General features: G+C 32.5%; 8 protein-coding genes across 11 annotated transcripts in view; 4 read left to right on the top strand and 4 right to left on the bottom strand.

Moving 5' to 3' along the window:
• Positions 1–541: 541 nt before the first annotated feature.
• Positions 542–3,966, top strand: NANS (N-acetylneuraminic acid synthase). The gene is made up of 4 exons (XM_088241512.1): positions 542–753; positions 2,130–2,480; positions 2,961–3,111; positions 3,290–3,966. The coding sequence occupies exons 1-4, from the start codon at positions 745–747 to the stop codon at positions 3,496–3,498; spliced, it is 720 nt and encodes a 239-aa protein (XP_088097638.1). The 5' UTR covers positions 542–744; the 3' UTR covers positions 3,499–3,966.
• Positions 3,473–7,981, bottom strand: Taf3 (TBP-associated factor 3). Its single transcript, XM_088241510.1, has 2 exons — positions 7,758–7,981; positions 3,473–7,623 (listed from the first exon to the last, which is right to left on the bottom strand). Exon 2 carries the CDS (start codon positions 7,582–7,584, stop codon positions 4,171–4,173), a length of 3,414 nt encoding a protein of 1,137 aa, XP_088097636.1. The 5' UTR covers positions 7,585–7,623; positions 7,758–7,981; the 3' UTR covers positions 3,473–4,170.
• Positions 7,982–8,208: 227 nt separating this feature from the next.
• LOC148271332 (uncharacterized) lies at positions 8,209–9,737 on the top strand. Of its 2 annotated transcripts, none has more exons than XM_088241513.1 (2): positions 8,209–8,422; positions 8,721–9,737. In XM_088241513.1, exon 2 carries the CDS (start codon positions 8,744–8,746, stop codon positions 9,296–9,298), a length of 555 nt encoding a protein of 184 aa, XP_088097639.1. In that variant the 5' UTR covers positions 8,209–8,422; positions 8,721–8,743; the 3' UTR covers positions 9,299–9,737. The 2 variants fall into 2 exon arrangements, with proteins under 2 accessions (XP_088097639.1, XP_088097640.1); XM_088241514.1 differs by having other exon boundaries at positions 8,263–8,606.
• Positions 9,738–10,360: 623 nt separating this feature from the next.
• LOC148271333 (non-canonical pre-mRNAs endonuclease FASTKD5, mitochondrial-like) lies at positions 10,361–16,395 on the bottom strand. The gene is made up of 3 exons (XM_088241511.1): positions 14,585–16,395; positions 13,506–13,732; positions 10,361–10,486 (listed from the first exon to the last, which is right to left on the bottom strand). The coding sequence occupies exons 1-3, from the start codon at positions 16,206–16,208 to the stop codon at positions 10,394–10,396; spliced, it is 1,944 nt and encodes a 647-aa protein (XP_088097637.1). The 5' UTR covers positions 16,209–16,395; the 3' UTR covers positions 10,361–10,393.
• Positions 16,396–19,274: 2,879 nt separating this feature from the next.
• On the top strand, positions 19,275–37,890 carry Tfb1 (transcription factor B1). Its single transcript, XM_088241518.1, has 10 exons — positions 19,275–19,388; positions 19,730–19,928; positions 21,931–22,132; positions 22,382–22,518; positions 25,561–25,762; positions 27,215–27,440; positions 31,056–31,262; positions 34,042–34,285; positions 35,260–35,447; positions 37,045–37,890. The coding sequence occupies exons 2-10, from the start codon at positions 19,775–19,777 to the stop codon at positions 37,165–37,167; spliced, it is 1,683 nt and encodes a 560-aa protein (XP_088097644.1). The 5' UTR covers positions 19,275–19,388; positions 19,730–19,774; the 3' UTR covers positions 37,168–37,890.
• A 3,429-nt stretch (positions 37,891–41,319) lies between these two features.
• On the bottom strand, positions 41,320–58,126 carry Syx13 (syntaxin 13). 2 transcript variants are annotated; one of them, XM_088241519.1, is made up of 6 exons: positions 57,886–58,126; positions 57,450–57,682; positions 55,440–55,605; positions 46,711–46,830; positions 44,307–44,445; positions 41,320–42,165 (listed from the first exon to the last, which is right to left on the bottom strand). In XM_088241519.1, the coding sequence occupies exons 2-6, from the start codon at positions 57,671–57,673 to the stop codon at positions 41,987–41,989; spliced, it is 828 nt and encodes a 275-aa protein (XP_088097645.1). In that variant the 5' UTR covers positions 57,674–57,682; positions 57,886–58,126; the 3' UTR covers positions 41,320–41,986. The 2 variants fall into 2 exon arrangements, with proteins under 2 accessions (XP_088097645.1, XP_088097646.1); XM_088241520.1 differs by lacking the exon at positions 57,886–58,126 and having other exon boundaries at positions 57,450–57,813.
• A 2,381-nt stretch (positions 58,127–60,507) lies between these two features.
• On the top strand, positions 60,508–63,766 carry LOC148271336 (transcription factor E2F7-like). The gene is made up of 4 exons (XM_088241515.1): positions 60,508–60,625; positions 60,699–60,873; positions 61,018–61,354; positions 62,126–63,766. The coding sequence occupies exons 2-4, from the start codon at positions 60,707–60,709 to the stop codon at positions 62,588–62,590; spliced, it is 969 nt and encodes a 322-aa protein (XP_088097641.1). The 5' UTR covers positions 60,508–60,625; positions 60,699–60,706; the 3' UTR covers positions 62,591–63,766.
• Positions 63,767–67,651: 3,885 nt separating this feature from the next.
• Positions 67,652–72,089, bottom strand: part of LOC148271337 (uncharacterized) — a 14,792-nt gene continuing 10,354 nt past the window's right edge. Inside the window, exon 5 of one of the 2 annotated variants that reach the window (XM_088241517.1) lies at positions 67,652–68,641. In XM_088241517.1, coding sequence (XP_088097643.1) covers positions 68,402–68,641 — 240 coding nt within the window. In that variant the 3' untranslated portion in view covers positions 67,652–68,401. The remainder of the gene's footprint in view (positions 68,642–72,089) is intronic. The other variant, XM_088241516.1, reaches the window with a different exon arrangement.

Raw genomic sequence — 72,089 nt, forward strand, 5'->3', positions numbered from 1 at the left:
TTGGTAAAATTAGAGTGGATTGATATTTATTTATTAAAACCTTCGAGTACAAAAAATAAGTACATTGACAGACTTATTGCTAAAAGCAATATCTTCCAGCCAACCAAAAAACAGACTAGGCAAAAGAAGGTTGGTCAAAAATGTGAACATACTGAAAAACAAAAATATATAGTCAAAAAGATACATACATAAAAAATTATGATATTTTATTGTCTTTTGTACCTATTTAAATTTATTCAGTGGTTACTCTCGGGTAAAATCGTGCAAAAGGAAATCGACTAGATTAGCTGGCCTCATAGTTTTCTGGTTATTGCGTTTGCCTGGCATAAAATAAATAAATAATTTTAATAAAATATATCAATCCACCGTATGGTATTTTACCATTCCACGTGGATTTTTACCATAGTGTGAAATAGGCCAATCACGTTGTATCAGGCAGTGGGCTCATGGTTCGCACGTGCACACTGGTCCAGCCTCCGTGAATGTACGTTAGTACCAGTAAATAGGGTAACCATGATTTCGATATTTCTTTTTTAGAATGCTGGAGCAGACTGTGTAAAATTCCAAAAAACCTGTATACATGAAAAATTTAATGAGACAGCTCTAAAGCGCATTTATGACGGTTCTCATTCATGGGGTAATACATATGGAGAACATAAAAGCTACTTGGAATTTAGTAGTGAACAATTCAAAGAATTGCAACATTTTGCAACTCAAAATAATATTCATTTTTCATCATCAGCAATGGATATGGTAAATAAAATATTTTTATAATTTTTTTTTATCCCATCATTGTGATCTTATTATTTTATTTATTTGATACTCATCTTAAATATGAAAGTGGAAATAAAGGGAGGAAATGACAAGTAATAAAAGTAATTTATCGCATATTGGAAGTAATTTTATTTGTGTTATTTATATTACATTCACAATGTTGTTATACATATGTCCTAAATGATCAACTCCTGGCTAAACCAAAGTGTTTTAGAGTCTAGTAGAGGAACTAGACTCTGAAACACATGTGGGTGGCCCCCAATTCGCAGAAGCATAAAATTTCAATCATACCATTAGTTTGTTAACTTCAAAACATCGAATGTGTATGTTATTATTATTGAGGGAGTATTTTCAAAATACCTTGATAAATTATATCACCCATAGATAGGTACCACGGTAACAAGATTATATGGCAGCGTACAGAATTATGTTAAATATTATATACACTAGCAGCATTTATGTGCTCGCTCAGGTTGTTTTTGTTATCACTTTCCAAGGTAAGCTATTTTATTGCTATATCCATATCTTGGTTTGTCAGAAAGTTCTTTCTGGAGTTGGACATGTAACTTTACCGATTTCGGAAAAAAATGAATTAATGCACTCCGAACATTATAATTATTTTAATTCAGATCGCATTAGCATGGGCCTTGTTAAACTGGAAACATGAAAACAGTCTTTAAGATGCAATGATATCAGGAGCTTATTTAGCACTGGCCTCCATCACTAACTTATATTTATTGGAGATGGATCCGATTAGACCCATTGTAAATGATCGATTATGTAAAAAGTATTTTTTATAAATCATTTTCCTTCATAATCATAAAAAATTGTGCACAAAACATTACCACACGTCTTTTCATGATTCAGAGCATATTGTGATGAAAGAATAATGTTTTAAAACCCACAAAAGTACCTAAAAGGGGTCATTTAAATCTGGGTCTAATTTGACCTAATACCGACATGCATGATTTTTTTTGAGCCTGCGGGCTTTAAGAGTTAAGAATAAGAATGTATGTGTTAATTCATTGTTATTTTGATATTCTGGCCTGCGATTCGGGGGAAGGCAATACGGTCCCTGATTAGAAAAGGTTGCCCATGCCTGCTTTAAAACATGAAATTGACCTTTTTCTCCTTTCATATAATTCTATCGAAATGAACTCCACAAAGTAGGCGTAAACGAGTGATAAAGATAAGAATAATACTTTAGAGAGTGCGAATATTTTGCACTGAGGTTCATCACCCTTTAATATCGTTTATCTCATACATGAATTCCATTGAAAAGAATCTTATTATGGGTATTTTAACTTTCTAATAAAATTTGCAGCATTCGCAATATGAATATTTTCTTATTTTAGATTTCCGTCGACTTTCTGGTGGATATTGGTATCCCATTTTTAAAAATTGGCTCCGGAGATTCTAATAATATGCCGATGATTGAATATGCAGCATCGCAAAATATACCATTAATAATATCTACTGGGATGATCGATAAAACTGGTGTTAAGAAGATTTATGAAACAGTAAAGAAATATCATACAAATTTCTGTCTGTTGCACTGTGTTTCTGCATATCCGACGCCATATGAAGATTGTAATCTGAATGTTATTAAGGATTATCAGACATCTTTTCCTGATATAGTTATTGGATACTCGGGTCATGAGTTCGGGCTATCTATTACAATATCTGCAGTCGCATTAGGCGCAAAGGTATGTTTGAAATTAAATTGACATTTTTAAAGTTTGGAAATTTGTTAATGGAAATTCATTTTTCATTAGAAGTTTAAAAAAGAATAACAGAAAATTGTAGAAAACAATATAATTTTATGATTCCTGTTCTAATGAGACAAACTAACTCATGCAACGGGGATACATGAAGTAATCGGCAGTCTCCATGGTATAGTGGCTAAGGCGCTTGACTCACGCACGGAAAGTTCCAGGTTCGATTACCAGTGAGAACACAAAAATAAAATGTGATTTTTCTAAAGCCTGGGTGTTCTGTGTAATTCACCACTGTAATTAGGTCTCCGGCCTGCTGTGGTGAAAAAAAAACAAAACAATAATCTTATTCAGATAAATATTATTATTTTTTATGTTTTTCCTACAATTTATAATTTTAGGTATGTTCATAGATATCACTCAATACTGCTATTTTGTAGATAAAAAATAAATAATATATGTCATTTTCAGGTAGTTGAGAGACATTTTACTTTGGATAAATCGCAAAAAGGTTCGGACCACAGTTCATCACTCACACCTGATGAATTAAAAGATTTAGTAAATCAGATACGAATCATTGAAAAAGCTTTGGGTAATCCAGTGAAAGGAATTGCACCATCTGGTAATTTATATTGAATTCCCATTTGTTTAAGTGTCATGTAAAAAATTATACAAACTCTCATATTCTGAGTTTCTCCTGCATTCTAATGAATTTTCGTTAAGAAAATTTGGGCAACATCAATGCCCACTTTCAGTTGTTAATTTAGAAGACTAAAATGTCATTTTCTTTCATATTTCAGAAAAGAACTGCATGGACAAGTTACAAAAGAGTCTCACTACCGCCCATGCACTAACGAAAGGTCACATAATCAAAAAATGCGACTTAAAAATTAAAGTAACAGAACCTAAAGGAATGAACGGAATATTTTACCAAAATATTTTAGGAAGTGTTCTCAAACATGACAAATTACCAGACCAACCAATTTTTGAAACAGATTTTATTGTATGATAAATTAATTTTAATTTACAATTTATACATCAGTCACAAATGACTGCCAAATGAAGCTTGCGTTGCCCTTGTGATTTTTAAAACAAATTAACAAATTCAGTATATATACAGACATAACAAGACATTGGGCAAATTGTGGAATGTTTAAAGACAACATGCTCAAATTTATTTCTATTATGTGGAAAAGTAACATCGTAGAATGAGAAAATGTAATTTTTAAACAAAGTGTACATTCATAAATCAAAAACAGGTAAGTATCTTTAGTAAAGTTAAGCTAAATACTTAGCTATAAAAATATACACCACAGAGCAACAACAATAACTCACCCAAGCGAGCATTTGTAATATTTGTATTTCATTTATATGTATATAAATATAATTCTCAAAATAAGAAAATCAACATTGTGTTATATTGTTTGACCATTTAAAAAGCATTCAACAATTAAACAATAAAGTGCAAATTCATTCATCTCATCTATATTTATCCAAAATGATATATTCATATTTCCCCACAGCTAGTACACATTTCCTAATGCAGAGTAATTGTTCCTGCAGTCGATTACACCTCACCGGGAAACATGCTCTTTTAAATAACTAAAAATAATTCATCTGTATAAAGTCCAAATTGTCTCTGTCATATAAACTTATATACACTATCACTATGTAAAAAAAGTTAACCTAGTTGAATTTCTTTTAATTTCTCCCCTTTAGGTTTTCGCCCCCTTTTTTTCCCTGTCTGTCCACCAGCCATCGCACTCACCATGGCTGTTCTCTTCGCTATGCAGGACGTGCAATACCAGTCTTCCGTGTCATCTGGAGCCGTGTGGATACCCACACAGATCCAGTGGTACCAGCCATCACATCCACCGTCGCACCCGATCATAGGAGATCCATTGTCTGGCATCCCGCAGGCCGGACATATCCACACCTTGTTGCCTTGGGGATCCATGTAGAATGGCGTACCCAGGGGAACATTAGGAAATTTCTCTGGAATCGATACATCTTTGGCCGGTAACATTTCTTCCTGCTCCAAATCTATTATGGATTCATCCATACCGCTTCTTTTAGGTATCGGTTTGAAATAAATTCTTTTATATTTTGAGAATGTAGACGGAGGTCGGTTTTTCCTTGACGGTGATGAATTACTGGGCTGTGGTGGTGAGAATGATTGATTCAAATCCGTATTGGGTTCCATTTTGATTCCTGAAATCCCGTGTTTGTGTGGTTTGGATTTAGGGGGCCTCGTTACCAGAGCTGATATCCGAGCTAATTCGGGAGATTGACATCTTTCAGCAGATAATCGATCTTCGTTCAAGGGCAGGGACTCAGCCAGTGGTACGATTTCGTCTTTCCTGACTACCGGTTTGATATTCAACTTGCGGGTGGTATCTGGAGAAGGCGGGAGAAGTGGTGAAGCTGGTCCCAACTTCAATGTAAGCTTAGGAACTAAGCCTTCCGCTATACTAGGTAATTTTTCTTTCTCTTTGCGCTTTTCCTTCTTTTCTTTTTTGGATTTCTCTTTTAAGTCATGTTTTTCTTCTTTCTCTTTTTTTTTTTCAATTTTTATTTTTAATTTATCTTTTTTATCTTTTTTCTTTTTAATTTTTAATTCCTTGTCTTTCTTTTCTTTTTTGTGAAGTTTATCCTTTTTTCTCTCAGACTTATCTTTCTCTTTATCCTTTACGGGTAAACACGGGGCTTCTTCGCAAGGAACGAGATCTGGTTTAGGAGTCTCTACCATTTTCTGTTTCTCCGGAGGGTTTAACTTAATTGTAATATCTGGCTTCACAGGAGGCATCTTGATAATGGGATTAGGTTTGGGTGGACTCTGCTTGATGGGGCTGGTTCTTGTCGTACTCATACTGTTCATCATCATATTACTAGGAGAAGATCTATTTTTTTCTTGTTTTTGTTTTATTACTAAAGGCGGGGATATATAAGATTGTTTACCTTTTTTATTACACAGATTGTCTTCCTCTATGGGAATGACTTCTAAACTCGGCCTTCGTAAGAAAGGAGGTATTAAATTAGGATGTTGAGGCATCTGCGGTGGTTTTCCAAAACTATGACTAAGGTGCGGCAGCAATGGATTATTAAGACTCCGAGGAACGAGTCCCGGCACACTCTGGAGAAAGTCAGGACGGAAGTGTCCCGATCCACCAGCTCCGAGAGAATATGGGTTCGGTAGTAAACTGGAAGCATTGGGAGGCATCAAGTCTCGCAAACCTTCAGGCATTCCCGGGAATAGACCGCCACCGGGGATAAGTCCTGGTCCAGGTATGAGACCCGGAATTATCGTAGAAAATAAGTATTCAGGGGGCAATGGCATTTTTGACCCTAAAATTCCATCAACATTCCGCATTTGTTCCAGTTGTTGTTGCTTCTTTAACATTTTCGTGTATTCTTTCAATGCCTTGTCGGATTTTGGTTTTCTTTCTCTTCTTTTCCTCTCCTTTTTCTCTTTCACAATCGGACTAGGGAGTAAATTATGCACGGCATTCAATTTCGGTTTAGATAAATCTCTAGGCATGTCATCGTTTATTTCTTGTTTCACGCGTTTCCTAATGTCATTGGAATCTTCATCTACATTTATAACTTCATTAACCACAAAGGATTTTTTAGAAGAAAGGTCAACAGCCGAATTTGAAACAACAGAGTCTATAGTCTCATTCACACGAGCCATTTTCTCTCTCGACACTTCGGTTTCATCTATGACTAAAGTGGAAGAATTACAATGCAACACTGACTTTTCAAGCTTGACGGCACCATTGTCGTGGATAAATCTGTCGTGCGCCTCGCTCATTCTATCTTCTTTACTTTTCGTGGATATTTTCTTAAAAATATTTAACTTTGATCTATCAGGTTGCGAGGTCAACTTTTCATTTTCTAATTTCTCTTCCTTGATTACAACGTCTCGGGGAAGAGGAAGGTGTTCGCGAGAATTACGATGCGCGGGATTATTCTTCTTTATTTGTACCAGAGGGGGAGGTTGCAGCACCGGGTCGAACGGTACAGTCGGAACTTTCGGAGGCTTTTCATTAATTTCCTGTTTTATCGGATTTAACGTGTTTTCTAGAGGAGGAGGAGGGGGAATCTGTTTCAGCGGAGGTATTTCACCAGGGAGATGCTTCACGGAACCTGAAGGACGCACTTTTCCCCTGGCCAAGTGCATAGCGAGCTTGTTATTTCTATTCTCCATGTTTTTCTGTTTTCCCGCAGAAGCGTTTTTGTGTGTTTTATCCTTCTTTTTGACCTTTTCAATTTTTCCATTCGGAGCCTTATTCTTTTTGGATTTCTTATCGGGCCGATGCAGAACGTGCGGTGAAATTTGGGGATGCGAGGTGACAGGAGGGTGGTGCGCGGCACTCTTGGGTTTGTCGGTAGGCGGGGGTGGGGTGTCATGCACTATCGCAGGCGTCCGGGCTTCGGGGAGTTTGCCCTCCCTGGCTGGGGACAGGAAGCCGGACATGGTCATCATGACGCTGCTGATCTCGCGCGTGTGACAGTCCTCATCCTCCAGCTTGAGGCGCGGCCGCTTGAGGCCCGGCGGCGCGGCCACGGGGTCCACGGGCCGTTTGAACACGTCCTGGGGCGGCTCGGCGACCTCGGGACTGCGGCAGTCGGGCAGCCCGTTGTGCGCGATCTCCACCGTCCCCGCCACAGGCGGCGTGGCCCCCTTCTCCCGGTCGGGGTGCATGGCAGGCAGGTATTCGTGCACGTGCACGGGCCTGGTCAGCACCTCTTGGCTGCCCGGCTTCAGGAAGTTGAGGTGCGATTCCTTGGGGAGCGGGAAAGAAGGGACGCTCAACTGACACGGCACGGGAGGAACGCATCTCGTGTACTCCCGTAATTCCTGCAGAGGAATATTAATGTCTCTAAACACTAGTCCCAGGTCGTGCAGGTTGGCCTCGGTACGGTTGAACTGCTCGGCGTACCGGTGCGTCTGCGTGCACAGGGTGAGGATGTACTTCTCCAGAATGTCCACCAGAATGTCTAGAGGGGTGGAGTTGATGCCTTGCCACCCTATAACTTGACAGATCTGCGCGACGATCCGCCGCAAAACTTCTCTAGAGTAATCGTTTGACATTCTGACATTTAGTCGTCCTTCCCAGAGACTGGACTGATGCTGCAAAAAATAAACAATACTTCACAATGCGTCGATAAACAGCGGAGCGGTATTTTCATAATCAATTATTCTATCAAACGTGCCAATTTAACCACTTTCGCGATCTTACAGCTAGTAAATAAATGAATTAATACCTATTTTAAACCAAAAATACACTCGATTAGACGGTCGTCAATAAGACGAACGGTCCGCCGGTGCTACGTCCACATTTCCACTTTTTTATAATGTATTACTTGCAAAGTCATCGAATAATTCTATTTACAATATCTAATAGACGAAATAACTTTATGTTTACGTAAAAATACTAGGGCGATCCAACGGGAAACGTTCTCAAACCGCCATGATTGCATTGTGGATTGTCAACGACGTAGTGCTGCCATACTTCTAACAGTAAATTAATACTTTTTCCCCTTTGTAAATTTGTTATTAATTGCTAAAATTGAGAAAATTTGTACTTATTTAATTGTAATAATATTGCCAGGTATTTTCGAATTGAGATATAAAATAATGTGGATTCAAAGGGGCCCAAAAACAAATGATTAGTCTTTGTTGCCAGATGCATTCAAAGCGTTGGTACCTACTTACTTACTCAGTTGCCACTTGAAATTTGGCAATGTGCACTGTCGATATTGTCGATTTCTGTCGAACGCAGGCGACAGTCGACAATTGACTGAATTGACAATTTGTATCTGCCGAGAAAGTTGACAACAAAGTCGAGACGTTGATATAAAATAACTCTAATCAGAATTCTATCGAAGTGAATCATTATAAAAAAGAGTTGACGAATTTTATTTGCTTAGTAAGTGTAAACAATAAAAAATATTAATTCTTTAAAAAAGGTTTTTGCAAGATAATGAATGTGTTGTATTTTACTTCTTTTCAATGGGTATAACGATATTGTTTAGTTAAAAGCACTGACTTATAATAAACGTCATTAACTAAAAGCAAAAAACTCACAGGCTCCATATTATGTATTTAAAATGGTATTCACATTTTTTTGTTTTGTTTGTTTGTTCCCATTTTTGTACAAAAAAAATTGTTAATTATTTAAATGATGAATCTAGAATATTGACTAATTGTTTATTTTTGTTCTTTAGATTCTATTCCTCGCGGCTTCCAGATGAAAATGGACAACAATGTTGATACCAATGGTGGGGAGTCTTCACCTCCTCATAATGGGACTGAAAACACAGCGAGGCAGAGTGTGGCCGATGCATTAAATGATATTCTCGATCAATTCACCAGTCGCCTTTCCAATGGAACGTCTAACGGATACTTGGAAAGTGAACCACGATTGCCGACACCAGCAAACTCCGCGCAACTGGCGGACATTCTCCAACAGGTTACAAGGTCAATCGATGGCTCCATAGAAGGCATCGACATCGCCTCACCTCTCGGGCAATCCCTCCAGAGAAAATTTACAGAACTTGAAGAAATATCACAGCGATTAAAAACTCGGCTCAATCAGGTTGTTTGTGATACGGATATCTTACTGAGCCCGGATAGTGAATTAGATCAAAATATGACAGACTTGGATCTCGAACGAGATTTAAATACGGACTCGCAAGCTGAAGACTTGACGCCACAAGAGTTCTTCCAGCTCGTTCAATCCCATATACCTTCATCTTCACAATGCAGTAATGACAATTCCGATAAATCTGATGTATCCAAATAGCACAGAAATGGTTGAGTGTGTTTGCACTTAAGTGAGTGTTCTCAACTTTTTATAAGACTACAATTATGTTATGTCTGATTTTAAATGTTTAGAATATTATAGGTGTTTGTGTTCATAATTTCGTATAGAAACAAGATTCTTAATCTCATATTCCCATACCTAGAGATTTGTAAGCCGCAGAACTAAATATTTGGGTGTACTGGATTTTTAAAAACAGGTAAACTATAAAGTGAATATCAAACACAAAATTATAAAAAAACTTGCAAAAACATTTATTACAATGACTTGCAAGTTGGATTTTAATTTTGTATAATTTATCTGCGAGAAAAATAATTTGCGAGTTTCGTGTATTTATTTATCATTTTTAATTTTTAAGAAAAAATACTGGCACATTTTTACCACTTATTTTTATTTCAAATAAAATATTGATTTACAAGTGTGTGATTGTTTTAATTTATTTGAAATTCAAGTAAAAAGTCAAATTACCTATATGCAATGTAAAGTAAACCCCTTATAGGCATATGCCTGTTCCAAAATATCCACTTTGTGTATTTAGGAGCATATTCATGCAATGTCTAAATCAATACACTTAATGACACAGTTCAGTGCTACAGGAAATTAAATATAAAACATGTTTTCTGATATGCAAAAAATAGAACATAGAGTATGGCGAAGTTACTCTAAAATGTTTGAAAAAAATCATTTTAATTCTTCTATTAGTTCTTCTAAATCAATCAATGATAGGGTGTTGTGATAGATTTCTGATTTCCGGGAGCCGACCCAACAATCAAGACAACTCACCGAAGAGAAATAGTAACGTCATAGGCAGAATAATAACCAAATTAAAAAATTGTAGCAATGATAATATGATGCATCAAAATTATTTTTTCTAACACTTTTCATTAAATAGCACTTTAAAATGAAATTTTTATTTTTGATATTTATTTTTAAAATAAATAAAGGATTTGGGATAATGCATCCGATTTCTTATCAGGAATCCAAAATGTTTTATATTACTAAATATGTTCCATGGGTTATCCAAAAAAATAACAAAAACTTCACTTTTGTTACTTTAGGTATTTACTTTTAAAAATTTTACATTTCAACTCCTACTGATATCACTTGATCTTTTAAGTATTTTATTTTATTTTCTTCTGTGTCCAAAAGTAACCATTCTTTGGCATTTATCTGAAAAAAAAATTGTATGAAATGACAGTAAAAATATTGTTTTACTATAGATATTTCTTGATAAAACTCCAGTCAATAATTTATATACAAAATATCAATCCAACTTCTTGGTTTAGTTTTACTAATTTCTTTATTGACCAATGAGCACATTTTCCTATATAAATAGGCATCTTCAGGACTATATTGGTCATCAAATTTTATTTTTTTGAAAAAAGAAATATTAGCATTCTCATAATGTACCCAAATATTTAGATTTTGGTGACCATTTTCAACGAGTTGTAAATAACTCACTATTAGAAAATGGAAATCAAGTTGAGGTAGAGTGGGGTTCAAACCTCGGACCTCTGATCCGTGAGTCCGCAACACTAGCCACGGGACCACAACCCGATTCTATCGAAACTATACCAATAACAATGTCTTGAATATGTCTAAATGTTTGCAGGCTGGCTGCAATGACAGGTCATAAGCCCTGTAAATGCCTAGACTTTCAATTCCCTTCTCAAAAATGTTTTCCATATCTATTGCAACAATTTTAGATCTGAATAACTCCCTAGGAAGGAAATCCAGCCAGTCTGCAAACATTTGGACTAACTCAAAACATTGTTGAATGAACTGATTGGTAAAAGAAGAAGTACAAAATTGGAAAATTGTTTTCAGGCCTTGCCTAGTGTAGGTGATTTGGTTCAACCGCATAAATCTCACCCTCATGATAAAGGTTTCAGCTCCTTTACTTCACAAAAGTCAACAGATGGAAGAGTTGAGGAAATTTGGATGTTTAAACATGGGCAGAATGGTGAATATTACACAGTGTGTAAACTGGCCACTTAAACCAGCCAATGACAGGTCACAAGCCCTGTAAATGCCTAGACATATCCCCTTCTTAAAAACGTTTTCCATCTCTGTTGCAACAAACTATACCAAGAAGTTTTATTGATACATTGTACCAAAATTAGTAATAAAAATATTGTCTAAAACTATCAAGAATACAGTAAAATTGTTATCATTGGTAGTGATTAGTGATCCCACTCGAAAAACGAATATCATGACCTTCAAGAATTTTCCAGAATTTCACATATCACACCCTTGCAAGAAAAGTGTCAACTCAATCAAGTATGTTTTGCGAAAAAAAAAAATTTAGTAAAATTTTTTTTTTTTTTTTATTATATTGAAAACATATTATACATAATTATATACAATATTCCCAAGGAGTTTTTTTAAAAAAAACTCATTTAGGGACATACAGATAATAATTTTTTTAGAGACGTTTTTAAATTTTAAACTATAATATTATTTAACAAAAGCAGAAAAATTAAAATTATGATATACTACAAATTAAAAAGGGTATGAAAAATACTTGAAAATAACAGAATAAACAGAATACTAGGCATGGAAATAAATTCAAAATAATGTTTACATTATGCAATCTGGGAAAGAAAATTGAAAAAGTTTAAAAATTACATGGATGTATATATACATACTGAACTAGTACAAAATAAAATCATTTTTTTTAATTAACAAAATATGCGCACACCCAATACAGGTTAATTTTTTTATCAAAAACGTTGAAAAAATTGAAATTATGTATACAAGCCAAAAAAAGTATATAAAAAGAAAAAAACACAAATAACATTTAAATAGTATTAAAAATTACATATACAAGCAAAAACGGTGAAATATTAAAAGGTATATGTTCAAGATGCGCATTCTCTATAAACTAACATTATTTATTCAAAGTACTTCTGGAAAAAATAATTCTTCAATTCGCACGTCCTGTTTCTATATTTTGAAATAGGTACTTTAAATTTTTGTGGCAATTTATTAAATTCCTTGAAACCTATGTATTGTAAAGATCTAGTACCAAACTTCGTAGACTTCACAGATCCAATATATATATTGTTTTTTGATCGAGTACTGTACCGATGGATGTCTACAATGAAAGCTGGCTTTATGTTACTGTGCATTGAGTCGAGAGTAGTATTAATGATAGTGTCAGTTATCTCGAAATAGGAAAGCATGCTAAAAGGCATGATTTTTGTTTCAAAATAAATGTCCCTTACATGAGTATCATACGGTAGGTGAAACACATTTCTGATCGCTCTATTCTGAATAATCTGCACCTCAGAAATTTTGCTCTTAGTTGCAAAACCCCAAACACAGCATAGGTATGATAAATGCGAATGGACCATAGAAAAATAGATTGCTCGAAGCAGCGAAACTGGAAGCATTCTCTGAAATCTGTACAGTATTCCAGCTACAGGGACAATCTTTCCTTTCACGCGCTCAACATGTTCATTCCAAGTAAGCTGCGAGTCCACTAACAGTCCCAAGTACTTAGTGCTATTTTTTTTCTCCAGACGATCAACACCAATAAAGACTTAATAACTTCTGATATTGATTTTTAAGCAAATATAACAAAAGTGCAGTTGTACGGTATTGTTTATTTGATCTTTCGCATTTTCTGTTTAATTTGTGATAAATTTCTTTAATAATAATATGTCATTTTTAATTCTGAAAAACCTTCGAGATTATAGTGTAACAGTATTTTATACACCATCAATATTCATTTCAGTGTAATATATTTTTTTACTGATTCCGATTTCAGATTTAATAGTTACAAATAAAAGTCACAATACTTAATGGAACACTTTTATACTTTGCTCCGGTAAAAGTTTCATTTATGTAGATCTGGAAAAACTATCACAATACAAAATATAACAGTTCTCATGAGCAACGTGATCCACAAAACACAAGCGCTTGCAATATAAGTCTGCTGTGACATTATTATCAATCACAGCCTCAAACAAATGCCATAAAGCCATAATCACTTTAGTCATATAGCGGTGAGTAGACCAAGTAGAGAAGTGGCGATTTAAAAAAAAATAGAATAAGAAATACAAAATCTAGATACATATTTAACTCAAAAGCCACAATTTATTAGTTGACACTTTTTATCGGGGATGCGATATGTAGATACTAGATACTAGCATATTTTAACTTGATGTCATATTAAAATACATACCACTACTGGTAAATATCCGATTTTTTTCAGTTGCCGAATTTTCATCAAAGTGGTTCCAAGGAGTTCGCCAGTATTTAGAGCAAAACACTTTTGCCCTGCAATAATTATGGAAACCCATTTTCCGTTCTTGTTCGGAGCTTTCAAAAATCTACCAAATTTGTGTTTGGGTGGAAAATCGTTTTGTATATTAACGGGTACTCCATCATGGGTGTTACATATTACAATATCTAGAATATAAATAAAATCGGCAAAAAATGTTTCAATAAAAATGTTTCTGTTTCTTTGGGTTTTTTTGTATTAGACATTGATTGAAAATTTTTATATTTGTTTTAAAAATATTTTGAGTATGTCCAAATTCTTACAGTTAAGTAGTGGATTTCATCCTCGGGAGATTCTATCAACATTAACGGATATCAATAGACAGAAACTATTTGAAAAATATAAAAGTCAAAGCATTTACAGGGCTTTTGGCATGATTCGAAAACTCCTACTTAACAAATTAATTTAATGTCAAAGCAAAAAAAACTTTAAATCGGAGATGTTTCTATCATGTGTAAAGAAACATTTTTTACATCATACTTAAAAACTCCTCTCCTCCTATCCTTCAATTCTCCTTTACTTTTATTATTTTTTTTTTTGCACCACAACAGGCCAGGAGGCCCAATTACAGTGGTGAATTACATCTCAGAGCACCCAGGCTTGAGAAAAATCACATTTTAATTTTTGTGTTCTCACCGGGAATCGAACCCGGAACCTTCCGTGCGTGAGTCAAGCGTCTTGACCACTATACTTTTGATGACATAGTATCAAATAATTTATTTATGTACACCACGTACTTGCTAGTTTATACATTTTATTATTTTCATTCACATATGTATTGAAACTTAAAAACAACACTAAGTCTATGAATGTATGGGTCGTTCCTGTTTGTGTCACAATAAGCTGTGTCTGAGTATTTAATAAATGTATGTACAATGTTATTAAAAAAAGTTTAAAAAACTAGAAATACAATGTACTGAAAATTTAATAAATAATAAAGTGACTACTTAAACCGTAATTTATAAAAATAAATTAATTACCCGCTCTTTTAAAACCAGGTAGTAAGAATCCAGTATACATAAATTGTTCACCCCTAATTTTTTTAGTTAGTGTAATTACATTCAAAAAAATTTTGTCCACTAATTTTAATTTATATTCATTTCCATCTTCTGGTATATAATTTGAAAGCACAACCGATAAATAGTATCGCCGTTCTCTCTCCATTCGACTACCACCATAATCCGGACATTCTACTTCTACAGAACAATCTAAACTGAGAGCTGATAATCCGATGGAAAAATTCTTCTTATAGCAATCGTGTAAAAACTTATGATCTAGGGCCTGATTTATCAAATCATAGGGAAACACTCCTAAAATTGCCATATAACATAAGCAATCAATAAAATACGATTTAAGCATGTTGATAGATACATTCATTCTAGAGCTTCTTAATTCTTTTATAATCGCATCTGTTAATATTCCATTGCATTTGTGGTTCAAATTATATTTTGAAAACACTTCTAAAATTCTATGAAAATCTTTTAGTGTTGATTTTGAGATATTGTCAATCAATTTGTGTGTGATAATCAATTCCAGGTCAGGTTTGCAAACTAAATTCTTCGTTCCTGCCAATGCGATGTGAGAAGTCGCTGTGAGACTTAACCTCGGTATTTCTTTTACTAAACATTCTATCATTTTGTTCATTGAATCTACATTACTCAGGTTGGCAGAAACATTCAACAAAGGCAAAATTGAAATTATGGTAAAGTCATCTTCAAAGCGAGATTCTTTTGTAAGTTTGTCTATAATATATTCAACTATCTCTGGATCTCTTAGTAACTTATTACATCTTGTGAATCCGTAGGAAATTGTGGCAATTTCTTTTAAAGATAATGAGTTTATTGAGTACTTTAACCTCACTTGAAAATTGTGAAAGTCGTGAGGAGGATTTTTGACAACTCCAATGTAAAAAAGTATTTCAATTAACTGCTCATCAGTTAAATTTTTAGCTTTTTTGCATAGTATATTTGATGCTTTCCACATGTAATCTACGTTGGCTAAGATTTTCGATTTATACAATTGTTTTATAAACAATAATGTTGTTGAGATGTCCAAATCATTTGCCCTGTTGATTAAGACATCATCTATTGCGCTCCACACTTCGATAAAATTTCTACATGACTTATGTGATTTTGGCCATTTCGCAAGATACACCAAAATAATTTCTAACTGGTTATTGCTAAAATTCTGTATATTGTCAGTTAAAGCATCGATAAATTCATCAAATATATTGGAAGATATATCAATTTTCTCTAAATCTGCATAATTTGATAACCATTGAAATGATTCCAACATTTTGTCAGCAGATTCATTGCTCCACTGAGTTTGAAGTTCATTTATTAATTTACTCGGAGTATAGTCATTTTCTGACAATATTATATCTCCCAATTGTTCAGTTGGAAATTCGAGCGACATGTACTCTGATAAATCGTCTTGTGCTGGCCATGTTTTACGTTGTTGCTTTTCGTGAATTAATTTACTAAAATGTGATGCTTGGGCACTCTTTAGTCTTGAGAAACTATATGATATTTTTGTATTGGTGAATAAAATCTTGCAGTTCGCGAATAATATTGCATGTTTCTTTATATAGAATCGTAGAAACATAATTATTTAATAATATAAAAAAGGCGGTTTTAAGATGGTCAAAAAAAGAAACCAAATACTTTGATATACAAAAAATATCGTGTTATAACCAATTAATCCACTTTTTTACAAATTAGACATAAAATATAAATACCATTTCGTATTCGTATTTTGACTTTGACATTTGACAGAAGTGACACCCAGCATTACCAATCAAGTAAAAATCGGTAGAATTTAAAAAAAAAAATATTTTGGTAGATTAATTTCACCCCAGTAACGAAATTCAGTGTTTTTTTTAATTACTTGCTAATAGACTATTCAACTTAACAAAAAAAAAATGGTATTATCAGCGCCATGATTTTTCTAAGTTTTGTATTGAAATTACTCCGCGTGTGGCGTCTCAAGTTCTTTCCCCCTTCTCGATGAGCTCTGCTGATTGGTCAGTTGAGCTACTGTAAGCAGGAAATTTATTACAACTCTCTTATCGTTGGTTCATTTGGAAGAACTTGTGACGTCATGCAAAGTCAACATCATCATCATCATTCCCTTTCTGGACCTAATGGTGCATAGGGCACTGCATTGGTACACCAATCGTAGTATATCATGATCATTTTTGATACATAAAGGTAAGATGATCAGTCTTACGCTTCAGGTACCAGTCCAGGGACTATGAAATATTTTGGTGTGAAAACACCTTTTCAAATAAATATTTCGTATCAACGTTTAAGGTAATTTGTTTTATTATTTTTAAAATATGTATATACTCGTATATAAACAATTTTAAGAAACTTCACCTTACAATTTATTTCTTTATGTTTCACCGCAGGTAAAAACACATTTTTTATATGCAATTTCCCGTAGGTTTGAACTTCTTCAGTTGTGGCCAGTGTTACCAACTTCATGATTAATAATTATTTCCCTAAGAACTGAAAACGTGGGGGTGGGGGTGGGGGTGATATGGCAATTTTGTCAAAATTTCATAGATAAAACGATTTTTATGTTTTATTGAAATATTTCAAAATCGGTAGAAGTTCAATCAGTTGAACTCGGTAGATTGCTCCCGAAATCGGTAGATCTAGGTAGGTGTTGGTAACATTGAGGACACCGGAGTGACACTATTTGAAAGTGTTGAAAGTATTAAAAAATTAAATGCATGTATGTGGATGCGAATGTGTGCATGTATGTTTTATTATTATACCTTGACATAAGTATTATCTCATGTTATATTATTATATACTTACATAAATATGTGTAAATAATTATAAATAAAAAACATTAACCCAGTAACAATTATGCTAATATTATGCTATCCAGAGTACCTTTACTTATTACAACTCAATTCCTCTTCAATAGCTATACCCATCAAACATCGGTTATTGGCTTCCTTTTATATTATTTTGCTACCCATAATGTTAAAACGGAGCTTTATTTGTTCGTTTTTTTTAAATTATTTACTTCATATATTATCATACAAATAAACTTGTTATTCTGCTCTATGTTTTTTTTTTGTAAATTTATCCAAATTATTTCTAAAATTTGCTAGAATTCAACTGATCTACGCGCTTTGTAGTTGCAAGACATTTGGTAATCTAATTTCCAAACTATACATAGGTAAATATTATTTGTTACCTATCAAATTTTATTTTATCTTAATTTTGTAAATGGGGTCTAGATTTTTTTTCCTGCTTTTGAATAATTAGTGAAAAAAATGTAATCTATCTAATTTTATATTTATCCTAAGTTTTACTTTAAAATAAACTAAAAACACAAAACACTTAAAAAACTAGGTACATAACAATCGTACAACTATTATATTTTATTCAGCGATCTATATAACAGAGGTACACTTTTTTATGTATATTCTATTTAATTTTAGATAAATCTTATCGTAGAAACTATAAAGGATGAAGGTAACTAAGTACCTAGTTATTAAAATGCAATTCGTGTTACATGTTTGGTTAATATTGAAATACCACAATAAAATACTTAGGGAGACCACTGACGCAATTAATACACTTCCAATGTAGGGAGATGGAAGAAACTAAATAAAAAATAAGAAATTGATGGGTATATAATTATTTGCCCACTAATGAGTATGAGTGATTCCATTCAATACTTATTTATTTAACTTTTTGTACATAATGTTATTTGTACATTGGCGGGCTTATTGCCAAATGGCAATTTCTTCCAACCAACCAATAAAATAAAAGTTTTATTTTTATAATTCAAGTTACAGAACATATTCAATAGGAAAAAAAAAAGATTAAAAAGTTAAAAATATATAAAAATAGAAATAAACGTATTTGTTTATAAATTACCTTAAATCAAAACTATTACTCAATGGGAAAAAGGAAAAAAGCGGAAAAATACTTCCCCGATAACAATGATTAGGTATCCGATGCGCAGTGTAAATATATTACCGTTTCTATATACTTTTTGTCCACCTACAAATTCATTGCTACGATTACTAACGCCCCTACGCAATAATATTTATTTACTAACAAAATTAAATTACAATTCAACAATTTGTTTTCATTTCGTATTGCGTATATGCACCATTAGTGGATTTAAAAAAAATACTCACCATATAAATGCAGATTGGTTCTAAAAAGATATTTCAAAATATTTTTTCTAACGCAAACAAACTCATGATTTTTATAAATGCCAATAAAACGATTTTTAAAATTATATTAAGAAATCCATATCATGAAGTTTTTTAATAATGATTTGAATTTATCTTTAAAAGGTTTTTTTAATCAAAAAAAGAAAAAAATATGATCTTGACTTCCGTTATATTTATTGCGCAGGTCGTATTTCCAGGGGCTAAACATACAGATATCAAAATACCTAAGGCTATGTTGCCAAGTTGACTTTTGACAGTTCTCTCGCGAGCAGTTCCAAGCAGTTTTTAGTTTTCAAAAAGGTGTAATTAAATTCAATAATGAGATTGAAATAATTTAAAGTCCATAAAATATCCTTGTTTCAGTGAAATATTGAAATTTCCCAATGTATTTTTAACCACAATGTTGGTAGTAGTGGTGGAATGAATGACGCGCGTCATGTCGCCTTGTAGCTGCTAGAGTCGCTATTTCAGTACGGACTTTTGGTCGATGGGGTCCTCCACGAATATGTGTGCCTCACATGGCAGTTTCGAATGGCGGCTGCCGTTTGGGCTCAGCGGTAATTTCGCTTATATCAGTGGTAATTGCATTCATTGATGCTGATTTTAGTTTTTAATCGTTGTGTACTGTGCGTTTTCTTTATTTATGATATTATTTCCATGAAATAGCCGATATTTGTAATGATATTTATGAAATAAATATTTTGCTTCAATTGCCATCTTATTTTACTTTGTGTACGTGCGTATATGTACTTGCGGTGAATATATGCACCGTTTGATAACATCAAGTTGGTATGATCGGGTCTAATTATTGTGTTATGGGGTATTTCTTAAATAAATTGTCGGTGTTACTTTTGGGAGTGCGCGAATGCTGATTTATCCCTTATTTATTAGGTCATTCATGTGTGTGTTATTTTCGCAGGAGCTTTAAATGATCGGCCGCCCTAAATAACTTTACGTCACGACTATGACGACCTCCTCTGAGGATGTTTTGCTCAGCGTTAACCACGTCAGGTACAAGAAAGGAGACGGGACTCTGTATGTAATGAACCAGAGGCTCGCGTGGATGGTCGAGCACCGAGACACCGTCGCTGTTTCCCACAAATATGCAGACATCAAGAGTGAGTACACACGGAGACCTACCCATAGTTTTATTACTTGGTGATAAAGTCCACAAACGGTGACCACACAAACCTACTGATGTTCAATGTTCATTTATTTTGAAAAAAAATAATACTGCAATAAGACTACTAATGATTTCAGAATGTCAATTTGCAAAAGTTTTTTCAACATTTTTTTAAACTTTTTTTTACTTTTTACTAAACATTAGATTCAGTGGGATTGATAAAATCCCGAAGGGTTAAATCCGGTGCCTGTAAAAATTAACCAATTCAAAATATTGTTTATTTATTCAATTCAATTAATTTATTTTAAATATAACATATGCATTACAAACATATATTAAATACGTACATATTATAAAAAAGAAAAAAATACATGAAAGAGACTCATGTCAAAGTAGTAAAAGAATCCTGCTCCGGAAAACCCCTTCGGATACATGGAACAGATCAATATCCAAAGCGATGTTGTTCAGCATAGTAGTAGTCCTTCCAACAGGCATAACCATAGGCAGGTTGGTCCTGTATATTGGAATATGAAACAATGTATGCTGACGCAGTCTTAGGTAATTATCAGGAACATACAAACCAATGCTCATCATAATCTCAGAATTATCGATCATACCGCGCAACAATCGATAAAAATGTGTCGTCAAATACACATTCCTTCTAGTCTCTAAACTGTTGTAGCCAAGCATACCCTGGAGAAAATTGGTCGGGTAGAGCCAAGGATAATACTCGCACTCTCATGTAGAGATATCTCAGAAACTTCTTTTGGATTTTCTCTATCATAAGAGAGTACTTCAGTTCATGTAGCCCCCAAATCATCGAGCCACTCTTGAATCTAGTTCACACCAAGGAGTTGTAAAGAGTTCTCAGTACGCGGGTATTTTCGAAAACCCTGGCAGTACGCAGAATAAATCCTAACATTTTCAATGCATTCCGACTGATGGATTAATTTGAATAGGAATAAAGAATTCTTATTATAAAATATATTCAAATCATAGAATTAAAAATAGTTCAGAAGGAGCGTAGAATCATATTTAAATACATTGGACTGTGTCCACAAATACCCCCACTATGCCCCACTTTCTCTGCGCGCATTCGTGATGTCGTCGCGTTATGTTGCACGATGGGAAAAAATATAATTGTAACACAAATGCCAGGTTAAAAAAAAGCAATCTGTTAATTTCTCTAAAATTTTATTGTGCACGCGGAAATATTTATTGACACAACAGAGTAGATAAGTAAAGGGTCATTTAATAAGAGTAATTTAATTAATGAACTTTAAACTCAAAATATAAAACAAATGTTATTTTACATAAAATGGATATTTTGATATCATGTTAAATAATATTTGATGTTTTGAAGATAATGTCGGTCAAATATCCACCAGAGTTGTTTAATCCGAGGTCCAATTTTCATTAGTTCTCTCATTAGATGAGCAAAGTAGGGTAAAAAAATTTACTACCCTGGCAACACTAACAAAATTTCCATTTAGTTTCTTCGGCAATCTGACAGATGGAAAAATAATTCAATTTTTAAGTAATGCATTTGCTACTTCATGAAATGTGATGCCATCCTGTTTCTTAAGAATCCCAGCAGTATTTCTACACTTTAAAAGGACATAATACGGCATAGTTAAATTCTAATCAGGAGTTGCATTCTGAGCAACGTCTACAAATAAACTAATGGGTCAAAACGTAAACCTACTCATTTATGAGTAGTTTAGTTGCCTTCTGTTTGATGTGCGTATGCGGTTTCTTGACTATTCTTAATTCTATGATCCAAATATTAAAATTTTAGGGTTGTTTTCTGTTAGTCAAAAATAACCGGTTAAAAAGTTAGAAACAAGTTGAGTGAAGGTCCACGAAAATTGGACTTCAGATGAGTGAAAGGCAGGAATATTTCTGGATAAGAGTAAATTTAATATACTGTATATATTTTATATTAAAACATACATGGCTACATTCTTACGAAGCTTACTATATTTGTAACACTGCAGCCCAGAAGATATCGCCAGCGGGGAAGGCCAAGGTGCAACTTCAGGTCGTGTTACACGATGGAGGGTGCTCCACCTTCCACTTCGTCAACCCGGCTGGAGCGGAGGCCCAGGCCGCCGATAGGGACCGAGTGAAGATGCAGCTGCAGAACCTGCTTCCCCAGTTCCGGAGGCAGGTCAACCGAGAGCTGGAGGAGAAGTCCAGGTAATTATGTAATCCAATCCATCAATCAACATATGTATTGTCTGTCCGGGCAGATGAAGAATACAGTTCTGTTTGAGTTGGAACCAAAATCCTAGACGAGTGTTTTCATCTAGATTGCTACTCAGGTTGCTATCCTGAAAAATTAAACCCAGTGGAGAAAACTACCTCGAAGGGTAGTTGTCGAAGTGTTCACCTACCATGCTCGATTTTTTATTAGATTTTTAATTTTATATTTTCATTTGTTCGCAGATTGCTTTCTCTTCATCCGACATTGAAACATCTTTATGAAGATCTTGTGATAACCAAAGTCTTGAGTAGTGAAGAGTATTGGAACACACCAACCATTAAACAATATACAGAAAGTCAATCGGAGAAACAAGAAATAGGTATATAACTTAATACCATTGCAGTGTTGTTATTAGCTAAAGGCGGTGTGTGTTATTTTACGTAGTATTTAAATTTTATATCATATCAAAAAATAGAAAAGACATAAAATGTAAGCCTAATTCACATTTCGATGTCGGTTACGTAAACTATTGTATGTGTTAAAAATAACAATACAGTCGAACTCGGTTATAACGATCACGGAAATAGTGAGATCTCGGATGTAACGAGGAAACATTGGTTGACATTTTAATTCATGGTTTTTTCCATAAAATTATTTACTGTTATAATGAGCTACTTCTCGGACATACCGAACAAAAATATTGTCAAAAATTACACAAAAAATCTTCAATTGATAAAAACATCATTCTCGAAATAAGAACCTAAAGCTAGGGTTTCCTAGGACAGCGGTGCCCGTATCTTAGCGGCCGTAGTGAACGGTGATACGGTGGACAGCCGTCGTAACAGCGACTAGAGAGTGTTTTTATTTTTTAACGATGTTATCAACATCGTTTTCCTAGGAAACCACTCTCTAGTCACCGTTACGACGACTGTCCATCGCATCACCGTTCACTACGGGCGTTAAAATACGGGCGCCGCTGTCCTAGGAAACCCTAGCTTAAGTAATAAAATCCAAACGGTCGGCTAATGTAAAGGATAAATACCGCCGCGCTGGGCGTAGGGATCGGATTATGCTTATGATAGCTATGTAAGTGTCTAAGTAACTTATTAGATTTTTCACTGACATATTGAAAAATGAACACACATGGTTTTTAAAAAATCCAAGCTTTGTGAACTTAGTAAAGACCGGTTCGGCACATTGTTACAATTTACAGCTGCTTTTGTAGTTTATAAATGACATGCTTGTTTCGGGGGTTTTTACGGGGTTCGAACGGAAATCGAACTTGGCGCAAAAAATGTGGAAGTGTGTACAAAGTTTTTTCTATCTTCGTCCACAGTGTCAACATTGTGGATAAATAAGGATGTTTATTTGTCTGCATTTAAAAAGAATATCACGGGCACAAAAAAAGTTTTTTGCACAAAGCACCGAGACAACCCAAGAGTTGTTTAATGGGTTGAGTGCTTTGAGGGGAAATTTAAGAGCCATGGGAGGGAGTGCAATAGCGATTGTATAAAATAAACCTTTCTCTGGTATAACGAGTTACGCTTATAACGATCAAATTCCATCGGTCCCATCTTCCTCGTAATAACCAAGTTCGACTGTATTTTATTTAATTAACTTTTCGGACATAACCATTGCTGGGCTAATTGTCAAATGGCAATTCCTTCTGACCAACCACTCAAATAAAAGGTGTTATGTGAGATAAATTCAAATATATGAAAATGTAACATATTTTTTCAATAACCAAATTACTGTCCCTAATAAACTTTCCTGTACCCACAAGGACCATCAGACTCCAACACATGTTCCAATGTGATTACAATAGGAAAAACCTCACCCACCATTCTCCCCTCCCCTAGTGAGCATCCACAGAACTGAAAATAATTATGTTGAGCTATTGGACTTGCTCCACACCACTCCTGCTGTTATTAAATCAGCTATCCTATCCATTGAATGGCCATTCCCTCAATTCTCCTCTTTTTAACGTGTTTTTCATTTCTATTCTTCTTTACTTTATTTCCCTTTTTTTAAAGAATTAATTACATATTTTAGTGTTATAATTATGATTTTATTTCATGTTATTTGCTATATTTATATTTTAAAACTAAATATTGTTAGAGCTTTCTGGGCGTTTATTAAATAAATAAGCAAAATTTTGCAATCCACAGGGGATTTTTTATGAAATTCTATCAGATATTTTTCAGCTGATTCTTTCTGCACTAGTTGATTCGTTAATCATTTGAAGCCAATGCAAGATTGATAGTTTTTTAAACCGTTCAAACCAACCTTTGCTAGCTTTCAAAACTTCTCCATTTTAAGATTTTAAATGATCCCAAAGATTTTCAATTTTGTCTTTTGGTTGCACAATTGATCGCACTGTAGACTCAAGCAATTTGGAACCTCTACCTACAACTGCAAATTTACCACAATTGTACAACATTTTGATTATTTTAGTTTCTTTTCTTAAGTCCCAATATTGCGAAAAATATTGCATTATAACGAAACCGCACTCATTGGGGTCGCGATCAACGGTTACCTGTGTATAAATTAATTAATATTGTTACTAGTCTTTAAAAGGGAACAAAGAGAGATTAAGGAAGAGAATGGAGATGTTTCTTTAGGCAGGATTCAATCAGAGATACTGTAGAAAAGTCTTTGATATCGAATGGGAGATGATTTCATAACTAAGCCGCATGAACAATGTATGATGGAGAGAAGAAGGACGAATTATGGATGGGAATTAAGAGGGTGCTTTTTTAATATTATGCAATTGGCATTTATTTAGACATCATTTTCGTACAATTCAGACAGCGTTAACCAAATAAAATCCTTATTCGAAATATATATATTTAAAACAACGGCAACGTTAGACGAGGACGACCAAGGAAGACGTGGCATGATCAGATAAACCAAAATCTTAAGTCTGGTCATGTCAAAAGCAGACAGAACCGAAGGGCATGTATGACAAGATGTATGAATGTGGAAGAGGCTAGGAGTGTATGCCAGGATAGACGTGTGTGGCGGTCCATTCTCTCTGCCTACCCCTACGGGGAAATGGCGTGATGGTAGTAGTAGTATATATTTAAAATTATAACCACGGTAAACATCTTTAACCTGCTGCCATTGATTTAAAGTACGAACCAGTCCAAATGACTTTGTCAGTAATAAAATAGCTCCGTTTTAGTTTTCGTCAATTTAACTGCTGAGTAATTATAATTATTAGTTAAATAAGATCAAATACTATCTGTTTTTCATAATTAATATTTACTGGGTTATATAAAATACACATAAACATTTACTTAACATTTTAAATGCCCGACAAATTTGACAGATTTTGGAATACTTTTAGCATACATTACGCATGTCTCAGGCTCACAAAGACTTAATGAATTTCTAAATATTTATTATTTGACTTTATTAGGTGTTTCCGGAGCTTTCTTGGCGGATATCAAACCACAGACAGACGGATGTAATGGCCTGAAATATAACCTAACCCAGGATATAATAGAAGCGGTGTTTAAGACATACCCGGCCGTGAGGAAAAAGCACGCTGACTATGTGCCCGCTAAAATGACTGAAGCCGAATTCTGGACCAAATTCTTCCAGTCTCACTATTTCCATAGGTGAGGATCAAAGTTTTTTTTAGCATTAAACATTTTTCGTGGTTGTGATTTCTCACAGAAAAGAAGAAGAAGAAAAACAAAAAATTCAGTTTATTTTATAAAATAAAACCTGATTCCTAGATGAATGTTGTCCACTTGAAGGTTGCTCTCAGGTAAAAACCCCTGTAAAAGGAAATCGAGTGAAGATCAGTCTAGTACTGGTTAAGGCATTTGTTACCGTGCCTGATTATATTGCCTTCATGTATACAGTAAAACCCCTGTTTTACGATTTTCAAGGGAGACACAAAAAGGAAAACTCTAAAGTGAGGAAATTAAAAATGTATGGAAAAATTTAAATTACATAAAAATATAATTATTATACTAGACTATACTTAATATACTGCAGAAAAATTGTAAGAACTACCATAATTGGGGATTATTCATATTTACCAATGATTTAGTTAAAAATATTTTGTATTTTTTCAAGCAATACTAAAATGTGTTATTTTTTATTGAATTAAAAAAAAACATTTTTAAATAATTTTATGTAGGTACTCAACTTTAAAAACACGAAAATAAAATGCATACAACGATTTTTTCCCTAAATATTGGGAAATTTATATGGTATCACTTTTTTTAGTATGGCACCACAAAATTTCAACTGTCATCGCGGCAGAACTGTTTGACAATTGTATAATAACTGATTAAACTATTTTCTTATCACATTATGTTTATAACTTCAAATAATATTTCTATTGCTAATTTTTTAAACTTTCTGCATCGTAATTTATTGATGTAAAGACTTTATTTTTCCAAATAAACAATATTTCTTTTAGTCCTCTCCTATCTTACTTCGAAAATAATTATATCAGATTACCACCCGTGTAAGAAAAAACCACTTGATTTATTGGGTCCACGTGTAGTATTTAGTGAACATGATAGAAATAAAATAAAAAGGAATCAATTCATTAGTTACGTAAACCTTGACAAAGAAGCTTGTTTGCTTTAAAACCGGTCGGTGAAAAATAAAAATTAGTGGTTAAAAACAAAGTTGTTTTATTTATTTCATTATAATCAATAACCACAAAGTTAGTGCTTCAAATATAAACTTTATAATATAAATAGTTTCATTTTCTCCATCTTCATCATCATCTTACCCTTTCCGCACCTAATGGTGCATTGGTACACCAATCGCCGCTTATCTTGACCATTTTTTGTTACATGAAGGTAAGATGATCATGTCAACCATGCCGGGAATCGAACCCGAGACCTCTTGCATGGCAGGCAAACGCGCTAACCACTGCACAATAATTGCGTACCTATTCATTTATTGAAAATGAGAGGAAAATCATTTTGATACTGTAACATGGACGTCTAGACATTACAGGGCTTAAGAGCTTATCATTGGCTGGTTTATGATCATTCACCATTCTCACATCAATATTTCTTAAACTCTTCCGTCTGTCATTTCAGGGATAGGATAGCATCTTCCAGCAAAGACCTGTTTACGGAGTGCGGCCGCCTGGATGATCAGCAGCTGTCGGCCGCCGCAGGGGACGCGGTGGCCGGGGACAGCGAGCTAAACCTGCGGCGCTGGACGGAGGCAGACCCTCTGCAGGACGAGCCGGAGACTAGCTCCAAAGGAAACACCTCGGTGCACCACAGCATGATCAAGAGGTTTAACCAACACTCCATCATGGTGAGAGAAATATACCAAATAAAAGCGCGTTTGTGATTCTCTTCATTTTACCAATTTAAAAATAAAACTCATCGTCTTCATTCTCGAATCTCTAAGTTCAGTCATAGCACTCCACTACTTCGGGAATTACTCTGGATGGCTATGTTTTCCACAGAGGGTGGAATACAAACTCTGATCGACTTATGTATAATCACTGCATAACTCTGCTCCGGAATATCTAAGGGAACATTGCATTCCAGATGAATTAGCTGACAGACGTCTTAAATAATAATAATTCCCTTTTTTTACATCTAATGAGGAAGTTCAGTGTTTAAAAAAAAAAAATATGTATCATCAGCGCTAAGATTTTTTAAAGTTTTGTCCTCCACTTAGTCTTGGTCGGTTTTGCCGATTGTCCGTTGGTCCCTTGACGGTAATTAAACCGGATATCTTTTACAGCTCTTATCATTGGTTATTATTATTATTATGGATAACTTATATAGCGCCATTTTATAATACCTCAAGGGCTCTTTACAGAGTGATTCTATAGATAAATAAATGTAATTGAGGCTTTTAAATTTATTCAAATGATTTAGAGAACAAGTGAGTTTAAAGTTTTTTCCAAAACATCACTTCACTCTCACAGCCTCGCACCTCTGCTGGGAAAGCATTCCATTCCATAGGGCCTGCGACCGCAAATGCACATTCATTGGTTATTATTATTATTATGGATAACTTATATAGCGCCATTTTATAATACCTCAAGGGCTCTTTACAAAGTGATTCTATAGATAAATAAATGTAATTGAGGCTTTTAAATTTATTCAAATGATTTAGAGAACAAGTGAGTTTAAAGTTTTTTCCAAAACATCACTTCACTCTCACAGCCTCGCACCTCTGCTGGGAGAGCATTCCATTCCATAGGGCCTGCGACCGCAAATGCGCATTCGCTGAACTTAGTACGCTGTTTGCGTAGAGGTATAATAACCTATTTTCTCGCCGTAGATGTAGCTGATCTAAGCGTAAGATGCCTGTCAGCTAGTTCATCTGGAATGCATAGTTCCCTTAGATATTCCGGAGCAGAGTTGCACAACTTTGCTCCGGAATATTCTGTGATTTATACATAAGCCAACAGTTTGTATTCCACCCTCTCTGGAAAATGTAGCCAGTGTAATTTCCGATGTAGTAGAGTGATATGACTTAACTTAGAGATTCCGAAAATAAGTCTCGCTGCAGCATTTAATACAGACTGTAGGCGAGGTTGATTCGTATGATTTACTGACGTCATTCAAAGTAGTTCATTTTTATCAAAAAACTTTGTTTCAAGAAACTTTGCTGTACAATTTAATGCTCTAATTTTTCCCGCGCGCAAGTAAGCATTTTTTGTATCCAATTTCATGTAGAGCTGAAGTTCCTCACTTTGGAAAGTGCGCTGGATTAGTAAAGTACATATAGCAAATCTCGATCATCCGTTAGGACGGTAAGGTTATAAATGGCGCTAGTCTAAGGATAGTGAAATATTGCAGTGTAAAATATTCTTCCCAGAAATTATACCCAGTGGTGCTATTCTGAATCTTCTCACGGGGGTAGAGTAGAATGAAATTTGGGGATTTTTTTTTTTTGCGTGCGTCTACGTTTTTATTTGACCACGCTGATGACTAAATGTCAAATAAATACGAACACATGAAACCAAACATTTTCATTTAGAACAATTAATGCGCATTAGTGACCGACCGAAGTTCAGCCGAGAATTGGCCGAAACTTTGGCTCGACCGAAACCTGCGGTCGGGATGTGTCAGATTACGTTAGGCTGTATAAGTTATTTATTTATAAAGTAGATAAATATAGCAAATATCATAAAATAAAATCATAATTATTCCACTAAATTTGTAAAAAAAGGATAGAAAGTAAAGCTGAATTTAAATGAATAATGCATGAAAAAAAGGGAGAATTTCAATTATTAAGCTATATGTATCATCGTTAACCTCGTGGTGCAGTGGTCAGCGCCTACCATGCATCCATAATTTTTTGTTAAATGAAGGTAAGATGATCAGTCTTACGCTTCAGGTGCCAGTCCAGGGACTATGAAATATTATAGTGTACACCTTTTCAAATAAAAAATTTATGTCAGCCATGTCGGGAATCCTGAGACCTCTTGCATGGTAGGCAAACGTGGTAGCGACTACACCAGGAGGCCGACAACCATACCTTCCATATAGCAAAAACAATCTAGATATGCTGTAATCAACACTGGTGCGGATAGGGAAATGATGATGGTGATGACTTTATTTTACGTCAGCAAGTCAGAATCCTTAAGTAGAACTGTCCGGTTACCATTCTTAGAAAAATCATACTGTAAGGATACCTTGGCGCTCATTAACAAGTTTGTTTTTTTAAATTCTGTATTGCTGATAATAGTCCGTAAAATGCCTTTTAACAGGTTCACTGTCGGCTCCGCCAATTGGCAGATTTGGAGTTGGGAAGAATTTTTCAATCCATATGCTAGCTCTTCCTATTAACAGAGTTATCATTTTTACAGTTTTCCACAAAAATGCATAAATATTTTTGCTTCGTTTTTCATTTTTTCTTATTTGATTTTAGAGCCAATATGATAATAAAACATGTTCAAATTTACACTTGAGATTTAAGCATTTTAGGCTGGCAGTGAACGTGTTAAATTACATTCAATGTCTGATGTTTTCCCCTGGTGTAAACTAACTAAATACTCGACTATACCCTACGATCTTATCTATAATCTACTTCCACTATTTATTAAAACAATTAGTAACGAGAAAATGTTTTTAATAAGGCTATAAAAAAATGGATAGTGGAGCTAGGTAGAAGTAAAATGGATTCTCTCATTCGCCCAAACCAATATATTCCATAAATCACAACTTATGACACCAAAACAATTATACGCTAAAACAATACTCGCCTATAGATTCAAAAACTACTCTTACTCAAATGAAAGACATAACCCACACAATACATCACATACAAATAATAAAATCACTAGATCCTCAACACAATGACAACTTAAACAAATACAAACTAATACCACTTTCGGACAAAGGGATTTTGAGTATTATTCAATGAAAATCTATAACCTACTTCCACTATCTATTAAAACAATTAGTAACGAGAAAATGTTTAAAAAGGCTATAAAAAAATGGACAGTGGAGCTAGGTAGAAGTAAAATGGATTGTCTCATTCGCCCACATCAATATTGAATCAACTGCTCCACAAGTGTACAGCTTATGTTAGGTTTTTGTTATTTTCATTGTGTGTTTTGATAAATAATATAGATGTACATAAATACCTTGTTTTTAAAATTGTCTGAATATTTGTTAATTATCTCTGTTTTTTCAGTTAGTCTTCTTTGTTTATTCTCAAATGTAATTTAAAAAAAGTATATTGTTAAGTGTCCTCGGCACGGGAAACCCCAGTGAGGGCACATTATTTTTATTATTAATCGTAGTTTATAATGGAAAAAACATGAAAATTATTACATGATATTTATTGAGTTTAAGCTTATTTCATTACTGTTTGTATACAAAATAACTTAACACACCGTGTGACATTCACTATTCCGTTCTCTTGTTACATTGTTTGACCATCGTATTTTTCATATTCTAGGTGCTCAAAGCTGGTGAGAATGTCTTAACCCCTGCGGCCGATATAGAAAAACCTCCTGAGTTGAATGGCGAAGGAACGTCACCAGAAAAGAAGGAATCACCTTTAGAACCAATGACTAAGCGGAAGAGAATACAGGAGAAAATTTTATTTCAAGATCTTCAAAATGATGAGACGGTCAAGGAATTACCTCAATTAGAACTATCTAAAGTGAGTAACAACTTCTGTTAAAACTGACACTTTTTAATCAGACCGAGGCTGGATCAGTGCGGCACTGCTCGAATGTATGCTAAAGCTGCACATATTTTCTCTTGGCTCTGTCTGGAGCATAATAACATTCAAAAGAAAGACCCGTGCCATCGATTTTAATTACAAATTAAATAATACAAATATTAAATCTGTCGAAACAGTCCGTGATTTAGGTATCCTCTTAGATGAAAAATTAACTTTTAATCGTCACATCGATGGTATTACTGAAAGATCTTTTAGAACACTAGGATTTATACTACGCACAGGCAAACCGTTTCAAAATACCGATACTCTTAAAAAATTATATTTTTCTTATGTTCGTAGTTTACTAGAATTTTCTTCACCTGTCTGGTCTCCTTATTATAAAATTCATTCCTGCAAAATTGAAAGAATTCAAAAAATGTTTATAAAAAATTTAAACCGTAGATTACATCTCAATTTTCCAGATTATCGCCAAGCGTGCGTTTTTCATAATATCCAAACTCTCGCTGATAGACGAACCACAGCTGATATAGTGTTACTCACCAACATAATATCTGATAAAATAGATTCCCCCGAATTGGTTAACCGCATTCATCTTAAGGTACCACAGAGACAAACGCGTTATACACAACTTTTCCACATACCTAAATGCAGAACAAATTCGTCAAAAAACGCTACGATTAACCGTATTATGGATACGTATAACAGGAAATTTAACGAAATAGATATATTTACCAAAAATATTAAATTTATCAAAACTGCCATAGGTAATAAATTGTCTTTGTCCGCATCCTCCTCTCCGTTGCTCTCTATCCCTGAACATATATAAGTTTTATAGTGAGAAGATCTTTTAATATAATTATGTATCCCCGTACTGCGGGCCAACTGTTTGTGACACCTGATTTTTATAATCCGAATAATTTCTATTAAACTTATATGTTATTCTTATTTATATATTATGTAGGTGCATATAATATGCATTTGTGTGTTCGTTTTGAATCAACGTTCGCGTATTGTCAATCCTTATTTTATTGTTGTCATTATTTCGTATTTACTGCATTTTGTGATTACCTACTGTATTGTATAGGACTCGTCCCACATTATTCATTCGATGTGTATCAGTTAAATTTAAAAAATAAAATGCTTTTTTTTTTCTTCAGAATACGGTTTTGAAATTTAACATACTTAAAAAAAAAAAAAAAAGCAATTTATATCATTTCGTCATTTGAATTTTAACAAAAAGGTTTCTAACTTTTTACTAAGCTCTTTATTGTACCCATTTTTAATACAATTTACAAGTTTTAAGCAAATATATTATTTTCATACTTACGTACCCATACAAACGCACCCTCTCCCTCTTTCATTCCCACACGCACATGTATCCTCTCCCTCATTCATTCACGCATACACACATTCACATACACATGAATACAAACGTCACACAAATACAATTACTAAACTTCTTTTCTTATATATTATGTGTCATTATATTTACAGTGGATTTTTTTAATTGGCTTTAGTATTGTTAAGATTTTTCTAATTATTTTGTTTATGTAATAGCTGTAAAAATCCCAAATAAAATGAAATAAATAAATAAATAAATAATGGCTGCGGGTTGCTAGTAGACTTCATCCTTAACTAGTCTTTGATTTAATAACATATTTTCATTATGTTATTTTAGTTAGGCTTTTGTGATCTATGTTTGGTGATATAAGGATAGTTGTATGTTTTGTATTAATTTAAATAAAAAGTTTCATCAAAGGTATACTCGCCCGTCTGATGGCAAAACGATGCGTATGTAGATGCATTGTTTTACCATAATATGATTTATATTCTACTCTCGTGAGATTTATCAAATGGTATTTAAGATTATTTTTTATAAGGCTTTCTTTCTAGCCAATTGGAAACTTGGTGTAGCTAATTGCTAGCTATCTGATTTAAACGCCATAAAACATTTTAAAGCCGGTAACTCAGTTTGACCTTTTCTTGAGATGCATTGTTTTGCCATAAGACGGTTGGCTATGATGTGATGTATCGTCGTTGCACATCAAATATGGGCCATGTGACTCAGTGCACATTCTGAGAAAATCGATAAAAACTATTTAAAAAAAATACTAAACCGAAAATAACACTTCTGTGTATGGACGAAGTAGGAAATATACAGTGTTTTTCAATAAAGTAATATATTTATTTAAAATATTAATTACTCTATGCCAAAAAGTAGCATTTCGATGATTTTTTCAGAATGTGCTCCGAGTCACATGGCTCATATTTGATGTGCAACGACGATATTAACTACATGTACTACTTTTTTATATGAATTATCGTTAGTATTGAAGTCTCAAAAAGTCTTGAAATTTCGAGACTTGGTCACCGAGTCTCGAGAAATTTGTTTCGAGACTGGATGGATTGGACTGGACACAGGCAGTGTAATTTCAAAATTACGAAACTAAAAAAAAAGTCATAGTGATGATAATAACATACCTAAAAATGGATTCTTTTGAAAATTAACAAATAAAAAAAAACCGCCATACTTCCTCATGGTGACAGTTTTTCCGAATGCAATTTTTCTGGAAGTGTATTTACGTAAGAAGTATTTTTATGTAAAAATAATAATTACCCCTTTTTTTACATATATTTTTTATTTCCGTACTTTAGCATTTTCTTCAGTTTTACATTTTTTTCATTGCTCCCTTAAAAATTGTAAAAAGGTTGTTAAAAGACTCGATGAATAGTTAATGAGCGAATTCGTTTCCAGGTGGAGCGCTATCTGCACGGCCCGGCGGCGTGCGGTATCCCGGGCGTGGCGGGCGGCGGGGCCACGCGGCGCCAGCGTGCCCGTGCCGCGCGCTCGCTGCTTCTGGGCTGGGCGGCGTCAGGCGCCTCCGGGCAGGGAGGCGCGCGGCCTCTGCAGCCCGCCGCGCCGGCCGCTGTGGCCGCGCTAGGCGAGCTGTCACCGGGCGGGGCGCTCATGCGCCACCACCATACGCACTCCCTCGCGCGTAAGTCCACCGGACCCGACATTATAATATGTTTTCCAATAGTAACGCTCGATCTTCAAAATGTAATAAAACCAATTGGGTAATTGAAATTGCCATGTTTTTATATTTACTCTATAGCCTATTCAATTACATTATGTTTTGAAAAATATATCAGCCAAATATCTGCGGCGGCATACCGTTGGCGCATGTTTAGGAAGAATAAAGTCCTTACATCAATAAATTACGATGCAGAAAGTTTAAAAATTTGGCAATTGAAATATTATTTGAACATAATTTGGAAAGAAGATTGTTTAAACAGTTATCATAAAAGTGTAAAACAGTTTTGCCGCGATGTAAATGACAGTTGAAATTCTGTGGTACCATTCTAAAAAAAGTGATACCATATAAAAAAAAATCCCAATATTTATGGAAAAATCATTGTATTCATTTTATGTCAATTCAAATTTTTAGTTTCGTGTTTTTAAGGTTTAACCTACATAAAATTATTTAAAAATGTATAAAACTGATCAAGAATAAGCGGAAGAGAACCTCTAATGTATCACGTGGAGTTATTTCAGAAATACATAACTTAAAAAAATCATAGCACTTATAATATGAAATATAAAAATTTAATTTTTGGCTTAGTTTGATAGTCTATTAACAAAAAAAAAAAAAACTACCTCATTGAGGTATTACTGTAATGAGGAGTAAACCGTTTCATGTTTTTGAAATCCTGAATTGATTTTTATAAAAGGAACCTATCCAGGCTTTGTTTTTTTTACACGATACTGTGTGGGACGTATCCCTTGTGTAAAAATAGGTTAAATAAAGTCAAAAATGTTTTTTTTGGTATATTAATGCCGAGATTTCTAAAGCCTTTTTTTTATCCCCGTTGAAAATTTTACGTTCTTATGACGTGTGTGTGACATACTTACAGTTAGAATGTTATTCTATATTTTTTAATAGTTAATGTTGTCTAAATTGTCTCCTTACAGAGCTAGTGCCGGCTGACGTGGAGGGAGAGGCCAGGAGACTATACCTCGGAGGGGGCGAGCTGCTGCGCACGTTTTGGCGCTGCTTTCCTCCCGCGCACCTCCCCGCTCCCCCGGCCCCACCACAAAAAGTGGCCGCGGCGCATGAGGCCCTGCTGAGGTTTCGACACGCCAAGGTCAAGCCCTTCGAGGTCAGTTGGCATTACAAGTTCATTATTTATGATGATCATAGATCGGTAATATCCCCAGTGGAATTATAAAATGCTGTAAGAGACCCATATTTGTGAATTCTTAACGCGTTATCCTCTTTGGATGTTTTGGCATACTCCCGAAGTGGCTTTGTAAATAGCAGAAGTGTCCGAAGGAGATACTTGACGCGCTATCCACCCCAGTAATAACGAAAACAAATTATTTTATCAAACATTTATGGCTTAGCCGAGATGCTACAACGGAAATAAGAATGTCTATGTTGAGGGACGTTAGCAGGCGCTACTTAGGGGCGAATTTGTGGCGTTAAGATATTGAACAATGCTAATCAATCACAAGCCCCCGAGTGATTACGAAACATCCCTAATGGATAATGCGTCGCGTATTTATGAATATGCATAAGAGACATACTGTAAATGGTTCAAGAAATAAATAAAAATATAAAAAATATTTCTTATTTTTGTTAAACAATATTAATTCTAATACAGCAACTACTAGCAGGTAACAGTTGGCTGTCGCAGACTGTTACTTTCTAGGAAGTTCGGCACTCGGGCGTAAGTTAATCAGCCCCCTGGGTCTCAGTTGATCGGCCTTAGTTGATCCGACAGACCACTTGTAGTTTTTAATAATAATTCATCCCATGAGTCGCGCCTTTGTTTTACGCAGGCCCCGAGCAAGGCTCACGGTCAAGCGAAAGTCGATCTTTAAAATACATTTTTTTTACATTTACCAACAGGTTTACCTAAATGATACGACTTTAAAGCTTATTCATTTATCATTTGTATAGCGCTGTTTTTGTGAGTGATCACTTTATGGGCGCTGTACATTTTAACTGATGTTTGTTTTACGTACAGGTTAACTTTAGATTGTGATAACCGTTTACTGATTAAGTGTTTTTCAATTTGATGTAATATGTGGTATCATTAATCCCTTTATTGAGAATGTTGCGTTAAAATTATCAATGGCCCCTCCTATTACTCCTCACATTCTAAGCAATTTTAATCGATGACACACTCGCATGCCAATTAATTTAATCCGAAATCATGAGTATCGAGTGAAGACTGCAACTTTGCATATTTCTATCTATGGACAGTAGGTTTGTTAGTGTAAGAATACATGATTTTATACACATGATGTTTATTTATTGCAACACAGTATACAAAACTGAATTGGCCATGTTGACATTGTTAATGCAATCTTTACTGGTGTGCGGAAATCATCAAAACAGGTAGATTGTAACGGAATGAACAACCATGTTAGGCAAGTTATTCCAGTCTCAAACCACTCTTGAAAATGAGTGTTGGGATTGAATTGATACTTTTAATAATTATCATAATTTTCTTGATGTCTTGAAGGATTCTTGCGCGGGATTAAACCATGAAACTCTGTTAAATTTAGATTATACAATGTCTGCGTAATCTATGAAGTATGGAAACATTACAGTAATTAATGTGAATCGAGAACATATCTCTTGCTGGGGGCAATCATAGTGACCATTCATCTTGTAAGTTTCTATCGAATTTCCTCTCTTCCTTCGTTCTCCTAGTCAATAATAATATATATACATTTTTGTCTTTCTAGGATCGGATAATGCGTGAGCTGTCCCCCTTGGCGCATTCGCTGACCAAGCACCTCTCGCAACTGTTCCAAGCGGCCACCGCTAAGTACACCCTCTGGCAATCTCGGCAGGCCAAGATAAGGTAGTGGGGCCCGGCGCTCTCCGCCCTAACATTGTGATAGTAACTATACTTGTACATAGGCAGATTGTATATACGCAGACCTTCGGTACAACCTAATCAATTATCTACCAAAGTGTTAATCCCACGATAAACTAAATCGCACACAATTGTTCTTTAGAGAGAAGTAGCCTAAAAATCCCGATACATATTAAGTCTGTCGACTGGAATGGACCTTCTTTAGTCCCGTGTAGTCTGAACTTATCTCCCAATAAATGAGGGTATTAAAAGCAAGCTTAGAAATCTCCACCAAAAACGGAAAATTAGTTATTGATGCCAAAATAAACTATACATAAAAACCTACCTACCTGAATAATAGCGTAATTAAAAACCATCTCTAAATCTTGCTTAAATAGATTTCAGTTATACTACTTGATACCGCAAACCTTTGCATTCTCCATTGAGTTTGTGGAGCATAATTAGAAATATCACAATTCTTTTTTCAAAGTTTTTCGAAAATATCTCAGTAACTCCTTCAATGGAGATTTTCTAAGTTTGCTTCTAATAACCTCAAATATAAATTGAGTCAACGATTTGTGAATGTAAAAATAATAAATCAATAGAACATTCGGCAACCCTGGAAATGTTTCGAGTAAATAGTCTCAAAATGTAAAAGACCGAGAAAGAAATTCTGGTTGACAGATGCACATCGGCATCTATCTACAGCTGGCTTACCTTTACATTACCAAAATTTAACAAATACTCAATGTAATAATAATAATAATTATAATATATACTAACGAAGTAAATAATAGGGAAGGTTAGTGTTGCTGTAAAAAATATTTATAAATGTACTTTTATAATGTTTTGAATATGTCAAAATGTTGGATGCAAGTAACGGATTTAAACCTGCAAACGCCAGATTTAAGCCTGCAAATGCCAGAATTTTTATATTCCCTTCGCAAAGAAGTTGCAAATATTAAAAATACTGTAGATAAGCCAAAAGTTTTTTGTATTCTAACTATGTATATTATAATTTTTAAAATACTCATTGAAAATTTGTATGAATTTGCAATTTCTCTACTGGGGCTATAGAAAAATAATGAATGACAAAACATTATAGGAACATGGGCGTAAATGACACGTGATGATTGAATTGAATTTACTAACCTTTTTAATTTAAGATGTTAGCTAGTCTGTGTCATGGGCAATTGTGATAAGTGAAAAGTAAAATAAATTATTTTAAATGTGTAAAATGTTATACATGTTTTTAAGAAGTTTCACTGTTGAATTTAATTCCCATATTATGTCCAAAAATGTATTTAAAAAAAAAAATGATTTCATGTAGCATTAACCTTCCTTGTTAAGATTTCTGAACTATAAATTATTACACCTAAATTCTGTCACAATACTTTAATAGCAGTTTTTTTTAAATAATAGTTAGTTAAGAACACAATTCATGGTTTGAATGGTGAGTTTTTATATCTCCTACAGCTGTTTTAAAAATGCCACTTCAAAACAAAACGGCAGTTGTGGAAGAAAAAATATTATCAGCAAGATAAATCATTGTGTTCTACTTTCTTATGTAATATGCAATTCTATGAATGCCTCTAAAATGATAAGCTATCATAATATTGACCACCCAATGCAAAAAAAACCACATCTATATTGGCATATATTTCAACAGAGATTGAGAACCTTTCGGTTGAATTCAGTATTTATTTGTAAAGATTTGAATACACTCAAAAAAACATCGTAGTAACAACATACTAGGAAAATTAATTCAAAATGATCTTACATATATCAATAAAGGTTTCAGTTCTTTTATTTCATAAAAACCAATAGACTGAATATCGATGTTCAAACATAGGTGGAATGTTAGAGTGTAAAGCGATTATTCAAACCAGCTAATAACATGTAGAAAGTCATGTAAATACTCAAATTCCCTTCTCAAAGAGGTTCCCAATGTCGAATGCGGTTCTTTCGTATTGAAATTCACTTAAGATCATCAGTAAACCGAAACAATTTGTTTTTATAAAAATATGAAAAAAGTGTACTAGTAAAATGAAAAAATGTTGATATTATATTTTTTGTAATTTGAAATAATGTATGGAACTTATCTTTTAGGGTCGGTAGATGTTTTTTATCTATGGTTTTCTTTCGCTGAATCTAAAGTGTATTTCGGAAAGCATTGGTATTGTGCGTCATGATCAAGGCTGAAAAAAATAGTTAAAACTGTTTTGTAAGTAGGAATTAAAAATAATATACTGTTTTCATAATTATTATAATGTTATATTTACAGTAAGCTTCTCTTAAATCATTTATAATTTTTTCTTCATAACATCATAAATTTTCAATCCACAATAAAATTTAATTTATTTTAAAATTTTATTTTTACTAATTTACAAAAACGGACATGAAGTTTTAAAATTAAAAATTACATTTCGATTCTAATTAAGGTAGTCTTCAAATAATCCAGAAATAATTGAAAAAAAAAATATTACATATGTATTTCAGTGTTGCGCTGGCAATATCTGTTTTTAAAAGTAGTTTTAATTTCTTATTAAAATTATACAATTTTGTTTTCAACAATATATACCAATTTTTGAAAATAAAATTACACCATTTTTCTTTTTGTTATCAATCTGTCCTAAAAGTTACATTGTTTAATTAAACTCCTGAACAATTTAAAAAATGTTGACAGATATTGCCGGCACAACATTGGAATATTGTTAGAATATTAATTGTGTATTAAAAATCATTACATTTAAAGAAACTGGTTTGTATTAGTAATAAATAATGATGTAGATATTGAGTTGATCAAATATTCACTCCAATTACGTATTCATTTGGTCCAATTTCTTTGGAGAGAATCGGAATGTATGTAGTCAGTTTTTCTGTATCAATTATTATAATAAAGCTAGAAGCTGCGATAATATTGTTATACAGTAGGTGAATGTTTATAGACGAGTGAATGGTGCTGTTCACTCTGCCTATCCTTATAGAATAAGATGCAATAGTATGTATCAACACAACTCGAGAAGCATTGTGTTAGCCCCATTCTCATATCAACAAGCGTTACGCTTCTACTGTTAAAACATGTTATTCATTTCAACAATAATTTAACTACATTAAGAGTTGATTAGTGAAAAGTTTTAGGCATATTGGTATTTTTGTATTATGGTTACCATCCTGAAAATATAATTTTTAAGCCAAATATTCTTTTAGTTTTACATAGCGTGTTTCACTAAAGTTGTTATTATTTCGAGGAAAGGACAATAAGAAAATAAGAAAACTTATCGTTGGTAATATCTGCACCTATTTAAATACGGATAAACTATATATTTTTATATCTCGGCATTACGAATTTTGTGTCAAGTCACTGACTATGTAACATGTATTTGCAATCTAAACGATTGTTAATTATTATCTGGCTGTGTGCACAATTAGATGTAAAAAAATACTACATTAAATGTTGAACTCTTCTGTGTTTAGTATGTAAAAATAAAATAGCTTTTGTCGAAGGATTTGTTCTCAGCCCACGATAATCCAAACGGCTCATAAAACATTAGATAACTGTTTAATACTGTATAAATAAATTTTAAAATATGTAACTTTACTTCACATCTTTTGTACTATACATAATAAATTGTCACTACAGGAGACTACAAATTATGTGTGTTGCATCTTTTTATTTTTAAGATATAATATTTGAGCTTGAAAAATTTACATTTGGAGTGCCTTTGAGATAAAATAATTATATCACTTGTACCACACACAGTAAAGGGGATTTGTCACTTTGTGTGCACGTTGAAATTAATTATTACACTTTTATGTCAAAACTGTTTACTGCCAAATAATGAAGCGTGTTATAGCTTCGATATCATAAAACATATATGTAAAGGAAGCATATTGTGGTTATGTTTTATTCAAAATTGTTTTAGTTTCATACTTAATTTGTTATACCTATTCTGAATCTCAATATTTTCCTAATAAAGATGATTCAATAAATTGTTCAGTTTCCATTTTTCTTTTCTATTATGTTTTCCTTATCAGTCACCATAGCAGAGTGAAGACGTATCACACAAATCAATCAAATAATACAAAAAGTAACGAGTCTACTCCCATAATATGCAAATCATGAGTAAAACGTCGAGGATCCCAATAAAACAAGGATGAGTAATTATCATTTGATATTTTATTATAATGATGCCACTGCACAGTTAACATATAATGCGCAAATTATTTAAGAATAAATATAACAAAACATGCCTGTACCGTTCTGTAATTTGCTAATATTATAAAACACAATACAAGTACAAAGGCTTAAAAATAACAGTACAATAAGAATAATTTGAGATAAATATTTGAATTAAAAACTAGATACATCGGAAATTTAATAAACAAAAGGCAATTTGTACATAACAGGTAACTTCACTGTCAACTGCATTAGATTATAGTAACAAGCATAATAAGTGATCTCTACAGACAATAATCAACATTAAAACTCAAGGATATATAATATTTTTACATGTACGAAAGATGAAATCACATTATTTAATATTATAACGATACATTAGTTGCGTTAAATAATTTTATACAAGTTGTTCAGTTGGATAGATGCTGTGTTCGTTCTCAATACAAAAGTGTCCATGTTCTTACGTCGTGCATTCTCTATAATGCAAATAATTTCAGACAACCCACAATTCTGGATAGAATGAAATAAACTCCAAAGGTGGATTCTTATAGAGATCAAGAAACATTCCAATGTGACATTTACCAGGGGGCCGTAAATGACCGAGATAAAGAGATAGAATAGGAAAGTTCATAGCAGTTCAGTCAGTTTGTTACCTCTTCAATGAGCTGACAATGATAATTGTCAGGATAATGCCCACAATAATGGCTATGAGAAGTAATATGTACATTTTCCTTCTGAACTTGGCTTGGTACCGAGCGGCCTTTACTAGTTCCTCTGTTCCCAATTCTATGTTAGCTGCTCCGGCTTCGATGCTACTCTCGATGGTGTCTGAAAAATTCAAGAACTTTTAATGCATATTTACAGGTACACCGGACTCCCTAACACGGTGCAAAAATATATATTTTTTTCATTATTTTAACAATTCAAAATTATATGAAAGTAAATTAAATAATTTTGAATGAATAAATATACGGAATCCTATCCACCAATGTTCATTTAGACAAATTTTGTGTATTGTGTGGGACCTGTGTAAAACGTGGTGAACAAAATTTGAACAAATCAACAACAAACAAAAATTTTAAAACTGTGAACTCGATATAAAAATTTGAAATTCTGTTACAAAATCAGATGCAAGTTGGAAATCAGTTTATATATCCTGATAATTACGCTTTATGGGGAGTTCAACTGGTCAAATAAAAATATATAATGGGTTTGAATTCTGGCAAGGTGAAGCTGAAGGCAAAATGAAGACTATCTTGCCTTAATTTAAATTTAAATTTGCTGTTTGGCTTTGAAATTTAAAAAAAAATGATTTGCTGTGATTGGAGTAAGAATGCAGTGCCTTAAGCCCCATTAGCTGTGGTTAAATGATTTTTCAATCACAATTTAAAGAGTTCCCGAGTTCTTATTATTCATTAAAATATTTCAATATTGAGGCCATTTTCTAATTCATAAATAACGTAATAATAAATTCGTAAAAGAATCAAGTTGTGGTAGAATGGGTTTTGAACTCCTGGGTACGTATTCTGATTGGAAGTTAAAATGTATCTTTAATTTTATCTACAAAGTAAAATTAAGTTTTCTGTATGAAAAATAGAATATGTTTACATTTTTTTTTTCTAAACATGTTCAATTACCGGTTACTGACGAAGATACTTTGAATTTTCATACGAATATACACACTTTCGTACATAAATATCGATATTAGTTTAAACCATCTCAGTATATACTGATGAATGTAGCCATTCATAATCACGGCCCTGACCCCTAAACCACGAGGCCTAGATGCAATGTAACAAATAATGTTGATATTGAATTTACAATTTCATAGATCGTCTATATTTACATTAAAATATTTAAAAAAACTATAATTGGATGAAATATAATATACGTATACATTAAAAAAATTAAGTGTTAAAAGAAAACACACCGAATTCAGTAAAAACATGTACACAAATAATTGTGTACTTGTATTTAACAGTAGAATCTTCTGTCATCCACTATCAAAGATCTTTCTGCATTAGCTTTATTTGAATCACACCTGAAGAAATCTCATTTTTCTTCCTTAATCTTACCTTTTTCCTATCCCTTAATCCCATTTTCCCCATTGAATACTAGAATCAAAACTAATTTATTTATATACACATGTTGCTAGTTCTATTTTAGTATTTTTTTCGCATAGTGTATTGAAGCTAACAAAATAAAAATAACACTTTTTGTTTTATTGGTTGGTTGAAAGAAATTACCACTTGCCGATGAACAAACATGAATGCACACAAAGTTAAATAAATAAAAATTATCTAAGAATGCCATGGTTAACTGACCCCATTGCTGTTAACAATTGAAAGTTTTAAGTATCATGTTCTAGCACGAGTAATAAGAAATCAATATTACTATTACAATAATTGTTTCATAACACTAATTACAGGAAATTTGCGCTAAACAATAATGTGTTTATAAGCTGAGTATACTTTCACAGCCTCAAACAGATCTACATAATGCGGAAAGGTCGATGAAGTCATGTTATCAATAAAAATGTGTACAAAAAATACAGATGTTATGAAAATTTTCGAAAAATAAAACTAATAAAAAGGAAGTGTGTAGGTAAATAATCTAATTTTATTGAATAAATATATTAAATGCAATTTTTGACAAATGGAACATAAAAATTAAAGTCAGAGACAAGATTTATTAAGACCAGTTGAAAAATAAATAATTATTTTGGTCAGTAATTATTATCAAAGTAAACCAATGATTGTAGACTTTTTGCACTTTGGAAAATAATTAACTACCTACACCTAATAGACATGAGTAAACAACAAAACGGACTTGAGTGAACAAAAATTGGAAAAACAACAAAATGTACTTGAGTGAACAAAAAAATTCACTTGAATGAACATCAAAATGGACTTAAAATAACAGCAAAATGCACTCAAATGAAAAATAAAATAAATTTGAATTTGACTCACCAATGGTTGCACCTTGTACATGGACCAGAGCGCCGAGTTCTCTCATAATTTGATTGACATCCAAAACGTCAGCTTCTATTTGCCTTACATACGCTTCTCTTTCTTCCAATATGCCACTCTCAAATTCAATTATCCGGGCCTTAAAAGTAATAGGACCTTTACAATGTATTTAACGACTCAGAATAGAGGCATAGAAAGATATAAAAAAAATGGCTGATTTACAAAGATTCAACATATGGTGCTGAACATGCTTTCGGTCAAGGAAATAATAATTCTAAATACGTTAGTACTAATATTCAAATTGAAAAGTAAATCGTTACCCGAGTACATGTTCAGTAATATTTAGCATAATAACAAAATTCATTCTTATCCTACGAGAGGAGTTGAATATTTCAGACTCCTAAAAACAAGTATCTAGGTAACTCAGAATAACTTGTACCATCGAGGACTAAAGATCTTTAATAAAATTAGGGATGCTGGGTCTATTGCATTGTTTTGAGGGACGGCGATGGTTGGGTTTCGATTCATAAAGATGGCTAGAGTGGCATCAGAGTCTGAATTAGTAACAATTTTTATGAAATTATTACTGCATAATATGTCGTCGGTATACTGGTAAAACCTTCTAAATGGCAAAATTCGAGAAAATAAGTTAAATGTCATTTTTCGAGCTTTATCAACTGATTAAATCGTCCAAGGTTTAGTTTCAAAGTTATCATGTGTAAACACCTAGAATTAAAAACAAGTTTTCTAATGAAAACTATGAAGTACATTTATCATATTTTTTTTTTAAATCTCATCAATTGAAACAGTTTAAAGTAACTAAGATGAATCCAGTTGTGGTCCCGTGTCTAGCGTTGCGGACTCACAGATTAGAGGTCCGAGGTTCGAACCCCACTCTGCCCCAAATTGATTCCCATTTTCTAGCAGTGAGTTATTTACAACCCGTTGAAAATGGCCCCAAAATTAAAATATTTGGGTAAACCATAAAAATGTTAATATTTTTATCTAAGAAAAATACGGTTTCATATGTATGTATCATGACCAAAACATGTTGAAAAAACTGTTATTGAATAAAACATTTAAACTGATTTATGCTGTATACCCACGACGCATTAGTTGAGGAAGTACTAGCTGTTTTTTTTTGTACAACTACTTGAATAAATACATCACATAACATCTTTATGCCTTTATAATAATATAGGAATAATTAACCCTTTATAAAAATATTGACACCGAAAAAAATGTTTTTTTTTTGGTACGACATAAAGTAAAGAATGAATTAAAACCAATGTATGCGCAAGATAAACTAATTGTTTATAGCATAATATTTTTTAAAAAGATAATCATTGGCATGAGAATATAAATTTGTATAATATAATGCAGGTGAGGTCCAGTGAATTTCAGGTATAAAGCCAGACATGCGAATAATTGACCTTCAAATTGACACAAATGACTGAACAATACTCTTCAACGCTTCAACTGGCACAAAACTAAACATGTGTAACATGTATTAACGATGGATAAAATTGGAGACAAAGCATTAAACTAATAAATCAAATAACAAAATAAATGTACAAAATTATTTAAATTTGTTGCAACAGAGGGGGAAAACATTTTTGAGAAGGGAATATGGAGGTCTAGGCGTTTACAGGGGCTTATGACCTGTCATTGGCTGGTTTAAGTGGCCACTTTACCCACTGTGTAACATTCACCATTCTGCCTATGGAACATCCACATTTCCTCAACTCTTCCATCTGTTAGCTTTTGTGAATTAAAAGATCTAAAACCTTTGTCATGTGGGTGAGATTCATCCGGCTGAACCAATATTCAAGGTTAAAACAAAGTTGTTTTCAGGCATTGCCTAGTAGGTGAATATTGGTTTAGCCGGATGAATCTCACCCACGTGATAAAGGTTTCAGCTCTTTTACTTCGCAAAAGTCAACAGATGGAAGAGTTGAAGAAATGTGGATGTGGATGTTCAAAAATGTTTTCCCTCTGTTACAAAAAATATAAATAACTCCCTAGGGAAAATCGGGAATCCAGCCAGTCTGCAAGCATTTGGACATAGGTACTCAAAACATTGTTGGTACATTGCTCAAATGGACAGCGAAAGAACGGCAATTTTTTTTGAATGAATGTTGATGGATGCAGACATAAAGAAAGACCAAATCCAACAAATACTTGAAGACAGACATGTTAAAAGTTGGAATAATCGGCGCGCGAGCATGAGAAGACGTGTGAATTTAGAGGAAGCGAGATCTGTATGCAGAGATAGTGATGTGGCGTTCTATCCTCGCCTACCCTTACAGGGAAACGGCGTGATGGTTTGTTGTTGTTGTTATAAAATAAGGGATAACGACAATCCAAAACAACATCAAACATATATTTTTAAAATATGCATTACCTGCGCTTGTTTTTGAGCCACAAGTCTGGCTGTGTCATCATCCTGATCTCCTCCACTCTCGGAAGGAAATTCCGACATGGCAACTTTAGGCATGTGCATCTGCATCTTCTCAGAGAGTTGCTAAAATAAATAATTACATATATTGAAACAAGTTTAAATATGTTCAAATTAAGGTTTGAAAAAATACAAGGTAATTGAAAATAATAGTATAAAGTTTGAAACATAAACACCATATAAAACTATGACAACTCTGTGGTCAAGTCGTAAGGATGGACAAACAAGCACCTTAAGTCTCATTAACGACAAACCTTTGGGACTATAAAGTATCGGGAGACATAAATAAATACCCTTTCTACTCAAGGCCTCGGCGCTGACAGCGCTCAAGTGGCAGAATTTGCTTAAAGATGCCACGGGAGTCTACTGTAAGCCAAACTATCATACTCCAGGGGACATATTCAAACATAAGCTATTAAAACCGGTGTTCGCTTGCGTTTTTTCCTTTATACAGTCTTTCGTCTACAAACATTTAGACAAACTCAAAATATTGCTATAAATAACTGTAGGAGTTGCTATAAATAACGTGGGGCAGCTGGTTAGACAGCCAACTGTGAAACTGGCGTTGCGGGTGCGATTTCCGCCAATTGCAAGAAAAAATCCAGGAAATTTTCTCCACAATTGGTCTGGGCGTCGTGGTGTATTTTTTTAACTTCCGTTCATATCCTTACTTTCTACCTACTGAAAAGTCTAGAAAGTAGAGGTTTAGGGGTTATTCCTTTTATAAAAAAAATGTGCAAAATCTATTTTAGAGGAATTAAGGAAGGTTTTCATGCAGAAATATGGCAAGGTTATGTTTTCCCAATGAGGAAGTTCAGTGGTTTTATAAAAGTTTTTTTTATTTGTTATCAGACTATTAAACTAGGCTAAAGATTTTTTTTAAAATTTTTATATATGATATTATTAGCCCTATGATTTTTCAAGGTTTTGTATTTCTGAAATAACTCCGCTAGTGAAGTAGAGGTTCTCTTCCGCTTATTCTTGATCAGCTCTGCTCATCGGTCCATTTTCGGCAAGATAACTGGAAATCTTCCATAACTCTCTTATCACTGGTTCATTCATATGAACCAGTGACGTTGTTCAAAGTAGTTCGTTTTTTTTTTTTTTGACATTGTCAAGAAATTTTGCCGCACAATTTAATGCTCTAATTTTTACTGCGCACAAGAAAACATTTTTTGTATACAATTTCTCGTAGGGCTGAAGTTCCTCATTGAAAAGAAAATTTTTAATCTGGTTAAGAAGTTTATGCTTTCATGTTTCCTAGAGACTAGATTTTACTACAATATTTTGAGTATGTCCAGATGTTTGTAGACAAAAGACTGGATTTTAACCCCTAGGGGGTCATTAAGATTAACGAATTACAACAGGGATGGGGAACATTTTAGAGAAGGGAATATGGATGTCTAGGCATTTAGAGGGCATAAGCCCTGTAAATGCCTAGACTTCTATATTCTCTTCTCTAAAATGTTCTCCATTTCTGTTGTAATTTGTTAACTAGATTTTACGTTTAAAATGGCATAAAATCAAACATTTTCCATCAATCAAAAACTAGGGTGCAAGTGAAAATATATTACATAATCATATCAACAATAAATAGCAGTCTCGTTAACTAATAATTAATCAAATAATCTACAGGTCCTTGAAATTTGTTTTAATATATGCATGCCCTTTAAAACTTGATTTCTGTATTCTATTTATTTATAATATATTAGTAAACTGGCGGACCCGATGGATGTTGTTCTGCCCGAACGTTGGCTTGCCTGCTATTAGCTTGGAAAAAAGACTTTTCATTGATAAGTAGGTACCTAGGCGCTTGTTTGTGATTGAATTTCAAAACTAAAAATTATTAATATTCCAATATTGAATTTGAGTAGGTACCTAGGTACTTGTTTATGGTTTTTTTTTTCCTTTATTAGGGCCTTCTACCAAAATATGATAACATCGGACAAAAACAAATTACATTAATTTACAATAAACATAAGAACAACACAAACAGAAAGGAATAACAATATAGATACAAACAATAGACAACAAAAATATAACATCAAATAATAAACTCGGCTCTTCTCACCAACAGGGGTGCACTTTATTCATAAATGCGATTTTTAAAAATATATTGAATGTCAAATAATATTGTTTTAGTATTAAATCCAATAAAAATAAATAAATGGGAAGAAATTATAAGGAATGCCAAGAAATATTCTGATTGGGATCCATAAAAAGCGAATGTTGTTTGTAAACGTTCAAAAACAAACTTTTTTTAAACACAAAAAAACAACATCCTTCCATTTTTTTTGTATATTATGCATTCTCGTCGAATGCAACCTTGGTAGGTCGATGAAAAAAGATTTATGCTTTTAACTTTTTTTTACAGATTCGATTTTAATGTCTACGAACACGCACAGCGCAAAGATCTACATTTCTAGGCGGCCTCCGTGGTGTAGTGGTCAAGACGCTTGACTCACGCACGGAAGGTTCCGGCTTCGATTCCCGGTGAGAACACAAAAGTTAAAAATATGATTTTTCTCAAGTCTGGGTGCTCTGTGATGTAATTCACCACTGTAATTAGGCCTCCTGGCCTGTTGTGGTGCAAAAAAATGTTTTAAAAAAAATTCGCTGAAAACCACATGTAAATCCGTTAAGCCGTTTAGGAGGAGTTCAGTGACATCACACATACAGAAAATTTATATATATAAAGATATAAATTTCAAAATCTTATCAACAATAAGTAGCAGTCTCGTTAACTAATAAATAATCAAATAATCCATAGGTCCTTGAAATTTGTTTTAATATATGCATGCCCTATGAAACTTGATTTCTCTATTCTATTTATTTATAATATATGAGTAAATATATGTGAGGATGTTAGAGCGCTCGCCCCGATCTAACAACCCGATACTTAAAGGATCTGATGTTGGAGGGGGAGATTTAGCAATATGAGAACACTCGCCCTCCACTCAGTGGACAGGAACCCGTATTGTGTATTTTTTAGAATATAATTTCTAATTTTAAGGAATCTGTCAGTAAAAATGAAATGTAAATAAAATATAATACATATATGTTTACTACATAAATGTAAAACGAACTCTATACACGAGTTTTTACTATATTAGAGAGGTAGAAACGTTATTATAAATTATGTATGTACCAACTATTTTGTAATTTTATACTTATTTTGCCAGAATATTTTTCAATAAATATAAAATAGATCTACACAGGTCACAGTGACATCGATAGCTTATACAGCACTGACCCTCATTTTTCAGAATAGAATGTGATCATTGAATATGTGTAAATGATCCTCAAATAAAAATATAAAATACATTCGATATTCGTAAATCAAAATTTGCAGACCCTAAAACAGCCATTTTGTTACTGGTGCCTAGGCCTTAAATGTAGGTGGAGTTGCATAAACCAAGGCGGTCGGATCATGTGGAGAGGAATACTGCACCCTTGGTTTACAGGAATTGGACAGCAGGTGATGAATGGTGGGAAATATTTCCCAGACAAAGACAGGACCCTCGAGTCATAGCATAGGATGATAACGGTATATAGATCAGGTTTTTCTTTAAATTTTGATATCGAGAATCTACTGAAATAAAAGTAAAGGATGGGAAAGAAAAAGCCACATGTCTGATAATAATTAATGATGTTTTTGGTTCCGTTTTTATGATAAATCACCAATGCTGAATTTACAATTCTAATTTTCCTTAAAATTATCACACTGTCAAAAACTATTATAGAATTACATACATAAACTTATTAAATTATCAACATATGCATATTTATTCTTCATGATAAAAGGTAAGTACTAAAATAATATGTATATATATTTTTTATTTTCATGGCCATTTTGATGCAAATCGAGTTATGTTGTTTATTATACTCTTCGCCGACGTTTCGGATCTCGTGAATATAGACTGCGATGATGGACGCTTCAATGCGACCTGAAAAATCGAAAAAACTCCAAACGACACACAGTGCCCAAAAAAAGTAAATCTGCAATTTGTATAAAGTAAACTGTCTCAGAGGTTCAAACTGTCAGTAGGGTCGCTGTGAGTTACATCTTGCTGGAGGGTGTGATTCTATGAAATGCTGCGAACGCCCAGTTGCATTCCACCGGGAGCACTATTGACTAGTCCTCTTCGTTAGCGTCCACGTCGCGAACCCCGGGCAATGGGATCACACTCATAACGGGGTGATCACAGCAGATAACGAAAGGATGAAAGGTTAGTTTCTGGCGCCTCCAAACCAGAACCAACCAGCTAAGGGAAGGTAACTCCGACAGAAAAATCTACCAGAGAAGGCAACGGGAAACTACTTCAGTCATCTTTTCCCAGGAATCACTATGACGAGTACATCCATAAGCAGTTGTCCTGGCTGCGGAATATAAAAGTAGCGCAGGACTGAGATACTTTCGCTGTAGTGATCGCCAACGTCGAGGGGACCTGACAAGGCACCGCAAGATTAAGAAACTGTCTTAAGATAAAACAGCTATCACAAATGTACTAAATACAATGAGGAGAGGTGAATTTTATAATTATTAAATTGTTTACTCATTCAAATTTTATATCAAGTATTTTTTAGAGTGAAATATGGTCATTTATTATGATTTTTAAATGCAATTATTTATATAGAAGGGGTCAATATTATGACGAGAAACACCTCCAAATGACCAAAAATAATCTTTACTTATAACTTCCAAAGATAAGCCTACTGTAGTGACCCTGAAAATTATGACGTTTGTAAATTTAATAAAATACAAAAAAATTATTTAACATTTACTGCAACATTATCAGCAGTGAGAGAAATAAAATATTATTTATCACATAGAAAATGTGATTATGAACTCTGAAAAAACAAACTCAGTTTATCTGGTAAGATAACTGAGAAGATAGTAAGCAACATAAGAAAATACACGGTTTATTGTTTAATATACTTAACATAAATATATATTTCTTAAATCTTCATTATATTCAGAAACTCACAGCACTTGAATGGTAGAACGCAACAGTCCAAGGGAAGGACAGCTGGGGGGAATGGGTCCTGCCAGCAGGACTCATTTTATACTATGATTCATAATTTTATATGACCGAATGTGGGTCAAATGCCTCATTTGTGACTCCACGTATTTTTGCCATTTTGTTGGTTAAAAAAATGTAGCTTTTGCCTGTACACGGATGCCACGTCCTACTCAGTCATTTTGGCTAGACTGATCGTAGAAACATGATTAAAAACCTCATTAATGGAGGAAGAGATACATATTTAAAAAACCGCATCCTGCTAGCATCATAAAATGAAAAAATGTGCATCCTGTAAGCTAGGTCGTAAAGTCCTGCTGGCAGGACTCAGGACATTCTATCATTAAATAATTTTTTTAAATATTTAACTGTCCATGAAGAAAACTATGCGCATACAAATAAATAATTCATTATGGGTGGATGTAGTTCAAATTTAAAAAGAAATGTTTTTTAACAAAATTATTTGTTTACGTAAAAATGAACAATTATTAACAATATTTTTAATTTTTACAAATTTTTATAGACAAGAACTGGATTCAACCCTCTTGTGAGTTATCAAAATTACAATATTACAACAGAGATGAAGAACGTTTTATAGAAGGGAATATAGAAGTCTAGACATTTACAGGGCTTATGACCTGTCATTGGCTGGTTTATGTGGCCGCTTTACGCACTGTGTAACATTCACCATTCTGCCTATATTTGAACATCTATATTCCTTCAATTCTTTACGTCGTGAGCCCTGTAAATGCCTAGACTTCTATATCCCTTCTCTAAAATGTTCTCCATCTTTGTTGCAAATTGTTAATCATAATATATTTATCAAATGGTAACTTGTAATGATTACACAGGGTGATTCATTTGACTTACTGAATACAGATACCAAACATATGAACCAACAAGACAAATGAGCTAATGCGATTCATGCAAATAGGAAACATAATATATATCTAATTAAAATCAGTTTGATAAGTCATACTTTGCCAAGCCTTTTAAAAAGATAATAATCAGATTTCTTTACGGAAAAAAATAATAATTCATATTATGCACATGCTCATCTTCTTAATGTGAAATCTCCCAAGAACGATAACTCAATACTGGTTATAGTAAAATCAATTATTTTAATGTTTAACTAAAGAAATTTAACATCTTGTTCAAATTTGTTTTTATGGTAAATCAAACCGGCACATTATAACCATAGAATTATTCAAAAATTTAATATAATTTTAGTAATTACCATTTCCACAATGCACATAAACAAAACAGAAACAATGAATAAACATTTGACAGGTTGAAATTACTACAATAATAATTTTGTGATAATAAAATATAAAATAAGGTTTATGTTGTTTATAATGGCGACAAAATTTTCAATTTCATAAATGTGTGTTACATTTATAAACAATATTATCTGCAGCTTCGAGGTCTGGATACAGGTCGCATACTTATAAATGCATAGTGATAAAAATGAAGATGATTTGATCATAATATTCTACCTTTAAATATTTCACTTTTAATTTACTTGTTCATGAGACCATTTCGATTTCAATAAAGTGCATAAAAAAAGTTATATACTAGTACAAGTAAAATAAAACTAAAAGAATTTAAAGCTAGGACAAAAAAAAACACAATGCGCACAATCGGAACATTGGTACATGCAAGCCACACTTTGTGCTGCGCTGATCACATCAGTATTTCGCAATAATATGTGCGACAATGATACATTTTTTAATGTACATAACTGTTATGTTTGCAACTGCATTATAAAAAATACAATGATAGTATTTACTAAAAGGAAATAGTCGGCTGTCGCCAACTGTTACATGCTATAAGATTTGGCCCTGCAGGTTTTGTTTCATCGGCCCTTCGAGCCTCGGTTTAATAGGATCTCGAGCACCTAGAAACATCGCCTCGTTGGGCCTCACAATGAATTTTTTGCTGTTCGAAGCAATTTAAATGTAATAATGAAGAATCTGTCACTCAAAATAATGCTACCAAAACTACACAAAATTTACTGATACATAGGCATATCAAATATCTAGACAAAAAAAATAGTACACGATTAAAATGGAATAGTTAAGAATCAGTAATTTAAAATAATAACAGTCAGCTGTCGCCGACAATAACATGTTAGTAAATTCGGACCATGGGGCCTCATTTAGTCCTTAATGAATCTGTTCTTTTGGCCTGATTCAATCGGCCCTATGGGCTTTCCATAATAAAAATAATAATGATAACAGAAACTTCTTATGTTATTTAGGATACAACTTCATTACTTTTACAATGTACAAAATAATTTTATTGAATTTTCTTTATAAATATAATCTCAGTCATTAAAATTTTGTCAGCAAATAATAAATATTAATTGAATGTTATGAAAATGCGCTATGTATGTTATTCATTATAATAACAATAATTAAAGACATATTAGATTATTTAGAATACTTTTGCAGTAAAAATTCATGCATTGTAAAAAAAAAAAAACATAATATAACAATGTTAATACAATTCGAAATTCATAACTGGTCAAAAATGTAAATATTTAATTTAATAATATGAATATGAAAAATGAAAATATTTAATTTAAGGAATAAAAAAATATTCTCGTGCCTCATTTCTAAATTTTGTTTCGATGTTATCTCGCTGAGAGATTGTGTTGAATAGTTAACACCATTGAATAGTGAACACGTTCGTGGGCAGATATGTAGTAAAAAGGGTCAATACATATCGCAAGAAAATAATGACATTAAAACTTTTTGACTTGTTGTATTGCATTACTATCTTTTAGACGACTCTTTGCATTATTTGTGTACTGCAACAACACCAGATGGGCCTCTGATTTTAAAGAATAATATAATAGATAATTGATATGGATATTCATGTTAAAAATAAAACTATTACGATTTGAAATAAAATAAAAATTACATTTTATAGACATATAAAGTCCTTACACATATACTAAAAATCAATAATGTAGAATCAGTAGAATTATCTATAAAAATGTTCTAAATTTACGAATTTTCACAAAAAATAAATATCTACAGAAATTTGTTTTCTACCTGGAAGTAGAAAACAAATTTGAAGATAGTTCACTCACGCACGGAATGTTTCTGGTTCGATTCCCAGAGAGAACACAAAATTTAAAATATGATTTTTCACAAGCTTGGATGTTCTACACTGTAATTCACCGCTGTAATGAGGAAATTAAGAAGTTTTTATTTATTCTTAAATTTATTAATAGACTATTAAACTAAACCAAAAAGTATTTTTTTTAAATTTTATGTATAGTATTATCAGCGCAATGATTTATTAAAGATTTGTATTTCTGAAACTACTCCGCGAGTGACATCTCAAGTTCTCTTAGCTAATTGGCCTAATGACGTATCGTAAAGCGGAAATCGTTCACAACTGTCTTACCAATGGTAGATTCATATGAACTAGTGACGTCGTTCAAAGTAGTTCGTTTTTATTATTTTACATTCTCCTGATTCAAAATCGATCTTCATTGAAAGTAGTTGGATTTTAATAAATCCTGAATGCAAGTATACTATTTCGCATAAAATATGTCTATTTTACAAACGGACACAACTTATAAAAGAAAACATAATATAATAATAATAATTTAACACAAAAAAAGGGAATTATGAGATTTACCTTCTGTGCTGCGGAATACTTAGTGAGTGCATCTGTGAATGTTTGAGTGAGTCTCTCAACTTGAAGTTTCTGACGTTTGTCTCCTCTCCTAACCACGACATTAAGCCGTCTCAAGTCTCGAGTTGTCGACGCCACTGATGCATTTACACTTTGCTGGGTGTCGTGTCTGCGGACAAATTTTAATAATTAGAATCTTAAAAATCTGCTCAACACACGCTTTATCTGACTTGTAAAAATGCTTTATTGTTGAGTTTGGATCTCAATACGAGTATCACATTGTTTTTTTTTTTGTATCAGTTGTTATTTATTTATTAAATTAATACTTCATTACAGGTCACCCAGTGATGCATTGAGTAATAAAAACAAATTGACAAAACAAGTTCATAATAATAATATGACAAATATATAACGTCCTTCAGCACCCTTGAGGTGATTGTAAAAAAAAATGGTGCTGTATATTGACAATTTTAAAACATGTTTGGTTGGTTGGATTTATGTAAATATTTTTCTTTGTAGCACAGGATTTGATCAGTAAAATAATCGTTCAAGTGAGGTAACAAGAGCAACAAATGAACACAGTGGATAAATTTTTACATTGTTTGAATTGTTTTTTTTTTCTAAAACTCTTAATTATGGAAACAGTGATGCGCTTTATCTTAAGAGGGCATTACCAAATTTTCAAGCATATTATTTACACAATTATGGATTTTTACTACCTAACAACTATGAATACGTAAAGCTCAGAGGCTGGTGTATCTTCCTGCTATGCTTGAGGTTCCGGGTTCGATTTCTGGGAGGGTCATTGTGAAATATTTTTATTTAAAGGTGGTTTTACGCTGCAATACCTTACTGTCCCTGGACTAGCATCTGAAGAGTAAGATTGATCACTTTACCTTCCCGTAACAGATGCCCTGTGCACCAATAGGTGCGGATAGGGGAATTATGATGATGATGAATAAGCTCTAAGTTACCTAGGGGTTCAGCCGAAACCAATTGAGGGTTATCACTAGAGCAGTGATTGAATTAACCTTGCAAGAATTAACCTTTCAGATGATGAAATGCCTATTTACATTCTATGTGAATGTGATGTAATAGCAGGCTCTTTTTTGGGGGACCACTGGTTAAGCCTGAGGGTGTTATTAGAGCGTTCACTCCCTATTTAATAGCCTGATACTTCAAGGACCTGGGCTTGGAGGGGGAGATTTAGCAATAGTAGCCAAGCTCTTGAAGAGTGAGAATTAATTTACAGGGACCCGTCACAATAGATCTACACAGGTTGCAGTGACATCAGGAGTTTATATAGCACTGAACCTATATTTTCAGAATTAGAATAGATAGAGGTTAACTCACTTGTTTTTAAATATTTTTGACTTACAGTGTGTTAAGGACTTTTAGAAACAAGCAAATATGGGAACAATTATGAATCAACAAAGAAAAAAACATGACATGATAAAGGTTTTATGACATTTTATCATGAGGAGATTTACAGCAATAATAATTACACACACAGACTGCCATAAAGTTATTGCTTTAGTTTCAATTATACATTTATCAGTTAAATTAAAACTGTAAGAAGCAACTACACATATTTAATAATGAGTGCGCTTAATTAGTTTAAATATTATATTTAATTAAAATTAAAAGTACAAAAAACCTCGAAATGGGAACTGGCATTTTGTATGGCTTCACACGTAATACAACTCCGTGTAACTTAACTCCGATACAAAAAAAAAATCCACAACATTTTTATTTCTTAAATAATGTATCCCAATTAAATTGTAAATCAGACATATTTAATAATGTCTTTTTTTAGTAGTAAATCAGAGTTTAATAAAATTTATTTTGGTTTTAATCTATAGCAAGTTAAAGACAATTTTTGACAGTAGGTAAAAATAGGCCAATGTTTTTTAAGCCTGTAAAAAACGCCGATTTGGAGAAATAAATACTCATTCGCGTGTTTCGAGCTAATAAATTGTTATTGAATAATTTTTAATGTAATATTATACTCACGCTTGATCCCTCAGCGGTTTGTTATCCTTATTAGTTCCGATGAGTTTGAGTGCTTTGTCAAGCGATCTCCACCCAGCGTTAATGGAAGTAATATTGGCGGCGATATTTTCACTGAGATTGTACAATTCCGTAGGACTGAAGTCTGCGAAGCCGACATCAGGTACCGGAGGGCCGTTAGTTCCATAATCTCTATTACCATTACCATTTCCAACACCCTGAGACATCTTGAACGTCTACGTACAACACAAAGGAAAAACTTTAAATGACGATTTAAACAACGAATACTATCAAGCCCGAGATAAATTCGATATCCGATGGTCGACTGATATTAAAATGACACAATGATATAATTAACAACTAACTGCGTCGCTTTTGTGCGAAATCATTATAAGGCAAAAGCTGACATTTTGAATAATGTCATTAGTGTACACCCTACCTATAAAATTGCAAGTTTCTTCTGCTTCATACACAATGATAGTAATATTAACGCTAACGTGCTTCTACCAAATATTGCACAAAATCTAACTAGTTGTATTTTTTGCACATCTTCATGTGTGTTATCCGGTAATTACAGTACAAGAACACTATAAAAAACGACACAAAGAATACTGACAGATGACACTGGAAAAGTAGTTGGTAGTATCGTACGAGCCGTATCAGCTGTTCAGCGGTTTCTTGGTTTTGGTTAGTTACAAGTACAATATAAATTAAGAGGAACGGGGGGATAGTTGTTCCGGCTGAATATTTTCAATCACTTGACAGCCAATCAGATGCTAGGCTTCATAAAATATTTTTAGAGGCCATTTGAAATATTGTATTATTATTATATTTTAACAATAATACAATATTTCATAGTCGTATCATATTTTAAATTAAAAATAAATAAATTATTAATTGTTATCGTTGTATGCGTTTCTACTTTTTTTTAAAATTGTTACATATTTACATATTTATTACTGCAATTTACATTGAATTATTTATACAATAGGTTAATTGGATAGTAAATGTAAACATAAATATTTTCTGTTTTTGCTAGTGAGTCATCTAAACTGCTTGACTAAGGATAGCTTCTCCGTTCTAAGGCAGTAAATAATATATTTTTCAAGTTATTTTTGTCATTAATGTCATTTACTTAACAAAAACATTTATATCCATTTTGATAGGTTTTCAAACTTAAAGTTAGGACATAATGTATATATATATATTATAAATAGGATTCAGGTATATTCAATATTTTTACAAGATCACACGTAAATATATGTCCATGTGTGCCCTAATTCCAGATTTAAAATTAAATAAAGAATGTACAAAAATAAATAATAAATATACCACAAATATTTAAATCCTATGTCAGCACCATTAAATTTAAGAATCAAGTTATGTATCTTTTTACATACACCCTTTAAAAATAAATAAATCAATAAAAAAAAACATTTTTAAGTATTAAACTGCCTGCTTCCCCGTTTTAGAAGAGTAAATATATTTTTATTTTCAATATATATAGTATACAAAATAATTATAATTTTATTATTATTATTATTAGCGTACACATAAAAGTATGCTCACGTGTGCCCTACTTCCAGATTTAAAATGAAATAATAAATAGAACACTAATACTTATGGTCTTTGTTTGGATAAATAATCGAAATATATATTTATATTTAGGTTGTCCTATTATGAGATTTTTATAATTAAATATAACAAAGGTATTAAATGTTAAATAATAAACTGAAAATTTTATCATATTCTAAGTGAATATAAATACTGAACAATACAAATTACTAATGACGCGGAATTCAATCCGACTTATTTTATTTTTAATAATTTATTTTTATTTAATTTAATATTCGCAATATAACATAGATGGTGGATAATAAATTGAAAATTTCGTAAATTATACAAATTATAATCAATGGTTTTGAATTTTAATTCCACTTATTGATTTTTCAATTAATTTATTTTTATTTTATACATTTTTAACGCATTTATTATTTTTTTAAATACCTACTACATTATAAGTAGGTTTATATATTTGTAAACTCCCAAGTGATATTATATATTATACTATGCAAAATAACAAAATACAAATAGGAAAAAATATAACATATAAATGAAACCCTAAAAACAATAACGGGATATCTGTTTACTGTTAACACAAATATTAACATAAAAAAAAAAATTGGTATATAGCATTGTCACAATATACATATTGTTTATTTGTTAACTTAATATGACGGTATATTGGTTTTTTACTAAACATCTCAGTGGATGTTTATTTGAATATAAAAAAAAACAATGATTAAGAATAATAAAAAAATCACATTATTTATTCAAGATTATTTTTGTTCCATAATTATATTATCTTATTCAAGCGACTGCAATATTAGTACAAGTCGTGTACTATTACGGTAATACACCTTATATATTTTTAAAGTTTGTCATCTTCGTAGTCAAATCATTATCGTGTTTGTCTACCATGCAAGAGATCTTGGGTTCGATTCCCGATACGGTCGACTTAAAATATTTACCTATTTGAAAATGTGATTTTATACGAGACTAAGCGTAAAAAGAATTTCCTAACCTTCATATTATAATAAAAATGATCAAGATACGTTACGGTTCAAGCGTCCAATAATAAATAATAATATTTGGCTGATTTATTTAGCTCCATTTTTGTGAAAAATCACCTCAAGGGCGCTTTAAAGTTGTAGGTATACGTAAACTTACATTCTAACTAAGCAAATGTGATGCACGATGCACCATTAGGTGCGATAAGGGAATAATGGATGCATGAGAAATAAAAAACATTAAATCATGCTTTTTAAGCCATGTTCAGCTATGTTGTGTAGCGATCATGTTAAACTTGATCAAAGTTAAAAACCATAACAATTTATGTTTATCCCACCAGGAAAAATGAAAAACGTACAAAAGAAAGTGATTTTTTACAATGCCTTGTAATAGACTTTCAAAGCTTTAAATTTAATACCCCGTAAATTATTGTAGAGCGAGTAAAAAATTGTTTATGAGACATACAAAGCTGTCAAATGTCTATGTCAAATTTGGCGGACCCAGGTTATGTCGCAGAAGTGCGCTAAAAAGGAAGCCGTATGGGCAAAATCTTTTATTTTATTTTTGCGACTTTCCTAAACTTATTTATTTATTTTTGCCGCGGAAAGGTAATCACAATAGTTCAAAGTATCAGGTAGAATGATATATATGGGCGAAAAACTAACTTTTATTATGTTTTAGATCATAATATGTTGGGATACGAAAACATTGTCGAAACTCCCAAAAGAAATATTTTGAAGGAAGTGACAAACGCGTTGTATGTTTCTCCGACAGCAAACCTTAAATTGTTAACAAATGTTGCATTAAAAAGTGCTTCTCATCGAAAAGAGAAGTCGTTACAGATATTATGCGATAGGTAAGCCATTTTATTAGCTTCCCTAATTCCATTGTTTTGATGTAGTCATTGTTAATTTTCGCGGTAATTTTTTATGCAGTTGTGATTCGATGACCTAAAATGTTAAAAATTCGTATTACTTTAAAATTAATAACTACATTTCAGGTTTCTGGAGTTATATCCTTTAACTGGAACGACCAGTGGTATCGAAATTCATCTAGATGCTACGGCGCAAAGGCTCGGTGTCGAAAAACGAAGAATTTACGACATTATTAACATACTGGAGGCCTTGCAATGTGCTACTCATTGCCGTAAGAATACATACACTTGGCATGGGGCTACGAAGCTCGATCGATTTCTATCTACTCTGAAGACTCAAGGAGAAGTCCTTGAGATCAGTCAGGTTTTGCACGGGAAGAAGGTTCCTCTGGCTTCTCCAAAACACAGGTCTTTGGGTATTTTGGCTCAGAGGTTCTTAATGATGTTTCTGGTAGAGCCCCCGGTAAGTTAAATGTTCTCTAAACACAATATTTGTATTTTAAATATATAAATACTTATGTACTCGTATTTTGTGTCAGAGATTATTGACCTTTCTTTTTAATTATGAGTCAAATTTACAACAAAATGTTAAATGCGTTTTTGTTTAAACAGCAGTAATAATTATGTGATAATCTTATAAGATTCTAAGTAAAATCTTACTGTGGTGTTATAAGATTATCGTATGATTTCTTATTATGATAAATTATTATTACTTTACTTAGTGTATAAAAAATGAATGGCACTAAGCAATAACATTAATTAAACAAAGTACCGTAAGTAACTATTATTGGAAAAGATAAATACAATGCCTTTTTATAAACAAACCTAAGTAATGTATCTCTCACCTGCTTCTGCAGTCATCGCCGCATCTAAGGGGTGGTAACACTCTGTCACTTACTGAAAAGGGACGGGAATATACTAGTTTGTAAATGAATACGAGCATATTATTCTCCCCTCTCGTAAGCGAATGTCGGGTTCTATGCGCCAACTGAACCTATGGTAGGTTCGGGTCTGTTTCCAATTATGTGCCTTGAGGTTTCAAATTCCATTTCTGACCAGTTAAACATATAATACTGATTTAGAAAAATATTAAAAAAAAATATTCTTCTATCATAAGTTTAATCTTCTTTTGCTTGTGTAATACTTAATTGAGGTAACATTGATTTCGAACACAGTGCAAATATGTTACAAAGTTTAAAACTGAACCCAGCGTTTGTTTTTGTTTCCCTTTAAGAATATGCTGATCAATTTGGAGATGGCCGTTGCAGTTCTCATCAGTCCACCTCGATATACGAGCCACGATTCTTCCGAGGCAGACCGCAAACACAAGTCTAAAGTGAGACGCCTCTACGATATATCTAACGTACTCTCATCGATCGGCTTAATCGAGAAGGTTTCAGGTTCTACGATATTAAAAAAGCCCGTGTTTCGTTACACGGGCCCAAACTTTATCCCAAAAAAGTATTGCACCCCTTCGATATTATCTCTACCCTTGACTCCTGTCTCACTGGTTGACAACGACAAGAATATTTCAAATCCTTCACGATCCAAGAGAAAATTGGTGTTTCCGTCACCAAATATATCCAACTATTCGAATTCGTGTAGTTCCACACCACCTTCTACTCCTTCTCACAAATGGAATGAAATATTGAAAGTGGCCAATATGGAGCTTACTCGTCTGAATGGTGCTTCCGCCTAAGTCTTTCCATTAAAGTAGATTTATTATTCTCTAAACTTGATTAAGGTGTTCATAACCCCATATTTATTGTTGCGGAATAAAGTTAACGCTATGTTAACACTAAATTGTATCCAAATTTAGTATTATTACTTAAAGCGCCGAACTCAACTGGCGTGGTTTAATTTCTGGAACAATTTTGTCTTCAACATAAAGTACCAAACGCTATCTTTCAAAGATCTCTCTGGTGAAATGAAATGTCTTTTCACTGGTTATTGATTATTTTATTTATGTCTGATGAATGTACCGATTGAATGTTTTGATCGAAAAATTTCAAAATTACTTATTATTAAGTACGTATTATTTCCGTGAAATGTGTTGAGTGTGATTAAATTTTATTAAATATTTAAAAACCTTTATTTAAAAAGTGAACATGAGGCAAACAGTTGGCAAATGTTCTTCCAAAGTAATTTCCTTTAAAAGGATTTATAAGATATATAGGGCAGTACATTTTATATACGGAATGAGGAATTGCACTCAAAATAATACTGTTATTTAAAATATTATTTTAATCATGCTAACCTGCATAATATTATATTTTCGTTATTAAACATTTAATATCGAGTGAATACTTGCATGGACAGCCATAGGCAACTAATCAGAATTAGATTTAGTATATTTTAATTTGGCATTGTCTATTTATTGACTTCAATATTTTGAGCACGTAAATCTTTAGAGACAGGATAGATTTCTTCATTAGATTTAATTTAGATTTCTCTATTATCTTTTATATTACCAGTTAATTCATCACTAAAATTCCATAGATACTTACTTTTAAGTGAAATATTGCCTGATTACGTATTAGCATTATGTTAAAAAAGTTATATGTATTCTGAGAAAAAATGGTTCGAACAGTCTTCCATATTGTTAATTTTTACAATGACAGAAAAACAATAAAATGTATATCTGTTTTAATTTATATTTGAAAACCCACATTAAAAAAAACATTTCTATTGAATGTGATTATAATACAGTTGTTATTTTATAGATTTACTACTAACATGTTAAAATGTTTCTCAAGAATTTTATTGAATTGTGTTTTGTATAAATATATCAAATGGCATATCAATCGAAATAAGCTGATAAAAGCCTCCAGTTTCTTTTCATATTCTGTGTTGAAAACATTTAGGAAAAAATAAATAACTCGATTCTTTCTCCGTTTTAATCAGTATTTACTCCATTAAGATCAATTGTTTATTTATTATTTAGTCAAATATTTCCTTAAGAAAATTAGAAATACATATTCCCTTTAGGCAATCATTATCTCTTGATGATGACATTATTTAATTAACTTCTTATGCTGTTTTATTTTTGATTGTGTAAATCAATTTTATAAACAGTATTTCACGGCAAGACCGTGAAACTTCAGAGTAACATTCCTCGCAGTAAACTTTTTTTTAATGAAAAAATATAATTATTATAATTTGAAAATGGAGACAATCCTTCATTTCTCGGACTAGCATCCCTTCCACAAACCCCTACCCCTCCTACACAACGGCTTCCTTACGTGATACACGCGGACGTGTCCGGTGTGTATCACTTCGTTGGTCAAATACGTTTTTAATTAAAATATAAAAAACGCTGTTTTCCAATAAATTCTTTAGGATGTTTTTTAAAATACATCATAAAAAATGTACCTCTGAAGTTTTGCGGTATGGCATTGAAAAACTGTTGATACCTATATATTTTTTAAAATGTCAAAAACATTATTTGCTTTGCAATATGATATTTTGTTAACCACTGATTTTCAGTTATAAGTTGACCAGATTCGAGGTTACTGCTTCATCATCAGTACTTATACTATAGATTAGTAAAATTTAATTAGATTCAATTAAATAGAATCCTCAAAATAACTCTTTTCAAATAGATGAATCCATGAATTCAACCTGGATTATTTTTTAATTATAAGTTTAAGTTACTTCACTATTTTATATCTTAATGGCGAGTCTCTTAACAATTCAATAATTACATAATAAGTCATTTCTTTACATTATATATTGTATCATTAAAATGTCTACCTGGAACAAATCTGCATTCTGTTGATTTTACTTCTGCTGTGAGATTTAATTCCTTTTTGATTGTTAAAAAAACAAGTAATGATTTGCATGTGACGAAACTTGAAATGTATTTTAATGGTTTTTAAATGAAAATAATAATTTTGTACAGTTTTGTACAAGATTGATTAAATATCAGTTGTTTCGGGATATGTCGTTTGATCTATATCGCATAAATAATGATGTCCATTCTATTTAGTTCTAGTGCAATACATACGTTAAAAGAGTTTATAAACACATTTATTTATTATATTAGCACTGACGAACTGCATAACTTTTACCACATCACAAATTAAAGTTTGTTTGATGATTTTATTTACTCCCATTAAAAATATAACATTATTTATATTATATTAGTTTTAAAGAACATGACTAAATTTTGTTACATTAACTACCAAAAGAACTGTATTTAGAAATTTAACATATATAATTTATTTGTTGATTAAAAAAGTAATTTAAAATAGATTCTTTTAATATAACCATGTCACTTAAGTGCATTTTTGGTTTATATATTATGTAAGTACGTTGGTGGTTAGTCATAAGTATATTGATAATTATTCAGATGCCTTATTTTAATATTTAAATAATAATGAATTGACTGAAACCTATTATATCATAAAAGCTTATATCATGCGTCATATTTTATTTTATGAAAGTATTCATCATTTTGATTCCCGAAAAGTAAATTATATATTTCCAGTATAGTTGGATTTACTCACTGCATAATATGTTTACCAAAACATTTGACCATGTTATAATATTATGACTTGTATAAATAATATATTATACATTTAAGAGTATTAAGTGAATGGTATGAAATGGCTGCTTACGTTATAAAATAAATGATTGGAAGTACATACATGATTTTAAAGTGTTTTACTGTAAATGTGTTTTTTGCCTTTATACATTAATTGATAAATGCATAATATTCGACCAATTTCAAATGCCACTTTTCAATGTAAAACTGATTATATTGTATTTTCGTTGGTCATAATGTTTAATACAGTGTTTTCTAACAATATAATTTTATCTGTGCAATTCTTCATAATTTTTATATTTATTAATTGTTACGAAAGCTGAAATATATATTTATGAAATAAAACATGTTTTATTCAACAAGGAATTAACCATTATGTCAACATTATTGCTAGCAAGGATGTAACTAACTTTTCAGAACATTGCTATACAATCTAAGCAAGGAAGGAGTATTTTTGATACAAAATATAACATTATGTTTGATAAATAACCTACATCATTTTATCAGTAAGTAGTTAAAAACAAGAGCCAACAGAGTTCTCGTTAATAATTAAAACTTAATAAATAACACACAGCTGGCTAATAGAGTCGCCCATATGGAGAAAAACAATTCTCACAAAGTTAGCTACATATTATAGCAATACAACGGGCTGTAGGTACTCAGGCCAAGAATTGCAAGTGTAAACTGAAACCATCCGTTACACTTTTGTTGTTAAACTAAAAATCAAACCAAAAATTTGGAACGCCTTTGTTCTATTCAAAAGAGCTAAAGGGCTTCTCTAGTGAATTATTGCTTTGAGGTTATATTACAAATTAAAATTGTGGTAAATTCGAATTCCTAGTATTTCACCACATTTAAATACACAATAATTTATTGTTTAACATTTGTTGATACTGATTCCATACCACAAATATAAAATTACAAAAGTAACAGACCTACACAATCCTGGTAATTTATTATTTACATCTTTCAATAATTTAACTTTAATAATAATTTACTGGACACTTTACGCAAGGAGAGAAAGCTTAAAAACTTCTTGAAAGAGTGATTCCTATTTATTCAGGGTGGCTGCAGATAAAAATTAACTTGCCTCAATGTTAGCTTTAGAATTTATTATTTAGTGTAATGATTTCATACCTCACTAATAATCGGATAATACTCAAATAATCAACTCTTAATATTTATATCTAACTTGACTTTCTTAGCCCAAGTGTTCGATGCATTCGGTTCATTGTATTTAAAATCCTATGTTTCTCCTACAGTCTCTATTCTTATTAAATAATCATCATCATTATTATCTGCCCATGTCGGTCTACCCCATTTCTGAGTCTTTCTCACCCACTGGCTCTCGACAAATCGAATATCATCTCATTTGTGGGGCTTATTTGGGCCTCGTAATCCTCGGTCTCCACTCCAGAACATGCTTTGTTTCAAGTCTCAAGTTTTTAATCAGATATTCAAGTGATATGGCCCGCCCATTTCCATTTCAACCAACCAATCCTTTCCATAGAATCTTTAGTTTACCTGCAGATCCAATTTCTCTTTATATTTCTTTGTGTTGTTGCAAGCATAACGTGTTCCATGCTTCTCTGTGTAATTTGCAACCTATGAGGAGACAGCTTATTCAGAGTCAGTCTCCACGCCATATGTTACGACGGCTAGAACATGTTAGTTAAATATTATTTTTAGGGAGGTAGGAATGGATATTTGAAATATTGAACTTAACTTACCAAATGCCACCTAAGCAAGATCTATCCTTTCTACTTCACTAGTCTGGTTGGTAATAAAATGATCTATTTATCTCTATGTTGAAATTAGGACATTTCATAACATTGAAAATACACAATACGAGATGTCACAAGAAGGAGACATCGAAATGGAATATTTTATGCATGTGCACTTTTCACTTAACACTTCTAGAAACTGGTAGATGAAAATAGAATAATCTACTTATCCCGAATATTAATTTATTTTCTCTTTATTAGTGTATTTTTAATGCATGACTATTTTGTGTAATTCATTCCATAATATGTCTTCCAATAGTGTAAATAATATTAATAAGTTATACAAAACTGTACAACTGTACTATAAAATCAGTCATCTAATGGTAGGTTTTGATAATGCCGAAATAAAACATGAACTATAATGCGAATCCAAAAAGCTCAATTTCATCTGAATCTGTTATTTATTGTCAAGTATAAGAAAGACATTTCGTAGTTTTAATATTTTTTTATTTAGAAAAAAATAATTACATATTTACATAATTTATCTATAACAATTTTTTTAGTTGGTAGAAAATTTCAAACAATATCAAATGGAAAAAAATAAATAAGTAGACTCATAGGAATTTTTATGCCACATAAGAAATAAAAGCTTTTTTAAACTAAAAAGCGAAGGATTCGGATAGAAGAGTATCACTTTCCAAGTTGCTAGCAAAAGAATTTGAATTATTAAAAAAATTACAATTTATACAAATATTAAACATTTTAATGTAAAGGTGGCATTCTCTAAATCGAACAATTGATTCAAGTCTTATCTAGACTAATCCTAGAAATATTTGAGCAATTATTGCGAGTTTTTAAAGGTACACTCTATTATGTACAAGCAGGGATATTTATAACTATTATTACTATTCCATTGTGGCAAGATAAATAAATAAAATAAAAAATGTTTATTTCATAACACAATCTCTGGAGTATTCTCTTAAAAAAGTATGAAAAAGTCGGCATTTTCTAAAAATATATAACGATTTATGAATGACGTCAGGTAGGTAATGCAACTATCGTTAATCAAATGAATTTGTTCCATACAGTCATGTTTATTTACAAAATGTGCAGAATTACTAAGTGATCTTTGATTATTTAAAATATTGTACCAATTCATTTTTGGGAGAGTTTCTATAACAAGCACTCGTGGACCACTGGAATAAAACCTGACTAAATGACATTGATGATTGTAAATTGTCTAAATGATCGATGTGATAAGGCGCGCCTTGAAGTTGACTATCCTCTCTGAAGTCTGGGCGAGTCTGAGGATGAGATCTTGAATGAGGTTGGATATTCCTCGGTTAGCGATGATAAAGAGACGTGTGACTGGGCCGGGAATTCCTTCCGTGTAGCCATCTCCCTTTCCTACGGTGTCCGCATCAGCCGGTGCATTGGCTTGCTCGTCGCTCTGCTCGGTACCTCCCGATCCAGCGACCAACTGCAAAGCGTTATTTATTCAGATATCAATATCTTTATCTAATTTCAAGGTTTTTGCTTGTCGAATCCAATAATATGTATTATGTCACATTCAAAATATGATATTTGAAACATGAAAAATGTTGAATTACTATTAACATATTATTGCAGTTGACATTGATTTCAACTTGTTAATATTTTGGTTATCTAACAACATCATAATATAATTTTCTAGATCAAAAATATAACATATATATTATACCGTTTCTTAGGTAGTACGAAAATTTAATTTTTTAAAGTAAAAAGAAATATAAGAACAATGCAATTTGTAATACAAACATGTATTTATAAACAGCACGTAAGATAAATGTAATTAGGTTATTTTAAATCCAATTTTAAAAGGAAAATAATTGTGAAAAACAAAATTCAGTTCAATCATCTAATAATACGTAAAACGTACTTAATATGTATAATATAACTGATAAATTCTTTATGTTTTAATTTGTTCCAAAGTTTCAGTGAAACTCAAACATATTAACTAGGCATCATTTTGTTTTAAATAATCCAAAATACAACGAGAAAAAATAATTTATTTTCAGTCATCCTAAATATTTCTTTAAGGAGACCCAAACTACGAGTACCTACATATTAAGTCTGTCAAGTTCAAACATTACAATATACAGCAAATGTCCAACAGTTAAGATGTCAAGAGTGAAAATGGTTTTACTAAGTACTATAGTCAATGTACAAGGTCCAGGGTTATAAAGAAGGAAAAGGGAAATGTTAGGATCATTCTGGTAATCGATCTAATGATTTAAGTTGTAATTAATTTTCTACCAGTGCATGCATAAGTAGGTTTATAAATTAAGGTTTAAAATATAATGAAATTACTATGTGCAAAATTAAAATAATAATAATACTTATTTGTTAGCTTTGCAGCAGGAATTGTGTTTAAAATAAATACAACTGTACAATGTTTACAACTCCAGTGAAGAAAAATAACAAAATTTGTTTTTATTATATTCATCTCTAGGAAATTTATACTTTTACTTCTACATTTTACAAAGGTAAAGGTTTTATTTGTTGCAATTATTTTTTATCAAATATTGGAGTGCAGAACTCAATCTACAATACATCTATTGGTGAATGTGCAATCCCTACATTGAAAAAAATATAACTGATTTTTATTGAGTTTTCTGAAATCAGGTATACTTATTTACATAGCCTCATGTATGCCTCACTTGAAAGGATTGAATGTATTATTACATGAGTTTTTTTTTAATAATTAAATTAACATAAAGTAAATCAACTTAAAACAAAGTGTTATGAGCTTAAAATCAAATGTGAAATTAATTTTTTGATACAGTTGGGAGAATTGTGTCAAAATGAATTTATTTGCTTAGTGTAGTATGAATGTGTAAAATTGTAAGTATTTTTGTAATATCAAGTTTCAAGTTCTCTAAATAATAATAGTAAATAAAGGCGCGTATTAAAATAGACGACTCATTTTGAAGTTCTAACTTAGTGATTTTACATGCTATTATTCACTAAATTATAATAATGCTACAACTGTTTCACATTATTACTATTATTAGGTACACTAGCACCATTGAGCTGATGCGTGTACATCTAATGCATTATGTTTTAAATGTATAAAATACACCGGAACCTCTTTTTACATAAATGGGTATGTAGATTTTCATGGTCACTGTTATCAATATGTATCTTCTTGGGTGATCCCGTGTAAGTTGGATTCATCAATTACCATTACAGGAACCATCTTTAGGGTAAACTCTTTTTACATGGTTTCAAAATAACACTGTCCCAATTCTTATATTATTTTTTAACATTAACAACAAGTAATAGTAATATAATACTATTTTTTATTGGAATGCCCTAGAACACTCCTTTACTTGGCGTATAATATAATATTATGATAGTGATAGTGAATAATATTTGTTACGATCTATAAAAGTATTTTGATGTAATGTTATATTTAGGAAAAAAAATAGTTAAAATAAAAAGTAAATATTTCAATTAAAAAAAAATCTGAATTGATAAAAGGAAACCTATTCAGAAGCATTGTTTTATTTTAATGCACTTTTTTTACAGGGTTTTTTTTGCACGGTACTGTTTGGAACATATCCCCATAATATATGCGCAAAGAGGTTCTAATGTACCTTCCATATACAGAAGAAAAAAAATATTTAAAAAAGCTGAAAAAGTTATTAAACAACTTCACACAGTCAAAAAGCCGTGTTGGATATCAGTCACCATAAGCATTATCGGTTATTGAAAATAAAACATTGTGTGTAAGATTGTGTCGTGTCATGTACAGAGTTCTCCATAAGTGTCAAGTGATGCATAACACTTGCTGCTTGCGTGGGATTTGGTGACAGATGAGAAAAGGGGTGTTGCGTCAAAGTGTATTGTACCACCTTGGTGGTGTTTTGGGGGTTTGGGAGGTCACGTACAGCCGTATGGGAAGCTGTGATGCCGAGTCCGATTGAGTCAGTTCCAGTCAGTATCCGGAAAGCCTGTCCAGCGGCTCGCGCCATACTTTCTGCAGGCCGCTGCCAAACAACCCACATGTCACCACATATTGTCCGCCACATTGAAATCAACCACCACTCTCTAACTGGCAGATTTTCAATAATGGAGTTGGTTTGTTAATCATTATTTGCTCACAACAGATAGCAATAAAGGTACATTTTAATCCTAGAGTTTTCAGTAAGCAAGGGGAAATAAAAAAAAACATTATTGAATCTGATTTATTCTTTAAGGGAATGTTGTACATCATGCATTAAAAAACATGCCGCAAAAGCAATTTTATAGATATAATTTTAATGTTGTATGCTTTCAAATAACAATTTTATGATAGCATCAGTAAGGCAAATAAAATTGTCAAGTTGTGGATTTAAATGTACTAAAAATATTATGTAAGTATCTAAAGATTTAGTATTCAAGGGGATGAAAAATCAGATTCAACAATTCTCGGTTTTTGTTTTTTGTAAATGAAATGAGAAAGAATTTTTGATAGTATATTGACAAATATAAACTTTTTACTAGTATTTTATAAGTAATTCTGTTCTTCTAAAGTTTTCATATCACTATCTAATTTAAAGGAAAAAGCATGAAAGCATTTTGATATATAACATGTGTTTATGCTCCCACCAATTCCTAGGTTGTTGAGTTTTTATCAGAATAAAAATTATTATGCTGTGTAGCAAAGGATAGTTAAAGAAGAGAAAATAAGATAATTATTAGTTGGTCTAGAAGAAATTAATGCACTTGTTAAGTAAGCACACAAGTTATTATGTCAGTGTGGAAATAAAAAAAGGGTCTTTGTTTATTTATGCCCATTACACAAATTATAATGTGTTATCGAATAAGTTTTTAGGTACCTATGTAAAATAAACGGTTCGGCAAATTTTTTTGGCTTCAAATATTTAATTTAATAAAAATGATTA

The sequence above is a fragment of the Micrasema longulum genome, unplaced genomic scaffold, assembly GCF_059751315.1.
Source record: "Micrasema longulum isolate JH-2025_06_02 unplaced genomic scaffold, ASM5975131v1 h1tg002927l, whole genome shotgun sequence".
Lineage (NCBI taxonomy): Eukaryota > Metazoa > Arthropoda > Insecta > Trichoptera > Brachycentridae > Micrasema > Micrasema longulum.

What these genes read in the sequence shown, in the direction of transcription:
- NANS (XM_088241512.1), top strand. An exon ending in CAGTCGCATTAGGCGCAAAG is followed by an intron (nt 2,481 to 2,960) that starts GTATGTTTGAAA and finishes TGTCATTTTCAG; the next exon opens with GTAGTTGAGAGACATTTTAC. An exon ending in GAAAGGAATTGCACCATCTG is followed by an intron (nt 3,112 to 3,289) that starts GTAATTTATATT and finishes TTCATATTTCAG; the next exon opens with AAAAGAACTGCATGGACAAG.
- Taf3 (XM_088241510.1), bottom strand. Translation starts at nt 7,584, where the DNA reads ATGTCAAACGATTACTCTAGAGAAGTTTTGCGGCGGATCGTCGCGCAG.
- LOC148271332 (XM_088241513.1), top strand. Translation starts at nt 8,744, where the DNA reads ATGAAAATGGACAACAATGTTGATACCAATGGTGGGGAGTCTTCACCT.
- LOC148271333 (XM_088241511.1), bottom strand. Translation starts at nt 16,208, where the DNA reads ATGTTTCTACGATTCTATATAAAGAAACATGCAATATTATTCGCGAAC. An exon ending in ACCTGGTTTTAAAAGAGCGG is followed by an intron (nt 13,733 to 14,584) that starts GTAATTAATTTA and finishes TTTATATTCTAG; the next exon opens with ATATTGTAATATGTAACACC. An exon ending in TCGGATATTTACCAGTAGTG is followed by an intron (nt 10,487 to 13,505) that starts GTATGTATTTTA and finishes TTTTTTTTTCAG; the next exon opens with ATAAATGCCAAAGAATGGTT.
- Tfb1 (XM_088241518.1), top strand. Translation starts at nt 19,775, where the DNA reads ATGACGACCTCCTCTGAGGATGTTTTGCTCAGCGTTAACCACGTCAGG. An exon ending in ATCGGAGAAACAAGAAATAG is followed by an intron (nt 22,519 to 25,560) that starts GTATATAACTTA and finishes TGACTTTATTAG; the next exon opens with GTGTTTCCGGAGCTTTCTTG. An exon ending in CTCAATTAGAACTATCTAAA is followed by an intron (nt 31,263 to 34,041) that starts GTGAGTAACAAC and finishes ATTCGTTTCCAG; the next exon opens with GTGGAGCGCTATCTGCACGG.
- Syx13 (XM_088241519.1), bottom strand. Translation starts at nt 57,673, where the DNA reads ATGTCTCAGGGTGTTGGAAATGGTAATGGTAATAGAGATTATGGAACT. An exon ending in TGGCTCAAAAACAAGCGCAG is followed by an intron (nt 44,446 to 46,710) that starts GTAATGCATATT and finishes ATTACTTTTAAG; the next exon opens with GCCCGGATAATTGAATTTGA. An exon ending in TGTACAAGGTGCAACCATTG is followed by an intron (nt 42,166 to 44,306) that starts GTGAGTCAAATT and finishes TGAATTTTTCAG; the next exon opens with ACACCATCGAGAGTAGCATC.
- LOC148271336 (XM_088241515.1), top strand. Translation starts at nt 60,707, where the DNA reads ATGTTGGGATACGAAAACATTGTCGAAACTCCCAAAAGAAATATTTTG. An exon ending in TTACAGATATTATGCGATAG is followed by an intron (nt 60,874 to 61,017) that starts GTAAGCCATTTT and finishes ACTACATTTCAG; the next exon opens with GTTTCTGGAGTTATATCCTT. An exon ending in TGTTTCTGGTAGAGCCCCCG is followed by an intron (nt 61,355 to 62,125) that starts GTAAGTTAAATG and finishes TTTCCCTTTAAG; the next exon opens with AATATGCTGATCAATTTGGA.